The sequence below is a fragment of the Helianthus annuus genome, chromosome 13 (assembly GCF_002127325.2).
Source record: "Helianthus annuus cultivar XRQ/B chromosome 13, HanXRQr2.0-SUNRISE, whole genome shotgun sequence".
In the NCBI taxonomy this organism is placed as follows: domain Eukaryota; kingdom Viridiplantae; phylum Streptophyta; class Magnoliopsida; order Asterales; family Asteraceae; genus Helianthus; species Helianthus annuus.
The window spans coordinates 153,672,341-153,744,429 of record NC_035445.2 but is presented as its reverse complement, the minus strand read 5'-3'; the positions used below and the strand labels follow the sequence as shown (position 1 = coordinate 153,744,429).

Below are 72,089 nucleotides of genomic sequence, written 5' to 3'. Positions count from 1 at the left end.
ATTGTCATCACCAATCTGCTTGAGATGCCAGAACTCTTCTTCGAGCTTCAGTTGTTCATGGGGAGGGCAGAATTCAAGCATCATTAATTCTCGAACCTCAGCCCATAGAAGAGCATAGGCTTCTTTATTAGAACGAATGTTTCTCTCATTCGACCACCACTCCAGAGCTCTGCCTTGAAACATTCACGTTGCACTCCTAGTCTTCAAGTGTTCTGGGCACTCACTGTCAATGAAGGTAACCTCGATGCTGTCAAACCATTCCAGCATAGCAGTCACCCCATCACTACCCGTGAAAGGCTTAGGGTTACAGGAGATGAAATGTTTGTAGCTGAACTTTGTAGGCTTTAGCTCCTCGCCTTTAGATTCCACAGAGGATGGAGGAGTGTTTGACCCTTGGATCTCAGAGACGATCTTTGGCATAACTCGAGCGATCTGGTCGGCCATGAAGGACATCATCTTTTTCTGAGACTTTTCCCTGGATCTCTTGAGAGTGTTAGATAGCTTACGGGAAGACATCTAAAGATCCAACAAGAGGATCATATAAGTCTAGATCATAAAGTCTCACAGTATAAAGATTCACACACGATAGATTAAGACTCAAGATTCAACAAGTTTCACGTAGTTTAAAGATTCAAGTTTACAACTAGTTTCACATAGATTCCAATAGATTCAACAACGCAAACTCATGACCTTCACATGGCACGTTGTACGAAGTTTGGCAATATGTCAGAAACCCTTATATATAGGAAGTACCAGCGGCGTATCCACCACGCTTCGGGCACATTGCTTCCGCCTTGTATTCGGTGTCATGTTACGTGTCGCAATTGCCAAATATAACTACACACTCATCTTCATCATCGTTCACACGTAGATTAATAGATTCACATAGGTTAGTGTTAACAATCTCACCAAGGTCCAGAGAACAATGAACTCCCACATGGCACGTGCTAAGAAAGTTCGGCAACATGACGGAAGCATTTATATATAGGAAGTACCAGCGGCGTATCCACCAATCTTCGATCATGCCACGTCCGTCTCGTCATCGGTGTCATGCTTCGTTAACCATAACATTAGATTCCATTACTCTCACAAGTCTTCCACATAGATTAACCAAGTAGTTTCAACAACTTCAACCCGAGTCTGCAAGACTACGAACTTCACTTAGCGCGTGGTACAAAGGTTCGGTAACATGCCAGAAACACTTATATATATGAAGTACGAGCGGCATAGCCACCATGTTTTGGACATGCCACGTCCGCCTCGTCTTCGGCGCTAGGCTACGTTTCGTATTTTGTTACTCAAAACAACACATTCATGCTAGAGTACACGTAGATTACACATAGATTACACATAGATTTCACATAGATTACACAAGTAGTTTCCCATAGTTTAGAGTTCATCATTCTCATCTCCGGTCTGCAAAACATTAAGTTTCGCATGGCACGTGGTACGAAAGTTTGGTAACATGTCGGAAACACTTATATATAGGAAATACCAGCGGCGTATCCACCATTTTCAGACATGTCACTTCTGTCTCATATTTTAGTGCCACGTTACGTTTAGTGTTTCACAACCAAAATAACGCATAAATTCATTAGATGGATTCACATAGTATCATAGTCGGTCAAGATTTTCACATAGATTAACATTATGAATAAAGCTTCATAAATTTAGTTTGTTCTGAGAGATTATGATTAGAGTTTTAGATTGCGGACATACGTGCGATTTGTGTATAAAAGTCTCAAGGTAAATGAACAATCAAGCTTAAAACCACATATTAAAATTGAGATAATATAAAATATAGGCTCATAAAACATAGGATTGTTCCGGGTAGAGGAACGGTGACTAACCAAAGCGATTCGAACCCCTTTCGAATTAAGGCAACGTGTCTTGACTTACTTAGACAAATACGTCATCGATGTTAGGCCTACGATATCCGTCCTTTTGGTCATTTCACGTTCCTAATTGATTGGGAATTTCGAGACTTTGGCGAGACATAAAAATCAAAGAGTGGGACTAGTCATCAAGGTATGAGTTTCACCTCTATCTTGACAACATCGTACCCTAATAGCGTCGGTACTTATCAAAGGATAAGACCTACTAGAATATAACAAGGAATTTCCCATCAAGGTTCGGATGTCACTCCTTACTTGAGGGCAAATCTCGTGCAAAATACAAACACTGGTTAACAGAGTTTTCAAAGCATCCAAGTGTATATTGTGTCAGCCTTAGGAAAGGCATGTAAGTTTAACAGGAAATGTGCTGCTAGGAAGCAGATACGGTAGAATCCATAAGTCTTAAACAACAGATAAGAGTCAAGATTCTTAGAACTATAGACTAGGCAAAGTATTCCTACTTTTCCTAATTCCCAATAGTTATGGCTCTGATATCAATCTGTCACACCCCAACCGATGGCGGAAACATCGGGGTGCGGCACTAAGCGTTCAGATTGCTTATGAGATTCCATAACACTATCGTTTCATTATAGATTAAGTAGATTCAAACATTGTCTAATCATCAAAAGTTACAACCATAGAATATCAAATACAACCATTTCAAATAATGTTCAAAAGATTCTAGTTTAGCTACGATGTGTTTCTAAGCAGCATCCTAGCATGTTTCTTGAATCATAGCATCCTATCAGCCTGCAACATGTATTAAAATAAAGTCAGTACAAAAACGTACTGGCGAGTATACAAGTTTGAGTATATAGCATAGTAGATTAAAAGACTCATATCCATCATGTAAACGATTAAAATAGTTTTAGCCATGCTAGTGTTCGCAGTCCGAGTGATAGCCCAAGTGTCCCGATACTTTAACCACTTTCCCAAGAATCACGGAAAGCAAATAGAATCCTCCTAACAATACCCCCGAGAAAAATGGGGAGGTGCATATTCCTATAGCGCTACTATTGTCAAGGCGGAACTACACACAGGAATTAAACGTTCACATTGTATAAAGAATCAAGAATCAAGAATCACAAGTATCAAGTTTCACATTCACAGAGGATAGAGTTTAGATTCAAAAGTCTTGTGTTTCAAGTTTCATAGAATACATGTTGCATCCCAAAAGTTTAAAACGAAAAGGGATCGAGTATACTCACAGTGGTTGCTTAACAGTAAAACTGTTATTGGATCAAAGGGAACTCTTAGGAATAGCCTGATTAGAATACAATTGATAAGCGTCGAGAATTGTGCAAAGTGTCGGATCACTCACCTGATCGGATGGCCATCCGATCGGATGGTCATCCGGTCGGATGACTTTGTGTGTTGGGACGGACCGACATCCGATCGGATGGTCATCCGTACTGATGGCCATGTGATCGAATGGTCATTCAATCCAAGATTAAATTTCCAAAATGTTTAACTTTTATACCAAGTGTTCATACCAGGTCATTCGATCGGGTGGTCATCCGATCGGATGGCCGTTCGGTCGAATGACCCTTCGTGTGAAACTTTCAAAGTTCAAAGTTTCTGATTCAAAAATAGATCAAGTGTTGAAGGTTTGTAAGGCACAGGTCACTTCGATCGGATGGCCTTTCGATCGGACGGCAGTCTGATTGGATTGCCATTCGATTGGGAGGACCTTGTCCCGTTTTGTAATCTTGTAAGGTTTCTAGTTCTGGATTTAACGGTGACGGCATGGTACGTATTGAGACAACGGTAACAAATCAAGATTCAGCCTGTTTGATCGGATGGGAATCACCCCATCCGATCAGTGGTCTGTTATTGACGGTGTTTATGCCTGAACCCGTACTCCGGCCATCTTCTCCGGAGATAATCCATTTTCCACCGTTTTAAGTAAAAAGCTTAAGAAAGTTTGAAGATAAACATGAAATTGACTGAAAAACTTAGATTTAGTAAAGATTTGGTATAAAGGGACATGAAATTCGTTAGATGTGAGCTAGATCTTTACTGGAATGACATCACACAACTGTTTGTACAAACCGCCATGATGACGTCATCCTCAAGAGCTCAAATCTCATAGATTTCACAGTGAAAAAGTGTGATTTTAAAGAAGAATCATGTAGAGAATAGTGTATAGATTGAAGTTGTACAAGATTTAGGTTGAAAACTCAAAAGAATCGGCCTAAAATTGAAGGAAAGTGCCCAAGAATAAGAGTGTGTGCGTCTGGATCGAAGGAGGTTGTCACATTAGTGAAGAATGATGTGATAGGTCCTATTTATAGTGCAAGAGAGGAGGTAAGGTGGTGTGGCAATGAATCGGATGGCTGTTCGATCGAATGGCCCTCCGATCAGATGGTCATCCGAACGGATAGTCATCCGATCGGGTGGTCATCATATCGGATTGCCATTCGGTCAATCCAATCCTTTGCCATTTTTCCATCTTTGGTTCGTTTGCACGTTAGATTAAGCGTTGCGTTGCGTATTATTGTGTAATAGTTTCATATAACTAGATTATATCATTAACATAAAAGTTTCCAAGTTTCCCAGTTTACACCAGTGACAAGTCTCTAGTATCTCGTTCAACCAAGTCTCAAGTTTTACGAGTCTCAAGAGTCAAGCACCAAATATCAAGTATCAAGAATCAAGAGTCGAGTTTCCAAGTATCAAGTATCTAGAATCAAGTGTCAAGAATCAAGCATCAAGAATCTAGTTTCATAGTATTTAAGAATCAAGTGTCTAGAGTTAAGCATCAAGAATCAAGTATCTGGAGTTAAGTATCAAGTCTCATAGTATCAAGAATCAAGATTCAAGTATCAAGAATCTAGTATTTAAGAATCAAATATCAAGATTGAAGTATCAAGCATGAATAAGATTCAAGTATCATAGCATAAAATCCACAAGTGTCAAAAGTGTCAAGAGTCACATAGTATAGAGGCCAAAACTGACAATAGCTAAAAGTTCAAGGACGCAGGCGTTACATAAGTACCGCAATTTACAATACCAATACTCATGACTGGGGGGCTAATGATGTGGGTACTCGGAGATCCCAGTCAGCAAAGTCAAAGTCAATAGCAATAGTAAAAATAAAATAAACAACGCTAAGCACAAAGCAAGAAGCTAAAAGTCAGAAGCTGAAATCTCCCGACCAGGAGCTGATACACACACAGCTGATGACAGGAAGGTAAAATTACTGTACAACCTCGGGACTTGAATTGAATAAGTCAAAGTGAAAAGACAAACCTCTATAAAGCATAAAGGTGTCCTCAAGACACACAAAACCTGAAACATACCCAAAGAGGCAAGGCTAACTCTGCAAGCAACATCAGGGAAGGATAAGCTTACCAGGACTAGAAGGTATACAGCTGGCACGAGGCTCCTTGAGCAGAACAGTCAGCCTATATAAGGAGAGTCTTGGTCTAGCTAAAAGTAAGTCATTCTCTCACTCTCTCAGTCTAAACTCGTAGCCTTTCTCTTGCTAAGACTCTTAAAGAACATTCTACTGATTCTCACGCTGGAGTCCAAGCGCGGTAGGCCACTTCTCGCATTAAGGCTAGCGGTGTTCTTTGGTTGATTCCGATCAAGGAGCTGTCTTTTGTATTTGATCATGGACCTTCCCCCTGCCATACTCTTGTTGTTTTAACAGTGGGCAGACTTCGCAACACTTGTCGACCCGAAAGATCTTATCCATAGGCTCGATTCTAATTCACTATTCGCATAACCTTTGAAAGAAAATCGACAATCATTTCATGGTCTTTCATTCAAAATTTCTTCTAATACTTGTAACTTCACAGTTTTCGCCTTGGTATCACCTTGATACTCCATCTACAAAACATTCCAAGCATTTTTGGCAGATGTTGTTGTAGCAATATGAATATATGTTGTTATGGACAGCTTGTGGAATGAGCGATATAGCTCGTGCATCTTTCTTTTGATTTTCTTAGAATCTAGCAGCTTCATAATCGTCTTCCGAGAAATCCCTGGAAACCAGATCCCAGAGTTCTTGTGATTGTGGTAACCCTAATGCTCCATAACTCGTATCCTATTGAATCTAAATCTGGTTTCTGTGAATGAATGTTAGGGTTTGAGAGAAAAATATGAATGTGTTCTTTTATTAAGAATTGGTGAATGATAAAATGTGACATTTGATACATATATACTCGAGCGGATGTATGGCCATAACCGCCTCTAGATTTTTAACTATCTCTAAACTTATACTAACATAATATAATAACATAATCTAACTAAATAATATCTAGCTTATATGGTCTAATATTCCCTCCCGTAAGCTAGATCATGACAACATAGATTGCATCTTTAAATTGTTTGAAATCCTTTAATTGCAGTGCTTTGGTCAGTATATCCGCTGCTTGTCCTTTGGTGGTGCAGAATCTGACTTCCACAACATCATTCTTGATAAGTTCTCAAATAAAGTGGTACTTGACCCGTATATGCTTACTTTTCCCGTGATAAACTGGGTCTTTGGCCAGACTTATAGTCCACTTGTTATCACATAAGATAGTTGGTGGACAGTCTGTGTTAATGTTGAGTTCATTAAGGATTCCTTTAATCCACAGAGCTTGACACCCAGTTTGTGATAGAGCGATATATTCTGCTTCGGTTGATGATAGGGTCACCACCTTTTGTTTTCTTGACTGCCAAGCTATTGCTCCTGATCCGAGGTTAAAGACATATCCTGATGTGCTCTTGCTATCGTCTACATTGCCTGCATAGTCACTGTCACTGTAGCCCACTAATTTTCCTTTACTTCCCTTCGAGTATATGATTCCATGGTTTATCGTTCCTTTGATATATCTTAATATCCTTTTGCCTGCCTCCCAATGACTCCTTTTTGGTCTCTACATGAATTGACTAACTTTATTTATAGCGAACATTATATCCGGTCTTGTGTTGGTCAAATACATGAGACATCCCACTAGTCTTCGGTAAGTGTTTTGGTCCACTTCATCTTCATGATCTTCTTTGGATAACTTGAGTCCATATTCCATTGGAGTTAGAACTTCACGGCAGTTTTCATCTTGAACTTTGCTAATAAACTCTTTGCATACTTTTGCTGTGTGAGCATAATATTTCCATTATCATATTTAGCCTCCATACCTAAGAAATAGTGAAGAGTGCCTAAATCCGTCATTTCAAATTCACGTTGCATGGATTTCTTTAGTTGCTCGATCAAGATCAGGGATTCACTTGCTAATATGATATCGTCTACATATAGACATACTATTATTCGAGAGTGACTTGTGATTTTGGTGAATAATGTGTGCTCGTATACGCATTTCTTGAACCCATGAGACCTGAAGTACTCATCAATCCTGCTATACCAAGCTCTCGGGGGTTGTTTTAATCCATAGAGTGCCTTTTTAGGTGACATACTTTTCTTTCTTCTCCTTTCTTGACATAGCCTTCTGGCTGCTCGGTGTATACTTCTTCTTTTAAGGTTCCATTTAAGAAGGCTGTCTTTACATCCATCTGGTGCAGATGCCAACCGTATTGTGCAGCCAGTGCCAAGATAAGTCTGATGGTGTCGAACCTTATTACAGGTGCAAACACATCTTGGTAATCAACCCCATATTTTTTATTGTATCCTTTAGCAACGAGTCGAGCCTTATACTTGCTAACATTTCCGTTTTCGTCGTATTTGGTCTTAAAAATCCATTTCACACCAATGGGTTTTTGTTTTTTTTGGTGGATCTACCAGATTCCATGTTTCGTTTTTAGTATTGATTGCATCTTCTTGTCCATTGCATCCTTCCATTTTTTATCTTTAAAAGCTTCACTATATGTTACTGGATCAGCATCGGCATACAGAACAAAATCTGCCATTTCATTTTGCACATTTTGACCTCCTTGATACAACTCCTCAACCTGTGTGTCTGTAAGGGGCTGAGTATTTTGATAGATTTCAGTGATTTGCCTTGTTCTTAGTTTTTCATTTTCAGAAGATGATGATGATGACTCTTCATTTTCAATTTTCATGCTGATTGTTTGTGTTGTCATTTTCATCATCACTCGGGGATGCTTCATTTTGATTATTTACTTCTGAGTCTGCACCTTCATTTTGTTCAGTAACATCCGGTTGACTTGCTTCTTCTTCTAGACCATTTAAATCAATGCACGAGACCTCCTTATAAGTAGTTCTTTCACTCCTCTCTTGTTCTTCATCAAACACCACATCTCTACTTATGATTGTTCTCCTTGTTATTGGATTATAAAGCTTGTAAGCTTTACTGCTTTCACTGTATCCGATGAATATCGCCTTTTCTACTTTATCATCCAACTTGCCACGATTCTGTTTTGGAACATGGGCATAGGCCACACATCCGAATACTTTCAAGTGTCCGACACTTGGTTTCCTTCCACTCCATGCTTCTTGTGGTGTGATATTCGGTATACTTTTGGTGATAGCTCTATTTATTAGATATGTTGCACAAGCTACAGCCTCTGCCCAGTATGAGTGAGACAAGTTCTTCATTCTTAACATGCTTCTACTTAGTTCCATGAGAGTTCTATTTTTTCTTTCCGCCACCCCGTTTTGCTGTGGAGTGTAACTCGTAGTGAGCTGATGGTGAATGCCATTTTCTTTTAAATAATTTTGAAACTTATGACTGCAGTATTCTCCTCCTCTGTCTGTTCGAATAGTCTTTATCGTACTTCCGGCTTGATTTTCTGCTAAGGCTTTAGAAACTTTAAAGAAACTTAGTGCATCAGACTTTTGTTTCAGAAAATAAACCCATGTCTTCCTGGAGTGATCATCAATAAAGGTTATGAAATATTTACATCCTCCTATTGACAGTGTTCTCATCGGCCCACAGATATCCGAATGAATCAGTTGAAGAGGTTTTTCAGCATGCCAAGTCGTGTATTTTGGAAATGATTTTCTTGCATTCTTCCCAAACAAACATCCCTCACATATATTTGCAGTTAATTTGGGTATCTTTGGCAAACCAGTTACCACTTCATAGGTTCCCATTTTGTGTAACGTATCGAAATTTATATGTCCATATCTTCTGTGCCACAAAACATGTATATCCCGTGTCATCACATTACACACGCAAGGTATAATGTCATGACTGAGATTGAGTGGGAACATCTTGTTTCCTGTCATCTTAACTAGGCCGATACATGCACCAGTAGAATCTTTAATCGCACATGCTTGATTTGCGAAATTCACTTCATACCCTTTCTTTATTAATTGTCCCACACTTAAGAGATTGTGTTTTAATCCTTCTACTTAAAATACATTTGGTACCTTCTTTTCTGTGCCCTTTACTTTGATTGAGACTTCGCCACATCCCAACACATTTAACCTCTTGTTATATCCGGTTCTCACCTCCTTTCGTTCTGATTCGTCTAGTGTAATAAAAAGATTCTTGTTTCCAGTCATGTGGTTACTACATCCACTGTCGAGATACCAGCAATCATCTTTTGTCACTTCTTCCATGTTGAATATCATGAACATTGTTTCATCATCCTTTTCTCCGGTTTCTTCTTCATGTAATAAGGCACTTCCATTCTTATCACCTTCATCTTTTCGCCTGCAAAATCTTGCTAAATATCCTATTTTTTGACAATTGTAACATCTGATTTGGCCATATGATCTTCCTCTTCCTCTACCTCGTCCTTTACCAGCAAATTCGTATCTATTTTTCCTTGATTGATCACCACTATTACTTTGCATTTGGAACGCTTGTTCCATCGGATTGTCATCATATTGTCTTAACCTTAATTCATGTGATTGTAGTATGCTGAGTAATTCTTCTGTTGTAACTGTAGTCAGATCTTTTGATTCTTATATTGCAACTACAACCGCTTCATACTTTCTTATTAAACTTCTAAGAATCTTCTCTACCACTCGTTGTTCAGTAATTTTTTCTTCGTTCATCCGTAATTGATTTACTATGATCATCATTCTATTCATATATTCTTCTATAGTTTCGCTTTCCTTCATTCTTAAAGCGTCGAATTCACATCTTAGGGTTTGGAGTTTTACCGTTTTTACTCTGTGTTCTCCTTTGTAGGCCTTATGTAACACGTCCCATGCCTCCTTTGATGTTCTGCATATTGCAATCCTTTCAAATACGACTTCATTGACTCCCTGAAATATTATATGCAATGCCTTCTTGTCTCGTTTTAATTTTTCTTTATGAACATTTCTGTCATTCTCCGATTCCTGGGCAGGAAGATCATTGTAACCCTCTTCAACTATTGTCCACAGATCCTGTGATTCTAGTAACACCTTCATTTGAATGTGCCAGTGATAATAATTTTGCCCTTGCAGTTTCGGAATCTGGGTTTGAAGATTTCCATTCGTCGTCGCCATACATGAACTTGTTTCTGATTGTGATTATATTCGTAACCCTTTAAAACGATCTGAGATTTCTGGATTCGATGTGGCTCTGATACCACTTTATTGAATCTAAATCTGGTTTCTGTGAATGAATGTTAGGGTTTGAGAGAAAAATATGAATGTGTTCTTTTATTAAGAATTGGTGAATGATAAAATGTGACATTTGATACATATATACTCGAGCGGATGTATGGCCATAACCGCCTCTAGATTTTTAACTATCTCTAAACTTATACTAACATAATATAATAACATAATCTAACTAAATAATATCTAGCTTATATCGTCTAATATATCCATCCCCTTTAAACACCGGAAGGATTGGTTGATTATTGCTTGCAGACAATATGAATTTTTTTTGTAATCTCGCACACATAGATCCGGACTCAAGCTATGATACAACATTGTTATTTGTGATACCATGAATGCCAGAATACTTGATGATCTTCATTTATAACACAATTGCTATATATATATCAATGGAGTACAACGAAAACAAAGAAAAGTAAAACCACCTAACCACTTATGCTTTAAGACTCGATACTCTCTTACAGACCAGGAAATACATTTATTCAAGAAACAAACACATTCAAAATATGACTCACTAACTTTAGAATTAGGCTCAACATAGCTCTAACTTATGACCGTCAATAATTCTGCACATCCTACTAAAAAAACCATCACTTTCTCATTCCATTTGTAGGAATATTGGATAAAATCTTCATGTGTTGAATTGTTCTTCACCACGAGAGTAAACACCAGCAGTGATTGGTGTTCCACCACCCAACACACGAGTTTGTGCATTCAGAACACTTCAATTATAAACTATTGAGAGTGTTGGTTATCAGCCCAAGATCAAACACACAAAGTTTACTACTTTAATTCTTGCTTAAATAAAAATGAGAGTACAAGAGAGATGAATACTACGTACTATGCTAATGCTATTTATAATGAAAAACATAAACAAACACATGCTAAAATAAACCCATGTTCTCCTGTTATTTTGGAACAAACCCAATGTTCACTTCCAAACATCCACTTCCATGAAATTCAGTCAACATGGACTAATTCCATACATGTGACCCTTTAATGATGCTGACCCATGACTCGTTTGCTAATCAATGATCCATTTAAACAAAACCGGTACCCAACTTGACCCGTACCCGACTCGTAATATCAAGATAAACCCAACATACTGAAAACACCACTGTTCTTACTTATCTTACTTTATCAGTTCACACAGATCCGATTCGACTCTTGCTCTTGTTTCCGTGACTTGCTATCCGGAAACTTTCATCTTGCTAATTTTTCTCAACACATGGATTCGGATCTTCCTTCAGCCCTTCTTTCTTTTTTTCTAGGCATGTACGAGACGTCTTGTTAGTGCATATTTTGTGTGTTCGTCACTGTGCGAATAGGCTAGTGATGTGTGTAAAATGCAACATATAAATGACATCAAATGAGGCATAAAACTAACCCCTTTTTAGTACTAATGTTGGAAAAAGTGTGCTTTTGTCTTCCTTTTGAATTTACAGGACCAAAAGAGCTTAAACGAGCAAAAGGAACAAATAAATAGCAAAAAACCAACATAAATACATAGAAAAGAAATAAACGTGACATGCCCAACCTCTCGACAGCATCCCCAAGAGCAAAAACAAGAAACATAAGGCTGACCACGGCCCGTGCCCACTGGACACGGGAGCGTGGTCAGATGTCTACAGAAAGGACAAAGCCGTGGAAGCTTCTACGCCCACCAGGGGGCGTGCCCAGCTCAGCACGGGGCGTGGTCAATGCTAAGATTCGCAGAATCTTGCAAAAGTAAAAGATTTACACCATTCATATATCTACGGTCTATATAGAGATATGTTGGCTACCTGGTCGGGGATTAAGGGAATGGTTTGGTAAGGTTCTTACCTTGTTCAGTGTATAGATCCTGCAAGAACCTGGGTCAAGCTTACTAGGGGCTCCTTCAATACCCATTGGTATTGGATGGCGGGGGTGCGAATGGCTTGATCACCTCATATGTAAACTACTATTAATACATTAAACCGGCTACTTGGGATTGTATCCCTACTGACTCAAACCACTTAGCCGAGGGTAACGTCACCTTTAAAAGTGGGGCCCACCACTTTTCGCATTAATAACTTAACTAATTATCTTTCAATATTCCGACCCTTTGGGATTGTATCCTTGCTGACTCAAACCACTAGGTTGAGGGTCACCTTCAAAAGAGGGGCCTACTACTATAACTAAGGTAATCTCTTAAAAAGTGTAGAAGTGCGGAAATCATCAAAGGATACATTAAAGGCGAGTCGGATCCAAGTGATTCATCTTGTCTATCTATTTTTATTTTATTTTTATTTCCGCCTTTTTAGTTTTTATTTTTCATGTTAAAAATCTTTTCGCCAAAAAATTTTAGATTGATTAGACGTTGAGGATAAACCGGTACTAAAAGCTCTTGTGTCCTTGAACGACCTCGGTATCTTATGAACGCTACGCTCACGATGGGTGCACTTGCCCAAGTGTGTGTTTAGTGTAAGTAGAACATCGTGTTTTATAAATTTAAAACTTGACTAATGCATAAAATGGGCTTAAAATATCAGTAAATCATAACACACCTAACGCACACCAAGTTTTTGGCGCCGTTGCTGGGGACACAAGTATTTTAAGAAAGTCAGGAATCAACGGGCTAATCATTTTTCCTATTTTTCTATTTTTTTAGGATTTTTCTAAATTCTTCAGCTTCCGCAGACTTCAGCACGGGTCATGCCTGGTCGGACACGGGGCCGTGTCCAGCAACCTTACTAGCAATTTTGTTTTCTGAGTTACAGAAGAGTGACCACGGGGCCGTGGCGGTGCACCATGGGGCCGTGCTGAACTCCCCAGTAACTACTAACTGGGATCCAGAAAACATTCACTGCAACAACGGCCACGGGCCGTGGTGAGACTTCTGACCAACGATCTTTTTGTTTTATCGCAGGACTTGGAACCTAGGCACAGCAACTGAACTTTCTACACAGTGCATGAGCTCCAGTTCCAATAAATACATAAAAGAACCTCTAGAAGAACCCGAACGCTTTCTAAGAAAGAGACTAAAAGCTAAAAGCCAAGAGAAAGCCTCGGGGGACCAACTTTCAATGGCGGATCAGCGTACCCTTATGGATTACCTACGGCCCATGGTAGGTAATCTCGGAGCCGCTGTCAATGCACCGAATGTCGATGCCAACAACTTCGAACTTCGGCCGCATTTGATTCAAATGCTCCAAAATTCCGCAACCTTCCATGGCCTAGCTGATGAAGATCCACATCTACATATTACCAACTTCTTGGAATTATGTGATACTTTTCGGATCAACGGAGCATCAAACGATGCCATCCGCCTCCGAATTTTCCCATTCTCACTAAAAGACCGAGCCAAGGCTTGGCTTAACACCCTCCCAAGTGGTTCGGTAAACACTTGGGATGAACTTGCCCAAAAGTTTCTATATAAGTATTTCCCGCCCTCTAAAACCGCTAAATTAATGACTGAAATTAATACATACTCACAAGAGGACGGGGAATCCTTATATGAAACTTGGGAAAGATTCAAGAAGCTATTGAGGAAATGTCCTCATCATGGTCTCGCAGTGTGGCAATAAGTATCCACTTTCTATAATGGGTTGTTGCCACACACAAGACAAACACTCAACTCTAGCTCCGGGGGACTTCTAGGTAATCGTCGCCCCAATGAAATTTATAATCAAATTGAGGAAATTGCTCAAAACAATTTTCAATGGCACACACCCCGAGGCACAAAATGTATTGCCCCGGGTGCCCACAAGGTGGACGAAAGCACCTCTTTACAAGCCCAAATCGAGGCCTTATCTTCAAAAATCAAAAAATTAGTAATCGAAAAAATGGCCTCGGTTATGGCTTGTGAAGGGTGTGGTGGGCCACATGAAAATTGGAGTTGAATGAAAGAAATGGATAATCAAACAGAAACGGTAAACTACATTTATAATAGACCTAGGTCGTCAGGTCCTCCAACGGACACTTATAACCAAGGATGGCGTAACCACCCTAACCTTGGTTGGAGGGAACCCGGCAATAGTAGTAACCAACAAAATCAAAGCCAACGAACAAACTTTCAACAACAACCCAGAAATGAATCACAAAATTTCTCTCAACAACAAGGGGGACGAGAGAGGCTTGAAGATACTGTTTCACGCCTCAGCTCCGAAACTGAAAAAAAGAACTCGGATCGATTGCTACAAATGGAATTAAACTTTAGAAATCAACAAGTTAGCATACAAAACATGGAAAATCAATTAAATCAACTAGCTCAAAATTTCTCTGAGAGACCACAAGGCGCACTACCTAGCAATACCGAAACAAACCCAAAGGCGCAAGTACACCTCATAACACTAAGAAACTGGACCGTAGGTCCCGAGGAGGCCCCACTACCCCCATCCGAAAAAAGTCCACCTAGTCAAAACACGACCTCACTTCCAACCCATAAGGAAGCAACGCCTCCGCCAAATCCCGAACCAACTAAGAACCCGCGGTGCCCTACCCCGGTAGGTTACTTCACCAAAGGACCGACAAGCAATTCACAAAATTCATAAACTTACTAAAACAATTGCATATCCATCTTCCATTTGTGGAAGTCCTCACTCAAATGCCAAAATATTCAAAATTTATGAGAGACTTCCTCACTCACAAAAGGAAGATTGAAACATTAGAATTAGTCAATTTAAGTGAAGAATGTTGTGTCGTACTACACAACAAACTCCCACAAAAGAAAATCGACCCCGGAAGTTTTACCATCCCTTGTTCCATTGGGGGATCTCCTGTACGCAATGCAATAGCCGACCTTGGGGCTAGTATCAACCTCATGCCCGCATCAATGTTTCACCGACTCGGGCTAGGTATAACAAGCCCCATAAAGATGAACATACAACTAGCCGATATGTCTGTCAAATACTGACAAGGTGTCGCCGAAAATCTTTTGGTAAAAGTCGGAGACTTCGTCTCCGCATCCGACTTTGTCATACTCGACATGGAGGAAGACACCGAAGTACCGCTCATTTTAGGAAGACCATTCCTTGCTAACGCTAATGCAACAGTAGATATGAGTGACGGGAAACTAACATTGAGAGTCGGGGACGAAGAGATGAAATTTGGGGTTGGGAAAAGAGTAGAAGACGACCCGGTCAACTACATGGATGTCATAGACTCAAGCTTGGATGACGCTCTCCGACGGTGCTACACGGGATGCGAGACATCCCGCTCGGGTAACATATGCTTGACTTAGGGTCTAGCCAAGGACCTTATAAACGTGGCGCACCACGGAGGCATTCCGCGGAACTATCCATTGTTTTTAGTATAGTATAACTTTTATGTTTTCTAGTTTAGCTTTACTTTTCAGGAATAAAATACACTCAAAAAGGTGGAGGTTACCAAGGGAACCTTAAAGCCGCACCGCATGCACAAAAACGGAGCCTCCCGACAATTTTCCAGCATAACAGCAAGTTCAGCACGGGGCCATGCTCAACCCAACATGCCCCCGTGCCCAAGGCTCTTCAGAAATTGCCCAGTTCAGGTAACTGGACACGGGGCCGTGCTCACTGAACATGCCCCGTGCCCAGCCTTCTGTTTAATTTTGATACTGGCGATCTGACCACGGGGCCGTGCCCGGACCAACACGGGGCCATGGCCAGATGCCCAGTAACACAAAATTTTATTTTTTAACACCTTTTTACGTATTCAATCAACCTAAAAACCTATTTTTGGGACACATTGAGGACAATGTGTAATTTAAGTGTCGGCGGGATGCTAAAACCTTGAATTTTGCAAGTCCTAATAACAAGCCTCACACAAAACTCTATTGGAACCGCTAATCACCCCAAATTTTTGCAAAAACTCTCATTTTTTACTTGTCTTAGTTTAATTTGGGAATAACAAGTTCTAAAAAGGTTATATTTTACAAATTTACAACCAATAGCGTTGTGATAAAAGGAACCAACATAAGAAAATTATGAAAAGGCATGATAAATCTAATTAAAATTCGATTACATATACTTAATCACATTAAAAACGCATTCCCACAATAAGTGAGTTTTGAGCCTTTATTGAGCAATGCAAGCATACATCTTTAAACTAAATGCTCATTTTTCATTTCTTGTGTGAATAGCCGCTTGGTTCTTACGACCCTAGAACTTGCCACGATGATACATTCCTGGTCCTTACCAACTTAAACCCAAGTAAGTAAATGATGGAGGCATTAGGATCTGATTCACATTGAAACCAAAACTTGCAAGAAAAACACTTCTATGATATTGTGGTTTGTGCATGTACATATAGTTTTATAACCATTTTTAACTAAATATAAGATTAACTTGTTATTATCCATGATATACGAAGTTGCAAATATGGCCTTTATTTTATTTCCATATGACTATGCATGACTTGTTACCATGTAAATTGTTTGGATGTTCCCATATTTCCTCTTTGAGACATGTAATGCTTATGACAGGATAAACTATACTTGATGGTACTAACTTGAAAACTTAAAGAAAACTAAAACAATAAATGTTATAAAATTTTGTAAAATGTTATACGAATAAGAAAACTAATAGAATACAATGTACCACGAGGGGATAATAAACTAACATGAACGATCCTGCGTCGCTAATTGTTACCGACGCCGCATCGCGCGGGTCTTCTACTAGTGTTTCTAGTCCATGCTGTTTTGGACATTTTCTAACTTGCAAAATAAAACACCATGTACATGCTATAACTAAAACATCAATGGATGAACATCACCAAAACACCATGGATTAGAAATATTATGTTGAAACATAGTTCTTTTTTTATGACGACTTTGGGTACGCCAAATAGTACGAATGGATAGTGACGTGTAGTGAATTAGCGTGCGCCATTCACTACTCCATGATCTCCACTCATAGCTAATGAAAGACTCGAAAACAAGTACACTTGGCAGGCGACATGACACCAACCACTATGCGCCAACGTTTCTCCACCTCTGCAAACACTACATGTCGTGCTAGAGGGGACCAAAATGATACTCCTTGTTGGCGACGTCTGCCACAAGGCCCATTAGCACATCTCCTTCTCCAAACCCTCCAATTCAGTTATAAATACCAAACTTTAACCCCATGTTCAAGCATCAAATTTCTCACTATTAACAGAAACACTGTTTTATTGCCATATGTAATCTATGATTAAAACTTTAAGTGTGTAAAAATAGACGAAAACGAAGGATGGGATAGAACTTTAAGAACAAGTTATGAATGAATGATAGAAATGGTCTTTGAGCGTGTAAAAATGGACGAAAACGAAGGCTGAGTTAAGTTCTCTCCCAACTAAAATAAGTATAGCCTTGTAAGTAGGTAGTGTTGGTGGCGTTGCCAGGTTAGGTATGTTGCTCCCCTAAAAGAATGTATATATATAACGCATTTAGTAACCTATGGGAACATAGGTTGTAGATAATATTTGATGTTTATATGAGAATGTAATTATAGTTTGACTTTCTGAATAGTCAACAGAAATTGAATTGATAATTAAAATGCGAATGTAATAAAATAGCATGAGAGGTCTGGTACATGAAGTAAGTACAACTATTCGGCAAGAGGAATTTTACTGAAAGAGATATGTATATAAGAAAGTTACAAGTTAGCATGCTAGTAATCGACTCATGAGAGTCGGAATGAATAACCGGCTAAGACCCAAATGAAAGACTTAAGTATTTACATGAAGGAAATTTTTTGCAAGAAAAGATAAAACAATGTTTTGTAAGTATGCCCGAACTAAAGAAAAGTACAAACGCGTATTTCAATAATTAATAGATAAGAAAATTTCAGTTTGACCTTGAAAAGTCAAACTGCAGAAGGTCAAACTGCAGAAATTGTGCAACTAGCAAATGAAATATAAGATACGGTATATGAATGGTAGATTCGTGATAGAATCATGAGTGAATAAACACCATGTAGAATGCTTATGATGTATATCCACCAGAATGATGCTACTCATCTAAAACATCTCAGAAAAAAAAAAAAACATAATAAACCTTTGTAAAAATATTAAACAAAATTAAGAAAACTACTAGAAACGAGTATCACAATACAAAGTTTCGTCCTAGTCGTATTGCGCGGGCACACTAATAACATATACACAAATTAGGTAATAAAATAATTTCAACTTGATTAGCAAGGTTTGACATAATGATGAGTTGTTTAATGTAAGGCCGGCCAGAAAACTACGTTTATGGTATTACAATATATTGTTTTCTTTTTAAATAAAACCTAAGTAAAATTGGTATAAATAAATTCATATTAGTGCATTTAGTTATGACTCAAGTATAATTCACTCGTTTATTAATATTAATTAATAATATATTGATAAATTAAAAATGTGTACGTTTGTGACGATAAAAAAAGTTTTCCCAAACAACAAATATATAGTAAATTTAAATTAGTTGAGGTTTAAGTAATGACGTACTCCTAATTAACAAACGTTATATTGAAAATGTCTTGCAAAATTCGTTTCGTAAATATTATTAAGTAACAATATTCAACTTGTATTTATTTAGTCTAAATGTTGGAGGTGGCTTATATAATTAACAAAGACTAACTAAAGACGCATTAAAAAAACTACTATTATAAAATGTTATCATTGTATGTATGGGTAACTTCAAGAAGTAAACAAATTAGGATAAGATAAGGCATTAATTTATCAGATATTTATAATTTGTTGAATACATTGTAAACCTTGTAATGTCAATTTTTTTCCGATATATAATATTTCCTTGATGTTTATGGCATACCTACTCTTAGTTATATCTTCCACCCAAAGTTCATAAATATAGCTTGAATATCATCTCTATCTCAAATCATACACAAACACAAAACATCAAGAAACTGAAACAATCTTAAGTTTCAGATAAATGTCTTGATAATCGTATGTCAAGGTAACATCATGGCTTATGGTTCATGGAGAAAGATAACTGCGCTCGTCAACATTCTATTCTTACTTGATTTTGATGTCGCGGAATTAGGTATGCACATTTTGTCATTCTGATAAATTGTCTTTATGATAAATACCGATGTTCTTAATATTGGACTAGACTGGGTACCAGCAACAGAATTGGTCTAGTTGTATTTATTTCAACTTTGACAGTTGGTCACTAGTTGCACATACAAACTGAACCGGGTTGTTGGCCTAAACTTCAAATAAAATTATCTTTCTTATTTCGAATTCTCATTTATTATTGATTTTTTTTATCATTTCAAACTTTATATTTTGTTAACACGGTAAATCTTCACAAAAAGATTAATCATTTGCATAATTTGTTTAAAATTAGTTACAGCATATGTACGTATTAATTATTTTGAGATTATATATGATGTTATCCGGTTCTTAAACCCATTGAGTACATGACCGATAGAGCGGCATATTATGTTCTACTATTTTCATGTTTCTTTTGAATAGCTCCAAACTATACCTTCATGCATGAAGCAAACGAAGCCCCGAGGGTTTCGTTGTTCGACTACATTGTTATCGGAGGAGGTACCACTGGTATCCCGATAGCCACCACCCTATCCTCCAACTACTCGGTTTTATTACTTGAACGTGGTGGCTCACCTTACAACGATCCCAACATCACCGACGTAAACAATTTTGGTCTCTTCTTCTTTGACACATCACCGGATTCACCCGCTCAACAGTTTACAGCTGAAGGTGTTCCAAATGCACGAGCTCGTGTGTTGGGTGGTGGGACATCAATCAATGGTGGTTTTTACTCTCGTGGTGAAGCAAAATTCAACATGGAGGCCAAATTAATGGATAAAGATTTGATCCAAGATTCCTATGAGTGGACCGAAAAAGTTATGGTTTTTGAGCAGGTTGTGAAGGATTGGCAATCGACACTTCGAGCTGGTCTTGTTGAAGCCGGGGTCACACCTGACAATGGGTTTACTTATGATCACCTCATTGGTACTAAATTGAGTGGTACTATATTTGATGAAAATGGTACTCGACATACAGCTGCTGATTTGCTACAGTATGCAAATCCTGAAGGGTTGTCTCTTTTTCTACACGCAACGGTTCACAAAATTTTATTCAAACATAAAGGTATGTATAAATCTTTTAAGACATAGTTATAAATATATAGGGAAGATGACTAATACAAGCATGTGGTATCGCGGACCTAGAAGAAAAAATCACGAGTGTCCCAAATTTTTTTACACTACACTCATCAAAGAAATAAAGTTTATTTTACCCTACATTTAGGGGCCGGTATATCCAATACATAAAGTTGATAGGGAAAGTTGATGGGTATTCCAAGCCTTTAATAGATCATTCGCCCCTGTTAGCTCCTATTCCTCGGCTATGTTTAGATAGAGCGGCTTGCTTTCCTCTTTTTGTTCTTTTTGTCGAAAATTGTTATCTTTTCTTATTCTTGATGGGTTTCTCAATCTGGATTAGTGCAAGATTAGTTCATAGATATAAGGTTAGAGATAGATAAACACTTTCATGTATAAATTTGGGCAACATAATATTATAATTAGTCATATGATAAGCTATACAACATACCAAAAGAACATACATCATGGAAACCGGGAGAGACCAAGTGGTGGTCTCTCCCCAAACTCACAAACCTTGGTTGCAAACAACACCTACCATCTTGTCTACCTAGTCAAACAACAACCCATTTGTTATTTGACCATACTTGTCTCACTTGCAAACATACAAAGTCAAACGAAAAACCTTTAAACACATCCATTTGACGAATGGGTTTAAACACATCCATTTGACCACTCACTAACTATTACATATTCAACCAAAAACACAATCTATTCTATTCTATTAGTAGCGGAAACAAAAATGCACTAACAAATTCCCGCTTGTCCATTGTTGTCCAATGCTAAATATATAACTTAAATCGATCTTCAGTCAATCATCTGTTGATGCCAGCTCTGCTATGTTAACAGATTCCCCCTTGACCAATAATCCAAGTACGCAAAATCTTGACTTGAGACTTCACAGCAAAACCAAACCCCTAAAGCTTCTTGTATCAGATTTCCTACTCAATGTTGGCATATGTGTGTTGAGTGTTATGCAATGTCTCTGTAAGGCATCATTGCCTGATCCCTAGATGATCTTCCAATACGCTAACCGGTCATTTGATAAAGGTTCCGTCTTCAACAAACTGCATCTTGGCCTTGTCGGGAAAACTAAATTACTGCATTGGTAAAGTTTTTTGGTGAAATTTCTTCTATAAACCATCTTTGTGGAGGCGACCAAGTAATGCACTTTGATTTTCAGCATCAATACTCAGGAAGTCAGCTAGACCAAGTATATCATTTGCAAGTTCAACCAGTACGCTTAGCTGAAATACATCCAAATCTCATTGTCTCGTCATTGTGAAGTTGACCACGTAATACACTACGGATCTTCAGCATCAATAGTTAAGATGTCAGCTTGACCAATTACTTAATTTTCAAATTCAACTAGTTGAATTACACAGGATCCCTGTAAAATCTCAATGAAAATATCAAACCCAATACTAAGTCCTGCAAAAATTCCCCCTCAACTGTAACCTTGTCCGCGTTATGTTTCAACAATCTCCCTTCGCAAGGTTTCATTGCTCTGATCGATCCAGAACCTAACCGACATATGATAGAGTTGGAGTCCACACTCTTCATCCTTGAACTATCAGCTCTCATAAAGATTCCTCAAGTCTTAAGTGAATAGTGTTATGCAGACTAGTGTCGACTTTAGATACTTGTATGTTTTCAGGCAAAACTCTTCATCCTGGTTGCAGGATTAATTAAAATCATCAAATATAAGTATGTGCAGAACATTCCATGCAGACCCTTAGGTATCACAAGAAAATCACAAACGTTATCACCTTTGATTGTGTTTAGGAATTTACCGAAGAAATCCAAAAATATGAAAAAACAAAAAAAAATCATCCCCTTATTTCTTTGGTGAATTCTCTAAAACTTATCAATTTCCCTCTATGAAGCAAAATTGTCTTTGTCTGCACTATCCAAATTCCCTCCTCAAAGTAGAATTTTTTAAATTTCACAAAAACTGAAATCCTGCCTTGTAACCAAATTATCAGCTCATCGATAATGAGACTTTTCATTACTCTAACTTCTTGAAACTCTTTTGGACAATTTGGCCCATAATTGAATGTACATTACTTAGAACTTGATTGTTTGATCAACGGCAATCTCAAATTTTCTCATGCTGAAATAAATTTAAAGTTTTGGCCCATGATAGTCACATCAACAAGTTGGAACACCAATATTCTACTACTAAGGATGTTGGAATTGAACACCTCTACATTCTCTTCTCTGAATCCCATGACTACCCGATTTTTTTTAATATCATGTGTTTTCATCATCCCAAACTAACCCGATGCGCTCCCATAACCGCATTCCAGAATAAATCCCCAAAAAAAATATGTTACCAAAATTTTTCCCAACAATCATTCCCTTAATCCTTTTTTTTTGGAATTGATAGGGTCTTGGTCTCATATGGTGAAATTAAGGAATTAGATCAGTTTAGATATACAAAACTCAATTTGAAATGACACAAGATCAAACCATACTGCTTTGGTCAAACAACACCACTATCGTCAAACAACAACACCTTGGTCAAAAAACATGGGTTGCCCTTTGGAAAAGTGAAACAACAAGGATTGTGGTTTGGAAAAGTGAAACAACAAGGATTGTGGTTTGGAAAAGTCAAACAACAAGTGTTGTCGGTTGGAGAAATCAAACAACAAGGGTTGTCGTTTGGAAAAATCAGACGACAAGGGTTGTCGTTTGGAAAAGTCGGTTGTCGTTTGGAAAAGTCAAACAACAAGGGTTGTTGTTTGGAAAAGTGGGTTGTCATTTAGAAGTGTAGATCTAATGTGGTTTGGATCTGTAAAAATGAAGAACACAATTGCACTTCTGCATGTTTATCCAAAACTCATCCAAATCGTTGAATAGATGACAAAAACTGAATCCAATTGCACTCTTGCATATTTGTCCAACACTCTTCCATGTTTCATTTCATCCTAGATCCAAGTTTTGAGCTTCAATTTTCAGATCTAGGGTTTTGACACCATTTCTACATCTTAAACAAACACTCACAAAAATCACTAATCAAGAATTGATGTGACCTAGCAAATGGTTAGATTCACTAACTCTAGTACCATGGTTTTGATACCAGCTGAAATTTGGTTTTTAGGACCGCTAATCATGGATTAGTGCAAGATTAGTTCATAGACTAAAGGTTAGAGATAGATAAACACTTTCATGTATAAATTTGAGCAGCATTACATTACAATCAGTCATATGATAAGATATCCAACATATCGAAAGAGCATACATCATGGAAATCCGGAAAGACCAAGTGGTGGTCTCTTCCCAAACTCAAAAAACTTGGTTTGCAAATAAAACAAGAACAAGCTTATATAGGTCCCATGTCATTTGGAAATTAAAAACAACACCAAGCATCTTGTTTACAATAGTCAAACAACGAGCCATTGTTGTTTGACCACACTTGTCTCACTTGCAAACATACAAAGTCAAACCGAAAACATTTTCATTTGACAACTTTAAATGAATGGGTCTAAATACATTCGTTTGACCACTCACTAACTATTACATATTCAGCCAGAAAGATAATCTATTCTATTCGCATAGCAGCTGGCACAAAACTACACTAACACATTTGTCACACCCCCAAATTCCACCTGCGGAGTATCACCGCTTGGGAGCGTGACTGACCAGGATCAAGCCACCAATCATATAGAACAATATGTATAGTAAAAGTAATTGCTATTAAACCGAACCAAATCCATATGAAAGGTGTTCCAAATCATAAGTAAGTTATCATTGTTTAGCGGAAGCGTATTAATAAAACCCATCACAATAAAGTATCAAATGTCATAAGTGTTTAACAAGATAGTCACAAATCCAAGCCCACAACGACCAGCTCCTCCCTGTGCAAGCTCCATGTATCTAACGACCTGCAAGGCATGTAACAAAGGATCAACAACTAGTTGAGCGAGTTCACAGAAAGTAAATGCGTAATCATAAGTTCGTTTGTAACAGGTGGCTCTACTGGGCCGATAATACGTTTTATTGGTGGGGGCTTCCAATGTTGTATAACCACTAGACTATTCGTAACCATAAGTGTTCTACATATCCCGAGAACAGTAACACGTACAAGTTTACGTAGGTTTTACGTAAGTAATCCTTCACAACCGAGGATAGGGGTACGCGGGGGTTTACGTAGGTTTTACGTAAGTGCCTGACACAACCGAGGCAGTAGTGAGTATAAGTTCACGTAGGTTTTACGTGAGTATCCTTCACAACCGAGGATAGCGAGTAGCATAAGTATATGTAGGTTTTACGTATGTGTCCTGCACAACCGAGGACGATGGTATGGTAGTCTAGTAACAGTGTATGTACGAATCTAGTCAATCTCATTCCTTTAATCCCATTCCCAAGTCCTTGGGAATCCCATGCCTTAGTAAGGGTGTGAACTCACCTTGGTTTGCTCGGTATGTCCCGTTTCACTATTCGTTTGAAATGAATCTACCAAACCCTTGATTGATTCTAATTAGATTGGAAGGTTAAACTTGTTGCAAGAGACTTGTGAATCCAAGAATGATGAGAAGATGGTTGTAGAGAGGATTAGAGAATGTGAGGGTACGTGTTTTGATTCTTGTGATGATTAGTGAATGATTAGGGAAGGAGATTAGGGTTAAGTATCATATAAGTTTCACTAATCACTCTACACACCCTTAATTATTACATTTTACACAAGCACACCATCTCACCACAATTTCACAGTTTCACCACTAAGTTTATGCATTTGGCAAGTCTTTCACAATTAACACATAACCATGTATAATCACATAATACCGTTCATTGTATTAAAACGTATACAATTCCATAGCAACTAATTGTGAAATCAATCAACTAAACAATACAAGAACGTGCAATAAATGCGAAACAGAATCTTGGAAATTCGAGTTGTCACATTATCCCCAACTTAAAAGAAATTTCGTCCCGAAATTTGGTACGCACTCACTGAGGAAGCTAGGTAAGCTGTATTGTTCACTGGTTTTCCTGGGGTGTCACATCATCCCCCCGTTGATTTGGAATTTCGTCCCGAAATTCCGCAGTAGTAGCTTCAGCCTCAGTAGTGGATGCATTGGTTCCGAATAACTGGGGGTACTTTTCTTTCATTTGGTCTTCGCGTTCCCAGGTGTACTCTGGGCCACGTCGGGAGTTCCAACGAACTCGAACAAGAGGGATTCTCTTGCTTTTGAGGACCTTAACATCCCGGTCCGTGATTTCTACAGGTTCCTCGACGAACTGCAACCGCTCGTCGATAGAGAGTTCCTTAAAAGGAACTATGAGGGTCTCATCTGACAGGCACTTCTTTAGATTCGACACGTGAAATACATTGTGAACTGCACCGAGTTCAGCTGGTAGGTTTAGCTTGTAGGCCACTTTGCCTATTTTCTCAATGATCTCGAACGGTCCGACATACCGCGGATTTAGTTTGCCCCGTTTGCCAAAACGGACCACACCCTTCCAGGGTGAGACTTTAAGTAAAACCCGGTCCCCAACCTGAAATTCCAAAGGCTTCCTACGCTTGTCCGCGTAGGCTTTCTGACGGTCGCGTGCTGCCGCCATGCGTTTTCGTATCTGTGCAGTCTTTTCCATGGCGTCCACTACAATCTCTGGACCCTTGATCTGACTATCCCCCACCTCTGCCCAACAGAGAGGTGACCGGCATTTACGTCCGTACAATGCCTCGAATGGAGCGGCTTGTATACTGGTGTGATAACTGTTATTATACGAAAACTCCACCAAAGGGAGATGCTTCTCCCAGCCGTTGCCGAAATCGATAACACACGCTCGAAGCATGTCTTCTAGAGTTTGAATCGTGCGCTCAGACTGCCCATCCGTCTGAGGGTGATATGATGTGCTCATGTCTAAACGAGAGCCAAACGCTTTGTGCATCGCTTGCCATAGTTCTGACGTGAATCGTGCATCCCGATCCGAAATGATAGAGGTTGGCACACCGTGCCTCGAAACAACTTCTTTCAAGTAGACGTCTGCTAAGGTAGAGAACTTATCTGTTTCCTTAATAGCCAGGAAGTGTGCAGACTTGGTGAGTCGATCCACAATCACCCATATAGTATCATTCCCACGCTGGGATCTGGGTAGGCCTGTAACAAAATCCATGGAAATCTCTTCCCATTTCCACTGTGGTATCCTGGGTTGTTGAAGTAGGCCCGCTGGTTTCTGATACTCCACTTTGACTTTTGCACATGTCAAACACTTGCCGACGTAAGTCGCGATGTGGGCTTTCATGCTAGGCCACCAATATGTTGTTTTGAGGTCGTGGTACATTTTATCCGAACCTGGATGTATCGAGTAGCGAGACTTATGAGCTTCATCCATCACAAGCTCTCGTAAACCGCCATAAAGTGGGACCCAAATACGCCCCGCTACATAGTATGCGCCGTCTTCCTTTTGTTCCATTCGTTGCCTCGAGCCGCGTAAGGCTTCAGCTTTGACGTTTTCTGGTTTCAATGCTTCCACCTGAGCATCTCGTATCTGTGCGGGAAGATCAGACTGAATAGTGAGCTGCAAAGCTCGTACGCGTCTAGGTAGAGTGTCCTTTCGACTGAGAGCGTCAGCCACAACATTGGCTTTGCCTGGATGATACTTAATAGCGCATTCGTAATCGTTAAGCAGTTCGACCCATCGCCGTTGACGCATGTTCAATTCCTTCTGCTTGAAGATATGCTCGAGACTCCTGTGATCAGTGTAAATAGTGCACTTGGTACCGTACAGGTAGTGTCGCCATATCTTAAGCGCGAAAACAACAGCTCCCAGCTCTAAATCGTGCGTCGTATAATTCCGTTCATGAACTTTGAGTTGTCGCGAAGCGTAGGCAATAACTTTATCCCGCTGCATCAATACACAACCAAGCCCCTGTATCGATGCGTCACAATAGACTACAAAATCGTTCGTGCCCTCTGGCAATGAGAGAATAGGTGCACTGCAAAGCCTATCCTTTAGGTACTTAAAAGCGGTTTCCTGGGAATCTCCCCAACGGTAGGTGACACCTTTCTGTGTCAGCATAGTAAGCGGCTGTGCAATCTTGGAAAAGTCTTTGATGAATCGTCTGTAATACCCCGCCAAACCCAATAATTGGCGTATTTCCGTTGGTGTACGCGGTGCAGGCCAGTTCCTGATCGAGTCTACCTTGGATGGATCGACATGAATCCCATCCCTGTTCACCACATGGCCTAAGAAGTGGACTTCACGAAGCCAGAAGTCGCATTTTGAAAACTTTGCGTACAGTTGTTCCTTTCGAAGAAGTTCCAAGATAAGACGTAAGTGCTGCTCGTGTTCCTCCTGACTCTTGGAGTAGATCAGAATGTCGTCGATGACAATGACGAACTTGTCTAGATAGGGTTTGCACACCCTATTCATAAGATCCATGAAAACTGCAGGCGCGTTCGTAAGCCCGAAAGGCATGACTAGAAACTCGTAATGGCCCTAGCGAGTTCTGAATGCTGTCTTGGAGACGTCCTCATCCCGGACTCTCAGCTGATGATACCCTGACCTTAGATCAATCTTGGAATAGTAGCTCGACCCTTGCAACTGGTCGAATAAGTCGTCAATACGAGGAAGAGGATAGCGGTTCTTCACTGTGACTTTGTGTAGTTCGCGGTAATCGATGCACATCCTGAAAGTGCCATCCTTCTTTTTCACGAATAATACTGGAGCTCCCCAAGGCGAAGAGCTTGGACGAATGAAGCCCTTATCCAAGAGCTCTTGTAGTTGCTTAGACAGTTATTCCAATTCCGTTGGAGCTAAACAATACGGTGCACGAGCTATAGGTGCTGCTCCTGGAGCTAGCTCGATTTGAAACTCGACCTGGCGGTGAGGCGGTAGACCAGGTAAATCTTCAGGAAACACTTGAGGGAAATCACGTACAACTGGAATATCCTCTATTCTTTTCTCTTTCGTCGCTGCATCAGTGACTAGTGCCAAGATAGCCGTATGCCCCTTTCTTAAACATTTCCGAGCCTTCAAGAAAGAGATTATGCACACCACAGCACCACTCTTGTCGCCTTGAACTTCGAGAGGTTCCTTACCCGTGCGAGGAATACGAATGATCTTCTCTTTACATAGAATCTCTGCCTGCTGCTTGGATAACCAATCCATGCCGATGACGATGTCGAAACTACCCGGAACTATAGGAATAAGGTCGATGGAGAAAGTCTGACCAGCTAAGACAATGCTACAACCCTTAACTATCTGTGTGGCCTCTACACTTTTACCTTTTGCTAGCTCTACGACATGTTTGGTGTTTAGGCGTGTGGGTGTACGTTTTAACAATTTACTCATTTTCAAAGACATATAACTCGTATCCGCACCCGAATCAAATAAAACAGTAACATAAACATCGTCGAGAAGAAACTTACCCATAACGACGTTGGGATCATTTCTGGCATCACCCTGCCCCAACACAAATGCACGACCCCTTGCTTCATTGCCATTGTTGTTCCCACCGTTGTTGTTGTTGTTGCCATTTCCCTGATTGTTGTTATGGTTGTTGTTGTTCTGGTTCCTGTTTAGCTGAGGGCAGTGCCTTTTGAAGTGCCCTTCTGCGCCACAATGAAAACATCCTTTGTTGCCCTGCTGCTGATTCTGCTGTGCTGGTGGCTGCTGCTGATTCTGGTTCGCAGGTCGAGGGCTTCTACAATCTTTGGCCTCATGACCCATCTTGAGGCATCTTTGATAGCGACCCTTGTTACACTGGCCACTGTGGTGTCTGTTGCAGTTGTTACACTTTGGGAGGTTCCCTCGATATCCCCCCTGCCTGTGACTGCCTGAAGAATGCTGACTGGGACTCTGGTAACTGTCAGTCTTTCGTTGTTGAACCTGTGACTGAACTGATGCTGAGCCCTTGCTAGAATCCCCATCCCATTTTCTCTTATTGTCACTGGGAGTAGCAAGTGTAGTAGAAGCAGTAGCGGTAGCAGTAGCGCTGATACGTTTAGGCAGTCTGTTCTGATCCACTGCCTGATCTGTGATGCGATGAGCGAGGCGTTGAATAGTCTGAATGTTTTCAAGATTAGCCGATGTCACATGGCTCTGAATTTCTGGCGCCAAACCCTTGAGATACAACTCAATACGCTTGTATGGAGGATCCTCCATAGTTGGACATAGCACGGCCAACTCGTTCGACCGTTGGTATAAGCTTCGATCTCTGACCCAGTCATTTTCAAATGATAAAACTCATCCTCCAGCTTGTGGATGTCTTCCCGAGTGCAGTATTCACGTTTAATCAGTTCCTTGAAGTCATTCCAAGGGGTGGCGTTAGCAGCTGCCAACCCTAAGATCTGCACTTGCGCGTTCCACCAAGTCAACGCGATTCCTTCCAAAGTACCAGTGGCGTACTTGACCCTGCGAGCCTCAGGGCATTCACACATCTCGAACACAGACTCGAGTTTTTCAAACCAGTGGAGGAGTCCAACCGCTCCTTCAGTGCCACTAAATGTGCTAGGACGACAATCCATAAAGTTCTTGAAAGTGCAGACGGGCTGCTGAGCGTGTTGACCAATTGTGTACGAATAGGACAAGGTTAAACACAAGAGTTAATGTAGGATCTAAAGATCCTAGTGTGAGTCTAAACTGCAGGGTATACTACCTGCTTGAGCAGCTGCAAGTGCCGCAGCAACTTGTTCATTAACGAAAGCCGTCAACTGGGCTTGAGTCATGTTCACACGTCCAGACATGATCTTCATAGTAAAAGTAGAATAAGTGAGTTTGATTCGCGAGTAGTGCGATGACAGAAGAGTGTAAGCACATAGGTGTTCTCAAGCAATAACAAGTAATGAGCAGTGTAATCTAAGCATACTACGAGCAAAGTTCTATGCAGTTCTAGCAAGCAGGTAATAAACATAAACCTTATTACCTAGGATGTTGAGTCTTGCACGTGGAGCGAAGCGTCGTTGTGGATCGTTGAGAGCACTGTTCTGGTTATAGTCTGGTTTTAATAAAAACGTTTTCCCCATATTAAAACCAAGTTCTCCATAACCAATGGCTCTGATACCAATCTGTCACACCCCCAAATTCCACCTGCGGAGTATCACCGCTTGGGAGCGTGACTGACCAGGATCAAGCCACCAATCATATAAAACAATATGTATAGTAAAAGTAATTGCTATTAAACCGAACCAAATCCATATGAAAGGTGTTCCAAAACATAAGTAAGTTATCATTGTTTAGCGGAAGCGTATTAATAAAACCCATCACAATAAAGTATCAAATGTCATAAGTGTTTAACAAGATAGTCACAAATCCAAGCCCACAACGAACAGCTCCTCCCTGTGCAAGCTCCATGTATCTAACGACCTGCAAGGCATGTAACAGAGGATCAACAACTAGTTGAGCGAGTTCACAGAAAGTAAATGCGTAATAATAAGTTCGTTTGTAACAGGTGGCTCTACTGGGCCGATAATACGTTCTATTGGTGGGGGCTTCCCATGTTGTATAACCACTAGACTATTCGTAACCATAAGTGTTCTACATATCCCGAGAACAGTAACACGTACAAGTTTACGTAGGTTTTACGTAAGTAATCCTTCACAACCGAGGATAGGGGTACGCGGGGGTTTACGTAGGTTTTACGTAAGTGCCTGACACAACCGAGGCAGTAGTGAGTATAAGTTCACGTAGGTTTTACGTGAGTATCCTTCACAACCGAGGATAGCGAGTAGCATAAGTATATGTAGGTTTTACGTATGTGTCCTGCACAACCGAGGACGATGGTATGGTAGTCTAGTAACAGTGTATGTACGAATCTAGTCAATCTCATTCCTTTAATCCCATTCCCAAGTCCTTGGGAATCCCATGCCTTAGTAAGGGTGTGAACTCACCTTGGTTTGCTCGGTATGTCCCGTTTCACTATTCGTTTGAAATGAATCTACCAAACCCTTGATTGATTCTAATTAGATTGGAAGGTTAAACTTGTTGCAAGAGACTTGTGAATCCAAGAATGATGAGAAGATGGTTGTAGAGAGGATTAGAGAATGTGAGGGTACGTGTTTTGATTCTTGTGATGATTAGTGAATGATTAGGGAAGGAGATTAGGGTTAAGTATCATATAAGTTTCACTAATCACTCTACACACCCTTAATTATTACATTTTACACAAGCACACCATCTCACCACAATTTCACAGTTTCACCACTAAGTTTATGCATTTGGCAAGTCTTTCACAATTAACACATAACCATGTATAATCACATAATACCGTTCATTGTATTAAAACGTATACAATTCCATAGCAACTAATTGTGAAATCAATCAACTAAACAATACAAGAACGTGCAATAAATGCGAAACAGAATCTTGGAAATTCGAGTTGTCACATTATCCCCAACTTAAAAGAAATTTCGTCCTGAAATTTGGTACGCACTCACTGAGGAAGCTAGGTAAGCTGTATTGTTCACTGGTTTTCCTGGGGTGTCACAACATTTACCTAGAAAATGGGCATCAATATAGAATACTGGAAATTACATATAAAAATCTCAATTCGATTAATCGCTAGTCAATACCTCCCCGGCCAACTAGCGCGCATCAATTTTTACAACGATGTGCATGCCTCTTCAGAGATTATCCTTCACACGTAACTTGTCTTGCCTCTTGTTCACACAAAACTGGTCACACAGGTCTTCGATCATGCTTAACACAAGTCTTCTATGCCCAGTCCGATCTCAGTTGGATTAATCACTACACTTTGAACTACACATATTCTATTCGCACAACCTGAATTACTAAGGTTCTTTTCCACCACAGAAGTCTCCAAGTACATCTCGTAGGTTAATTAGTCACCTGCCTTGGTCCCCACATGTATTGTTTTTTTGTTTGCGTCTCACAAGCTAATTGGTTTTCTTGCGTTCACACAAATGACGTCTTTTATATAGTCACCTCACACGACTTGTCTCTTGTTCTTAGTTCGAAATAACATAGATTTGACCAGTCTTCTTCTATTGGGATTCGACCTTCTACTTTGCTTCTCATAGTCTTTGGTTGGCTAGCTTCTTTGTTCGATCCATCTTTTTAAGTACCATACAGACCGTGATCTTCTCCTTGCTCTGGTACCAATTGTCAGAATTAATTGAGTCAATCAACACATACAAATAACTGGATTTGGGTCAACTTTCTACCTCAACTCTTTTATCTTTATTTTAAGTCAAAACAACATATAAAACTCAATCACAAATTCCTATTTATTCTACACAATAAAATGTAAACTAAGCTAAATTAGTTTTTATTAATCTGGAAACAAATAATAAACAAGTGCCTAACCATTACCTCTCTCAAATATAAAGACTCGATAAACATAAATAGTAACATATGCTCTCTCGTACCACCAATATTGTCCGCTATGCCAATTGGGATCTCACATATTTGTTTTGGTTGCCTAAGTGGTGACTTCGTAGGACGTCACCCATCTGGGTACTACACTTACACGAGCATGCTTAATTGTGGAATTCTAATGAGACCCACATCAGGCATACCAAAAACGTGTCGGTGAATAAGAGGTGCGATATATCTTATGAACCCAACATCTCTCATGTCCACGACCGATTTGCGATTTGTCTATCACTAAGAATTATTTTGAACTCTTTTTAATTTTGAACTCTTTTTTCCTTTAGAATTGTCGGCTCATGCTAACGTTACAGAGAACATGGCCTATTGTAACACCCTAGACAAATCCAACATCGACCATGATCAAGAGAGATTATAGGTTTATAAAGAATACCATGCCTCTTAAAACACCAACGCGTTTTAGGTGTATTGCTTGTGGAGCTTATGAAAACTCCACATTTAAGTGTGTTCAGTTTGAAGTAGTACTAGGATGTGACCGTTTGGGAAGGCTCCGCCCGAGAAATAAAAAACATATTCGTGTGTTCCTGAATGTGTAACCCCATTGGGGCAAAGCGAACAATAATGGAGGTACGTGAGGTCAAGTGTTACGAGTCATGACTTACGAGACTATCATGCGGTAAAAGAAACCTATGCAAAATTTAGCTTCATATATGACACAAGTCCCCTGTAGACAAGATGTTTGCGTACCTTTTTTGTACCCACATACGAATGATTATACTCGACCGAAGCTTGTTTATGGCGTAACATAGAGTAGTAGGGTATAACGCCCTAATGGTGATTAGCTGGAAAAAAATGTTACTCGACATTAAGGTAGTTGCATAAGTCATACTCATACTGTAGGTCCGGCTAGGGGAGGATCTAGTCGCCTAATCCTTGTATACAAACCACCCCGGTTGTGCGGAATCCAACCGAGATAGCAAACCGAGATAGAACACGTAAATAAACGACACACAAGATTCAATGATTAACACCTCTGTATTAATACTATGAAAAGTCTGTTACAGCTCAATGTTTACAAATATACTCTGTAAACTCTCTCTCAGTTCTCTCGTGTGTGTGTTCTGTGCTCTCTATCTGTTCTCTGTCTAGAGACTGTCTATTTATAGTCACAGCACCACGAAACGGAACATATCTTGACGAATCACAACCTTGCTCGACGAAACAAAGAATCAAATGACGAAAAGGAAACAAGTCGACGAAACAAGTCTTGTTTCGTCGACATTACTTCTGTTTCGCCGTTTATGGGCTTAGGCCCAACAGATGTGGCCCATGTTTGTGTTTCGCCGTCTTGACTTTAGCCCAAGGACTAAGTTTCAATTCTTTTGTTCTCTTGGCCCGCTTGAAATCTTGAAGCACACGACGGAGGAATGTCGTTGCTAAGCCGAGTCGCGTCAAGTCGAGTCGCGTCCACATATCATGTATCAACAAACTCCCCCTTGGACGCTACTCGCGAGATTCGCCTTTCGTGTCTTCTATGTCGGAGGATCTTCAGATTCTTCACGCGTCTTGAAAGCAGAAAGTGTATCAACAAACTCCCCTGTTACATGTAGGAAGTGTGTTGACAAACTCCCCCTTAACATTAGCTCCCCCTTGAGTTATGCTCGTGAATGACTTGATCATTAGTGCTTGAGATCCTTGTGGTGTTGATGATGGTCAGCGGCAATTCGATCATCTTCATCATTTGAGTGCCTTCACGTCGTGTCTTCATTCCGAAGCTTGTCATCGACCATGTTCTCCTAGCCTTTAGCATCTGCACATGCAAGAAATCTAAACGCGTAATGAGAACAACTGCTTGGAAAATAGTTAACATAAACAAATGACACACGTATGACCATCTTTCAATCAACTATCGTCCGACATTTTTTTGAAAGTTTAACAAATTTATCAATTTTAGTTTTTAACTTTCAAAACTTGCAAATTTTGACCGTTTATGAAGATTTAGTCAATTTGGTTTTCAATCAGGTTTCAGGCAACGAAGACTCGAGATTCAACATCGTACGATCGAAAATAAGATAGAAATAAAATCTTTTTGGCTTTTAGAAAGTTTATATTAAAACACACCTAAAATATTTTTGGATTTTTGAATATTTCAAATGTAAGGACAGAAAGCAGTAAATAAATATTACAGACATTCTTTTTGCGAGTTTCGAGGGTAAGAGAATCATATCAGTGTACGGTCATACCAAAACGCTCTTGTTGTGCAGTTAGTTAACATTTAGATAAGCATCCTATAACAATTATCGGTATTGTTGTCCACATAAGCTCAACTTATCAGATGTAATCATGGCGAGGGGATACGTTAAGGTATGATTTATACTTACCGACCGGTGTTTATCCACATCACGACACATTCCCGTATCAAGGTATGCACGAGGGTTCATCTTACCGGTGAGTATACCGATTATCATCTGTTTGACCGTGTATGATGTGAGATTCTCACTTATTTTGATTGAAAACAAGCCCTGTGTGATAGAATCACTTATTGATGAGGAACTTGATTTTCATATGCATAAGGGCACAGGAGCAAGTCCGTGAACAGGTCAGTACTTTCGTACAACACAGAGACGAACTTGATTCCCGGATAAATGTGATATTTTATCACTTATTTGTTTGGACATGTGATTGTTTATCACTTATTGAGGTCGAATGCAATATGTACACGTATGTATAGTATCATGGAAGATCTAGACTTGCGTCCCCGTTATTTTTCGGTAAAAGATACAACCATGATACCCAGATGATAAGCAGCATAAAGACCGAATATCTCAGAACCTCGGCAGTCTCTCAAACGAAATTTCGGTACTAAGACCATATGCCAATGAGTGGTTCCCACCTGGTCTTCAGTCGATTTAAGATTTATATCACCCTTCACACTTTAAAATGATTGTGAGCCTACCGATACATCTCATATAGAGCTGCTTATCGTTTTTCAGTTTAGGTTTAAAGAGGTTTGGATAGACCACTGATGTACCATCATTTTCTCTTTTTCTCGCCAGGAAACTCATTTTTGTTTTTCTATTGTTTTTGTGTTTTTGAAATTTTCCGATATTTTTGTATTTTTCAAATTTTGGATTTACTCCCCCTAAAATCAACAAACTAAGATAAATTTAAAAGACACAAGGATATTTACAAAAATGATTTCCCGATGTTGGTTTTACTCTTGCTTGACCTTAATGCCGTTTACCAATAATAAAAAGTCAAATCTTGATTTGTCAAATGCTTTGGTAAAAAGGTCGGCACGTTGGTCATCGGTGTGGACCTTAACAACATCGATTAGCCTTTTATCAAAGCAATCACGTATGAAGTGATATTTGATTTCGATGTGTTTGGTCTTTGAATGCTGCACAGGATTTCTAGTGATCTGTAAGGCAGCAGAATTATCAACGTAAATAGGAGTAGTTAGGAATTCAAAACCGTAGTCGCGTAATTGTTGTTGGATCCATAGAACTTGGGAGCAACAACTTGAGGCAACAATGTATTCAGCTTCGCATGTTGAAGTAGCGACACAAGTCTGCTTCTTGCACTGCCATGTGACTAGGCGATTTCCCAAAAACTGACATCCATCCGTTGTGGATTTGCCGTCGATTTTGCATCCGCCAAAATCAGAATCACTGAAAGCGATCAAGTCGAAGTTATTATCCCTAGGGTACCATAGACCGGTGTCAGGGCAACCCTTCAAATAACGAAAAATCCTTTTTACAGCTGCAAGATGTGAGGCCTTCGGGTTGACTTGATATCTAGCAAGCAGGCACGTTGGGTACATTATATCTGGTCTTGATGCTGTGAGGTACATAAGAGATCCGATCATTGCGCGGTAGTATGAGGGGCTAACAGATTCACCCTTCAAGTCTGGAGTAATTCCGTGATTTTGTTGCAATGGGGTACCGATGGGCGTTGCATCAGACATCTGGAACCGGATCAAGATGTCACCAACATATTTAGTCTGATGGATGAATATCCCAGACTCGGTTTGTTGCACTTGTAGGCCCAAAAAGAAGGTCATTTCCCCCATGGCACTCATCTCGAATTTATCCTGCATAATGCGCTCGAAATTCCTACACAAAACATCATTAGTAGAACCAAAAATAATATCATCAACGTATACCTGTACCAGAAGAAGATCTCCATCTTGTTCTTTGATGAAAAGAGTACAGTCGATAAGACCTCTGCGAAATCCATTCTCCAGCAGATAATTAGATAAGGTTGCGTACCAAGCTCGTGGTGCTTGATGTAGACCATAGAGAGCTTTGTTGAGCAACCAAACCCGATCGGGATGGATAGGATCTTCAAAACCTGGAGGCTGTTCGACGTACACCTCTTCTTCAACCACACCATGTAAGAATGCACTTTTGACGTCCATCTGGTAAACCTTGAATCCTTTGAATGAGGCATAAGCCAGAAAGATCCGAATTGCTTCTAGACGTGCAACAGGTGCATACACTTCATTGTAGTCGATCCCTTCAATCTGACGAAAACCTTGAATGACTAATCTTACTTTGTTTCGGATAAGAACTCCACGGTCACCCTTTTTGCATTTGAACACCCAACGGGTACCAATCTTCTTGTAACCAGCAGGTTTCTCTACGAGTTTCCAGACACCAAGCTTCTGGAATTGTTGCAGTTCTTCCTGCATCACTTCAACCCAAGAGTTATCTTTCATAGCTTCTTTCCAAGTTCTTGGCTCTTCCTGTGAGACATAACACGCGAAAGACCAATCGTTTTGTTGACCAGATTCTCGAATCGCTACATACAAGCCTGCATTGTTGTTGTTTTGCAACATGTTTCGTGTTTGAATGCCACTCTGTACATTTCCGATGATGTTTTGTTGAGGATGGTTATTACGAATACTTGTTTCAGGATTATCTCGAACTGAAATATTTGTACCCAATTTGTACCCAGATTGTTGCGATTGAGATCAACAACCAATTCAATACCCGGAATTGACGAAGAGGAAGATGCAGTAGCTTCAGCTGTTCTAGGGGCGTCCATTGGAGGTGTACCCTCTGAAGTACCATAAACTGCTGTTGTTGGAGCTTCTTGATCTGCATCTAGAAATTCATCATCCTCTGAAGATTCGTTCAATTTGGTAGCATCGTGAAAATCCTCATTGTCGAGAGCATTATTGTTCACTAAAGATGGTTCTTGATTGACAAGAATTGGACGAACCACCGGTGAAACTGTTGCGTTGTCACTCTCGAAAAACATCCTTGCCGCAACATTTTCTTCAACTACTTCAACATTGATCGAATTGAAAAAGTCATCATACTCAAACATCCAAGGCTGACCAGGACATTTGACTGGCAGTGTGTGCCTTTGTACTCTGACCTCAGACCATTCCTCGACCCTTTTAGTCTGTAGATTCCAGACTCTTAAGTTTGGGGTGGCATACCCAAGAAAGTATCCCTCAATTGCTTTTGCCCCAAACTTTCCATTAGGATCGATTATTGTGCACGGAGCTCCAAACGGTTCAAGATATGACAAATCTGGTTTCCTTTTGTGAAGAAGCTCATAGCAGGTCTTGTTGTGCCTTTTGACTGTAAGGACTCGGTTCAACGTGTAACATGCGGAGGCCACAGCTTCACTCCAGAATGGAATGGGCAACTGCTATTCTACCAACATAGTCCTAGCAGTCTCGATCAATGTACGGTTCTTACGTTCAGCGACGCCATTCTGTTGAGGAGTATAAGCTGCACTAAATTCATGAAGAATACCCTTGGAAGTGCAAAACTCCGCCATGGCATGATTTTTAAATTCTGTACCATTGTCGCTACGTATCCGCCTAACCTTTAACTTATACAAATTCTCAATCTGAAAGATTAAGGTTTTGATAATACCAAAGGTTTCACTCTTGTGAGCCATGAACGCCACCCAAGAAAATCTTGAATAATCATCAGTTATCACGAGGCAATATTGATCATTCCGAATGCTTTTATGCTTGACAGGACCGAACAAATCCATGTGCAAACGTTCAAGCGGAACGGCCACCGTGTTGATCTTCTTAGTCGGGTGTCGCTTCTTCGTTTGTTTTCCTTTCTGGCACGAAACACAGACGTCTTGAAGATGGAAGTTTTTAAGAGGAACACCATTCACCAATTCATTTGATACCAAATGATTCATTTTGCATAAGTGAATGTGACCCATTCGTCTGTGCCAAGAGATTGAGTCTTTTTCCGTGGCTTTGGAAACGAAACAGGTTGCTTGTGCAGACGTTGTGATAGCTTGGCTCATATCAAGGACATACAAATCATTTATCCTTGGAGCAGATAAGAGAATCCATTCTTTTGGAATTTTGAAGCCGGGTTTCAGCACATAACATCCATTTGCATCAAAGTGTACTGAGAACTGCTTGTCACAAATTTGAGAAACGCTGAGAAGATTGTGATCAAGTTGTTGCACAAAGTTGATTTTATCAAAGCTTACAACCCCGTTGGATATCATTCCTTCACCAGTAATATATCCGCCCTTATCTCCAGCAAAAGCAACATAACCTCCTCTAATAGATTTGACGTCGTAGAGAAGCTTCATGTCGCCTGTCATGTGCCTGGATGCCCCACTATCAACAATCCAATGACTACTGATAGTTCCTCCTGGAACACCCTGCACATGAACTCATATGATTAGTTGGAGATGGGGACCCAAGCCATTGTGGTCTTGGGTCTTCCATTTTCATCAACAACAATAACTTCTACTTTTTGATGATTAGGAAATGATGATGATCCCCCTGATTCAATAACCGTTTTTGGTTTCCGGGTCTGTTTTGTTTTACCAGCGTTATTCTTTAAAATCTTAACTTCATGGTTGTCTGAAGTTTTTGAATTGTCTGGTTTGACAGAAACAGATGTTTTGTTAACCACATCGGTTTTAATCGCCTTTTCAATTGTCTTGACCTGTTGGCATTTCTGTTTCTTTTCCCTTTCTTTTACAAGACGGGGATCTGGTTTTGATGAAACAGATCGCTTGCGGTTAATTTGGTCACGACCATCATCAACTTTGGCTTTTTGTTTATGAAGATATGGACAATTTTGAATTATATGTCCTATTTCACCACATTCAAAACATGATCTTCGTTCAACAAACCCCGAAGCATCATGTGAGTGTATTGTCGATGATGAACTTTGTGATCCCGAGGTACTAGGTTTCGAACTGTTTGGTTCATTTCTTTTCAACACAGTTGCTTTCTTAACAAAATCTAAGTTAGATTTGTTTTCAAATGTTTCAATTTTGTCCGTTCCCTTTGATTTCACAAAGTTCACCTTCTTGTTCTTCTTTTGGATCTGTTTCTTCTGACCCTGAGTCGGTGATTTACATTTCGGTTTGGTATGATTTTGCTGCTTTTTCTCTGTTGGTAATTTCTGATTGCCAGCCTTTGGAATAGGAGGACACTGTGTTACTGTAACATGTGATCCTGTCTTTCCCAAAAACTTACTTGTCGAGTTTTCAAAGACTTTACTGATTAAAGATTGATTAACATTATTAATAGGAAAATCTTTGTCAGAATAAATTTTATCATCACTAACAAGAGTGTACAACAAATTCACACTCTCCGACTCTTTTGCAGACGAGGACTTGATTGCAACAGTCTTAACGGGTTTTGCAGGAGGATCACACAGAATATGATTCTCAAGAGGTATGTCCTCTTCTTTGATTTCCGCATCAGACTTTGCTGGGTTAGTATCATCGGATTCATCACCAGAAGAATCAGCATCCTCAATAATAACTCGAGGATCCTGATTCGGTTCAGCAGAAGACACACATGTATCTGCTGATACATCTGAATCTGATGATACTTCTTTCTTGTATCCAAGTCCTGTTGCAAATTCCTTAATGTCTAGAGGAACAGATGGTTCAAAGTAAGTTCTGTCTTCCTCATCAGGCATGGCATCATAATTGTGTCTCACAAGTGGTGGACATTTCTTGTAACCTATGCATGTGACATCCCGTTTCTCCTTCTGTACGTCAATGATGTGATCCAACACATAGCTAGAGCTCAAATAACTGTCTAACTTAAGCTGGATCGCCTCACTTTCAGTTTTAACACAAGCCATTTCTTTTTGCATTATCTCAAGGCGAGTTATATACAAATTTATGTCAGTTTGTTTTCTGGAAACCATTTTTGTTAGCTCGGTTTTATCTTTCTTTAATTTCTCAATTACCGATTTAAACTCCTTTTCATGGTTTTCATAAAACATGTTGGCTTCAATGCACTTAGAAAGATCCACGGTCAACTTTTGATTGTGGATGAATGTCACGTCATACTTGTCTTGCAAAGCCTCGTGTTTGCTTTGCAATTCACACCACTTATCATTCAACGACACATGTTTGTCTTGCAAGTCAAACAAACTAGCTTGTAAAGCATCATGTTTGCCTTGCAATTCAGACATGTTTGCCTCTAAATCAACACATTTAACACTCAATCTAGCACAACTATCACAAACAACAGCAGTGGGTTCATCGACACATACCTGACTTGATGAACTGTCGACATTAGCCATAAAGGCTGAATGGAGAGAAGAAGAAGAATAAGCAGCTTGATCCACCAGAATAGATCTCCTATGAGTTCCTGCTGCAGCTTCTTCTAAAAGCTCATCAATATCTGCATCGATTGATGCACTTGATGTGTCATCCACATGATCATCGCCTGTACTCGAGGATTCTTCATCTGAACTTCTACTGTAACCAGAGCTGTCTTCATCTTCAGAAGATTCACCACCATTGGCGGAAGATTCTCCACCACTGGCGTGATTTAAAGCCTTGACAACCTCAGCAAAACAAGCTGTTCCATCCGGAGCATCACTACTCAACTGAATTGACCAATCACAACCTTCATCTACTTGAACCACAAGTGCCTGGTTGGCATTTGATGGCCCCGCTTGACTTGGGTTGTTGACAGGTATCAAAGTACGCTCATTGTTCCTGTTCTGATTCTGCTGGTTGCCTTGATTTCTGAACGGATTTTGGTTCCCATGTTGAGTTGGCCTTGTGCATTCCCTTTTAAAATGACCCCGTTCACCACAGTTGAAACACTTGACAGCCTGCTTATCGAACCCATACTTGGTGTCTTTCTTGCTTTCCAAGCTGGTTCTGCCAGTTCTTTCCATGAAATCCTTTGCCCGCCTCACAGCACTTGCAAAAGCCCATTTGATGTCCATCAAATCCATCTCCTCCTTATCAATTTGCTGATAGTCTTCTTGTGTCAGATTAATGTTCCCAATCTGACCTTTCACTAATCCACAATACGCGCTCACCAAGGTGTTTAGCAGCTCCATATGTTCATTTGCTACTTCCACACTGACTTTTGAAAAGCTTGATATGTCGAGCCGTACTGTATTTGGCTTAGATGGTTGACCGGCAGATGATGTACTTCCATATCAAGCTTGTTGTTGAACAGGAAGTGGATTCCCATATAGATCAGTTGCTACAGTAGATGGTCGATAGGCTTGCTGTTGTGGAACTGGCTGTAGAGGATTTCCATACAAGTCTTTTGTCGGAGCTGGCTTGACAGGAACCTGTATCTGATTGCCATACAAATATGTGCTTGTGACAAATGCCGTCTGAAGAGGAGCATGAGAAACTGGTCTTGCAGAAGAGGTGCTGGAGGTTCCATAATACATCTCAGGATTCTGTGGCACTGGAACCTTCTTTGCCTTTAGAGTTTCTTCCTGATCTTTGTTCTCCAAAAGCTGCATAAAGTAATTGATGTTTGTTGTAGCCAACACCCCGTTGTATTTCAAAATCTCCAAGAAACTATTCCATTGAGGTGGCAAAGCATCAGCAAACTTCTTCACTACTTCTACTGGAGTTGTCACTACCCCAAAATTACCCAACTCAGTAAGCAAATGATAGAACCGACTTGTCATATCTCCCAAAGATTCCTTATCCATACACGTGAAGCCATCGAATTCTTTCTTGAGTAAGTCGTGTCGCAATTGGCGTGTTGCTTCATTTCCTACCCCTCTGGTCTTCAACGCATCCCATAATTTCTTTGTTGTCTTGAAGCTGACAAATTGATGGTAAATATCTTTGCTTAATGCCTGAGTAAGAATGGCATATGCCTTCTTTTCCAGATCATATGTCTTTTTCTGATCTTCTGGAAGATCGGCAAATGTGGTAGCAGTTGAAGCGGCAACCTCTATCGCTTGATCGAAATCTGTGGTGAAACGCAACCACAATTCTGTGTTTTGCCCAAGCACGTATGTGTAGAACCTATCAACCCATCCCGGATATTCGTTTAAATGCATCAACTTAGGAGGCCGATTCAAACTTCCGGTTTCGCTCTCGCTTAATAGAATGCTTTGAATACTCAGAGTTTGATTTGATACAAATGCCCATTGACCGGTAGAAATTGCGCTAGCTTGCGAAGAGACCGACACGGGAGATTCGGCCCATGAAGGAGACAAACTTGTATTTCTATACTTTCCTTCATCCGGAGACGGAGTACCCCACCAACTTGGATTCATATTTTATACGGAAAAATGAACACCTGAGAAACACACCTCAAACAGACAGTTAAACAACTAGTGCAAACCTTCTGTTTAAAAATCACAAGTGTTTTGACGAAACACGTTCCACGAAACAGACTGTGTAACTTTAAACTTGATGAAACAGATTTTAAATTCTGTTTTCGGCGAAAAAAGTTTATGTATGGTAGAGTGACGAAACAAAGGCCCAATCCTAGATTTTACGAAACGGCCCAACAACAAATCAAAGGCCCAAAGAAACGGCGAAACAGATTTGGCTTTTGAAAATGGAATTTTTAATATTCGACCAAACCCATATTTTATTTTGCTTAATCGACGAAACACATGTGTAGGTTATTTGTCGACGAAACTGAACCCTTATTCCTGGTCGACGAAACAAAAGAAGCCCAAATGTTTTTGAAGCCCAAATCAATCTTAAAGCCCAATTTATAATGTAAAGCCCAAGAGGTCGACGAAACTGAAATTTGTTTCACCGATAATGCTGATGACGAAACTGAAATCCTGTTTCGTCGATGTATGTTTCGTCGAAAAAGGTGTCAGGGGTTGGTAAACTTTTCAACTTGACCTTATCCTGACACACACAGACCCTACTTTAGGCTCAAGACATCCTGCTTTCACCAAACAGGTATGGCTTATAATATTTTAATCAAATAACTCTTTCCAACACACAAACAACTTTCACAGATAATTTTCAAAGATCAAAAAGTGTAAATCTTGAAGAACAGTTTGAATATGGCAAGAACACAATGAGTTTTCCGGTAAAACTATGAGTTTTCCGGTCATGATAAACTTTCCGAAAGTGCGATTTTGCTAGATATGTTTAATAAAAACCAATATTTAACATGTGAACATGAACTTAACAAGGTTTTTAACAAAACACAAAGCAAAACAACAAGATTAAACCCGATTAACAATGTTTTTCAGAAAATAGAACTTTTCAAACCCGAAAAACAAACCAAGAACACCTCGGTTTTAACAAGGAGAAGAGCCAAAGCTCTGATACCACTTGTAGGTCCGGCTAGGGGAGGATCTAGTCGCCTAATCCTTGTATACAAACCACCCCGGTTGTGCGGAATCCAACCGAGATAGCAAACCGAGATAGAACACGTAAACAAACGACACACAAGATTCAACGATTGACACCTCTGTATTAATACTATGAAAAGTCTGTTACAGCTCAATGTTTACAAATATACTCTGTAAACTCTCTCTCAGTTCTCTCGTGTGTGTGTTCTGTGCTCTCTATCTGTTCTCTGTCTAGAGACTGTCTATTTATAGTCACAGCACCACGAAACGGAACAGATCTTGACGAATCACAACCTTTTTCGACGAAACAAAGAATCAAATGACGAAATGTCACACCCCGATTTCCACGTGTCTCACCGGTGGGCCCGGTGGGGGATTACCGTGACGATGTTGGCAACAATATAGTCAAACCACACAATTATATAATGCACAGCGGAAGCTTAGTTTAAATATATAATTTCAACCTCTGATTGTAATATCAAAATGTATTACAAAAGTTGAATATCCACAGTGGATCGTAAATACAGATAAAGTATTGTTCCATTAGATACTGCAATCAAGCTTGCGAGGCTTATCCCGACGCTAGGGAGCTAATACCAGCCAATTACGTTTAGGTACCTGCACTTAATCTTTTTGGGGAAAATACGTTAGTTTACACTGGTAAATACATTCAACTGACACATTTGAAAATGTTTATTAAAATTGATTTGAATGCACAAGGCACAAACTCTTTTATAACTTGGGAAAATTCATAATGATCTTGTGAACGTTTTACATGTTCTTTTATGCGTTCAGTAGCCCGGGTCGTGCCGGGTTAAAGATTTATAGACACACCACGTTTGCGTAAAACCGTAGTATGAAAACCAACGGCTACGTCTTTTAGTTTTAATGTCGACACTTTATACCGGGTGTACGCCTACACCGGGATGTCGATGGTCGTGGCCATTTCGTAAAATGATGCCGAGGATATCCGGGACAACGGTCATTAAACCCCCCAAAGGCTTATAAGCAACAAAACTGTTTAAATGAGCCAATCATATTTAATCAATTAACCACCTAAGCGATGGAAGTATATAATGCTCAATCAAGCGGTATTAATATACCGTAACCCAAGCCCGTATAGGGGAAATAAGTCAAAAGTATTTACCTTTGCAAGTATTAATCCTTAATTTAGATCAAGTCACCGATAGCTTTTACTGGGGCTCCTAATCTGGAACGAAGGTTTTAATTAACCTCTTAGAATCCTAACGGTCCTTGTATTAGCCGTAGCTTAAACCGGTTGATTCCGATATTTAGATATGGTTAATTCGCACGGAAAGGCGAAAACCGAGAATGGAGTATGATTTGGACCCAACAAGTTCAGAGACTTGTTTCATATGGGTTTATAGTTCATACCCTGGATTTTGGGGTTCAAATAGTATAATTTGACCCGTATCGGCTATTGCACGAAAACTAGTTTCATGAGCCGTACCGTGTGCGCAAATAGGCGAAACGGTTAACCATAAGAGTCGTACGCTTATTTCCTAAGTCAATATGCCTTAAAAGTATTTTGGTATCAGTAGGATACCTTCCGTAATGCCCGTAACGAGTTTAAGTTCATATTATGCCCCGTAGGGGCTTTTCGGTCATTTTAAAGACTTTAAAAGGGATTTTCGAGTTCTACAGGAAATCTGAGTTTCCCGAACAGCTTATAAAGCTTAAAATACTTTATTTATTATTTAAAACCAGTAGCAACTGGAATCGGGTCAAAAGACCTTGTAGAACTCCCGTTTTGGCCAAAAAGGGCATATTCGGTATTTACCGAACCGTAGCCATAACCGCATGTTATGAGCAAGGTAAAAATTATTAAAAATCTTTAAAATTCCCAAAATATTATTTTACCACAGTGGGTAAAAGTTTTGGTGACGAAAACTTGGGTTAGATGGGCGTTATGCTAATTGCGCCGTTAATTACAAAACTTTCTTAAAAGTGCGCCTTTTAGCATAACTCTCATTCTAGGCCTCGGATTGACGTGAAACTTCAGGGACATGCTTATAATTTAACAAGCAAGGTTTTGGTCCGTTCACGTGTTCGAAATACTCGTTTTAATTTTAAAAGGCCGTTACGGTCAACTTTTAGGCGAATGACGGAATTGCGTAAAAGACTCGGGTAACTCATGAACCGACCACAGAGGCTTATACCAACATGTGACCTGGTCCTAAGAGAGTCCTAAGGTATATTTATACCTCACTAAAACGGGTCAGAACTGAAGTCAAAGCAAAAGTCAAACTTTTGCGACTTTCGGCTCCGAACCGGTTCTATATAGTAAATGATCGATTCAAACGAGCGCAAACATGTTTATATACATATTATCATGTTTTATGATTGTCAAAACAGGTTCCATAACATATATATTACAGATTATGCATAAATCGCCAAAATGGCTTTCTGTTGACTTTTTAACCGCACGTTTGACTCGATATTTGACATAGTTAGAGTGGTCATCAGAGGGAACCCTTTTAGGGGTTTATTACCCACATAAATACCAACTCAAAACTACTTTTGATTCGTCATAAGACTGAACCATTTGCAAGATATTGCAATGACAACCGTTAGTTACGACGGTTGCGTTTATGAGCTATAACTATGGAAATGTGAAACCAAAATGGTTATGAATGACTTACAGAAGCTAACTCTTGATGAGAGAACAGAAAAGAATGCTAGGGAGCTCTTGAATGATCAGATATAAGTGTTTTTGAGTTGTGTGAATTGTTATGCTTAAGGCATGCTATTTATAGCCAATGCCAAGCTTTGTTGATCATTGCAAGCACTACCATCTGACCAGAGGTAATGGTAGGTGTCCCCTAAGTGATATGGGTCATTTGTAGGGTGCCCATGCCTCTTTGTTTGTGGTTTGATCGTTCACAAGTTCCAAAAGCCAAGTAGTTACTATAATTCTGCATCTGGGCACTTTACGCGGCCCGCATGGGAGTTCCATGCCATTTTAACGCGGGTCGCCTAAAGTTCAAAAATCAGACGCGAAATAGAGGAGGCTCGCGGCCCGCCTCAACTTATGTTGAAACCTTACGCGGGTCGCCTAAGGTTATATTTTCTGAATTTTTAAATCTTTTTGTAATTATTACAGAATCTGGCCATTAATAACGAAATCTTTCGTAATGATTCGCCTGACCTTTCGGTTTTGAAGGGGTAACTTTGCGGTTTGGCCCTCGGTTATTTACCGATAGGGGCCTCGTGTTAATTACCCGCATTATTAAGTCCCCGGTTTATTTATTAATTATATTGGAAAGCCTTAACTTTCGCTGTTGACGCTTTTAACCCTTCTTCTACGAATTCGATCGTAACTTTCTCGTTTCATATCGAAACTCCGCGAAATTCATATATATTATTTTAGTGAGGGTATAATACCGTTACAAAGTCTTTGGAACGTTAAAGGGTCACTCAGAGGTATTATTAAACATGTTGACACAGTTAACCCCTGTAGTTTGTAATCTCTCACTTTCTTCCGCGTTTTATTTTTGTACGATCTATAATTTATTCGTTTGAAGGTTTAAGCATTATTTAGGGATACTATACAGTATATTTACCCTTGTTGACATTTATAACCCTCGAATTTATATATACTTTCAAGGTTCGTCAAAATTAGTCCTTTATTTATTATAGATGCCACGTGTAATCAAATGACACGTGTTAACACATCATTGGACACAAAATTTCGAGGTGTTACATCCTCACCCCCTTAAGATTCTTTATTTAGGCAGATCAATGTAAAAGGAATGGTTTTGATTTATTTTTATATCTATTAAAACAAAACTCATAACATACATTCCAAAATCTCAAATACAATTACATATTGCCCTAAACGGGTCTTTCAAATAATACATACCTCCATAGAGGCTTTAAAATAAGTGACAAGTCCACGCAGGGACTAATATAAGATAGGTGTCCATGCAAGGACTAAAGATAAGTCCACGTAGGGACTGAAATACGATAAGTTGTCCACGCAGGGACTTATTTTAAAGTAGAAATTACAGTAGTACAACTATTAAGGGCTAGTGGTCACGTTTCTTCTTTTTGCCCTTTAGTAGATTCGCCAAGCCCTTGAGAAATCCTCGGTGGCTTTTCTTTTCTTCCTCGAACTCTCTCTCCACACGATCTAGTCGATGGAGTATTTCTTCCTGTTCAGGAGGAGAGAATCGTGGTTGTGGCGCTTGATGCGGAACGGGAGGTCTGGGAGGTATTGGATACCCATGAGCTGAGTAATCCGGTGGTCCCATGTTTCCATGTGCTCCGTCAGGGTAGCGCGCATTATATCTTGCCGACACCACATATGGGTCGCGCTCATAGCCGTAGTTGTATTGTGCTTGTGACGGTTCAAACGGGTTGTAAGCCGTTGGACCTGTGTAAACTGGTGCATAAACGTACTCAGTTTAATGCGACAAATACTCCGGGAGACCATCATACACTTAACATACCTTAAATAACCTTTACATAACTTAGAAATAAGTTTTGAAGGCTTTGGTATGGCAAAAACAAGTTAATTCGCTTACAGGGACTAAACTTGACAAACTGCGAAAGTATGCCAATTTGAACTGTAACGAACATTCCGGAACATGTCCATAAGTTAAACATACCATATATATCCTTTACATAGCTTAGAAATAGGCTTTGAGGGGTTTGGTATGCTAAAACAAACTTTTGGATCATTCAGGGACTAAAAGTGTCAAAAAGTGCATAAGTTTGCACTTTCGCGCATAACTCACGTTCTGAATACATCCGGACATCCAAAAATTTATGTAAGCATCCTAATATTATGCCTTAGTGTTTGGCATGAGAAAAATCCATTCGTCGCGTCATTTGGATCATCTTTCACGCTTATGCGCATTCCGTCGTAATTAAGCGAACATCGCGATCGTACGGCCAAACGAACCGACATCCGGAATATTTTTGAGCATATTTCAAGTCCCCTACACTTTAACTTCATCTTAGAGCCTTGAAATGAGGTTAACGGGGCTTAAACATGCCAAAAATGGGCCAAAATACGTGTTTCTGAAGTGCAGGGACCAAAATTGAAAATTCTGGTCTGGGAACCTTAGGCGGGGCGCGTAAGGATTTGCCAAATCCTTAGGCGGGCCGCGTGAACATGTCTGACAGAAAGATTTTGCATTTAATGCAGAATCTGGCCTTTCGTTCGATCAAAGGGCGATGCCTTTTCACCCAATGAAGAGCCAAGGGTCAAGTTCACTGAACTTATCCACTTGGACACATGTACGCACGAGATCAAGGCACGATATTCGATAAAACGATCCTAACGGTTCCACTTTTCCTATAAATACCCCCCCCCCCCTTTAGTGTAAAATTCACAAAATCAGATCTTAGAGCTCTAAGTTGAAACCATTGTTTCATACCTGAGCTATTTGGTCTTGATTAGCACTCGGGGACCCTCCGTAAGTCTTCTTTCGCTCTTTTATTCGCTTTTCGAGTCCGAAAGTCAACGTTTTGTTGACTTTCTGCATTGACCAGCTTATGGTCGATGCGAAGTTCATGGAACTTCATAACGTGAGCGTGATCACGATGGTTATGGTCCATAGTGACCATACCTACTGATCACCACGTTATCTAGGCTCGGTGACGAGTCGTAGTTTCGGCCAAAATGTGCATTCTTGCATGTTTTGTAACCAAACTACTCGTGGGCATCAAAGCCGTTTGTTTTGATGCCAAACCTGTTTCTAAACTTAGTTAAGCATGTTCTAACATGCTTAGCTCGTCACTTTTAGTTTAGTGCTTACATAGGGTCGTAAGGTAAGCGATTTAAACCATCGCTTATACTTTCGAACCCGACCCATTTGGTCGGTCATTAGGACCCGACCAAACACATTAGGTGACCATAGCTATAACCTTCCGAGGTTATACCGTGTGGTCGCAATGTTAGGCGTTTCGAACGCGTTCTACGCAAACGACGCGTAAGGTAGCATAAGCTACCTAAACGGGTCGTGATGGACCGTAAGCACTTAGGTTAAGTTTCATTTTAGTATGTAGGCTTTGTTAAACCATACTACACGAGTCTCCATACTCGTTTGGTTTACGAACCCGCGTACTATCCGATCCTTCCGATTTGGTCCGGTATATTAACATAGCTACCTATTAGGTGCCGTTTGATATCCCGTGATCTTTAGCATTATCTGGTTATTTTACAAGAACTCCAAAGCAATCTCAGGTGAGTACATAGTTCCCCTCTTTTACTATTTTCCGAACTGTTTTTGGGGTGAAGCATGTGTACCTATCTGTTATTTTCATGATTTCAAAGTATAATTGATTATACATGTTAATATTTATCTTTTGACAAACTAAATGACTATCTATGGTTTAAACACTGATTTCTCAAAAATTACAAAAGTAATTGTTGGAATAGTACTTATTTTGTTCACCAGACCGATTGGTAGTATGATATAGCGCTATAGGACTAGACACCCCATTCCTGTTGTCATGGAATGTCTGAAACCAATTCGTTTCTCCATCCAAATAGGGATTTCCTTTGTGGTATCCCTATAGTCTCAAAGGTGTAGTTTGATGCACCAGGTCTGAATGAATTCTTAAATCGCACCTTTAAAGTATATTTTGATATACTCCCAAAAAGTATAGTTTGATATACTCTCATGTGTGGTGTTGTACAGAACCAACATATATTTTGTAATCATCCAAAGCATATTGTGATATGTTACTTACATAACTAAAACATAGTTTAATATGTTATTTATCACATCCAAAGCATATACTGATATGTTAGTTACAAAACTAAAACATGGTTTAATGTGTTATTTATAAATCCAAGGTATACTTGTAATATACTACTAAAAACTATTATTTTGAACAACTAAAGTATATTTAATATACTATCTATCAAACGATTTAGTTTTGGTTAGTGTTTAGATAACGGAACGAGTGTAATGTGATGAAAACATGGTAGATACGCCGCTGGTACTTCTTATATATAAGTGTTTTCATTGCATTACATACCGTGGCGTTATTTAGTACACTTGGGTTAACAATATTGGAACTGAAATATATTTTAATATATTACTTATTCAACTTTCTTAAAACCAAGGTATATTTTATATATACCATAAACGTTTTATTAAAACATTGTTTTTCAAATAACTTAACTTATACAAACTCATTTTACATGGTTATTCAGTTAACCATACATTATTCTCTTATTTATACATATCATCTGATCCTATCGTTTTTCAAATGATTTACAAGACAAAGCAAATTTACAAAGTTCATGACTAAACATTTTCTCAAACATAAGTCATGAACTCCGTTTTCACAAAACCTATGTATCTCACAGGCATTTTTATGCTGACGTACCTATTTTTACACATGTTTCAGGTGCTGTCTTGAGATGATTGTTGATGCATGCTACATTTAGGATGGACTCGTGCCTTAGCAACTTTAAAACTTGGAAGATCATAGTTGTACTTATGTGATTGTAATAGAACAACGAGTTCATTTAATCAATAAAACAATATTTAAATTTCCATGTGTTATGAAACAATGATTCTGTTACAACACTCCCCGACGTTTCCGCCACGTTTTGTTGTTACACGTGGTCGGGGTGTGACAGAAAAGTTGGTATCAGAGCTGATGGTTATAGGGAATTAGGTTATTAGTAATGCTTTGACCTAGTCTATAACCTTCCTAGGACCCTAACGCGAGTTTACTTGCGTTTAGTCATAAAACAACACCGTCACCTATCCTTAGGCGACGACCGCAACAAGAACATAAATTTCAAAACCGATTTGAAAACTAATCATCTGTTCTAGGATGATTGATTACTAGGTTTTGAACCCTCTGTTATAAGGTTTTGAACCCCTTTGAAATTTTCAAAACTCTCGTCAAAGTTGGTCTAAATATTGTGAACACATGCAAACTGGAAGGGTGGGTGCCTGTACCCTGAGTTTTCTGTCTAAGGCTAGAGTGTTCGTACAAATCCACATAATCGGACCAGTCACTCTTACCTGGGAACTCTTGGGGTGAGTGTCCACTTATAGGCGAGCATGTCTTCGCGATACATTATTTTTGACCTATTTGCTTTGATTAATCACCAGGTCGTTTGTTGCTTTGTAGTAACAGACAGACGGCCACTATCCTTGCTTTCACCAAATTTGTTCCATCTCATTCTTTTCGTCTAATTCTCTCACTCGTTTCCTCTCATGTTTCCTCTTTTAGAATGCCTCCTCGACGCGACAATCAGATGGCGAATGCCGAACTGGCGGAAATCATCGCGCAACAAATGGCTGCTGCCTTCCCAATTCTTTATGCTCAAATAACTCAAGCCATCAACAACAACAATGCTCCATGCAATTTCAAGATTTTTAACTCAGCTAAACCGCTCAAGTTCAATGGTTCTGAGGGAGCAACTGGTCTTCTCCAATGGTTCGAGAGCATTGAGAATACTTTCCGTCACGTTCAGTGTCCTGAAAATCGCAAGGTCGAGTTTTCTTCGAGTGTGTTTCAGAAGAGGGCTCTTACATGGTGGAACGGGGTTATGAGAGACCGCGGTGCAGAGGTTGCATTAGCACAGACTTGGGCCGAGCTTAGGGCTCTTATGATGAAGGAGTTCTGTCCTCGTCATGAGCTTAGGGCTCTAGAAAGGGAATTTGATGATTTAAAGCAAGACAGTGGGGAACATCGAGCCTATACTGATCGCTATGAGGAATTGAGCTTGTTATGCCCTACTATGGTTACGCCTCTGGATAAGGCGATTGAGAAATACATTGATAGGCTTCCTGACGTAGTTCAGGACATCGTTACTGGCAGCAACCCTACTACTGTCAGACAAGCCATTGAATTGGCTGCCACTCTGACTGAATCCCAAATCAGGAAGCGCAAGCTATTTCGGAAGGGCGACTTAAGACCATCTGACAAGACTGCTCATGTGGAACCAAAGGAAGAAAGTGCTGAGGTGTCCAAGAAGAAAAAGCGCAAAGCCTCTCAAAGCTACGCTGTAACTGCTCAAGACAAACAAGTTGCACCAAACCAGCCAACACAACCTCGTAAAAGACAAAACTATGTTGGTACAGCACCGTTGTGCAACAAATGCAACCGTCATCATCTAGAGCAAGAGCAGTGTAACAAATGTACCCACTGTGGGCGGTTGGGACATTTGATCAATGTTTGTCGTTATGCAAATCAAACTGCTGCAAACCCTGCTGCTGTTCAAGCACGGTTCCCTCCAGGGTCATGTTATAACTGTGGTGACCTTACCCACTACAGAAACAATTGCCCAAGGCTTGTTAACATACCTCCAGCGCGTGGACGAGTGTTCAACATCAATGAGGCAAACATGAACAATGATGCAGCAGTGAACAATTAGTGTTTTGTATTTCCTTAGTTGCTATCTTTTGACACTTCAAGACAAATCCGTTGCTACATAAATAAAGATTTGTTGTTTTTATTTCTGCAAAATTTATGCGTTTGTGTGAATGCTTGATGCAACTTTATGATGTCAACCCAAAAACAAACTACTCGTATGGTTCTGTCATTTTATGATCACTTGTGATCTCCCCAAGAACCTTAAACTCTCGTTTCTTTTAAGAAACAAAGTCAAACACTTATTGAGAATCCCTCTATCTTTATAGATAGATCTTCATAAATCGTTAAAGTGCCAAATGAAATCCATAGGTTGGATTCCTAGTGTGCCTTAATATCCATACCAAAGGATAACAAAATAAAGAATCAAGTTAACTAAATTTGTGCTTATGTATTTTCTTACATGTTTTGTGGTTGTATGTGATCCATCCAAATCCTCATAGAATCTTTCATATCTTCATACGAGAGATTCATAATGGGATATCCAAAGATACTATCTTAAACCCTTAATGGATTTCAACAGTGTAGTTAAGTCCCTCGGGTTATAAAGTATTATTCTATAATTGGACCTCTTGAAAGGTCTGCTTAAACAGATTGATTTTGAAAATCTGATTAGAAATATCATGTGATGATATAAAAATGATCCCTTAAGCGGTCTATTTAAAGAGATCGTACGACGGTCTAGTTAAGAAGATCATGTGTTGATCTAGTTAAAAAGATCGTTCGTTGATCGAATTAAAAGGATCCTTTGGTGGTCTAGTCAAATCGCTTCATATTCATTCAAGTAATTTTTCCTACGGATTATGAAATGGACTGTGCGGACTGTGCAAGGAATTACGTAATTATGGAGGCCTACATAATTATGGAATTCAGTGCACAGGAACCACAGGAAGTTTCATCATGTGTTAAGACCTAGTGACAAGAATAATGATACGGGAGAAGTCTCGGACCTCGACCAATGTCATTTATTCTCACACTCCCCCAATTCTGATCTCAATCACACACCAAGTTTTCCTATGATAAGCCTTCATAAGAAACGTTCGTCAATCAGTAGTTCAAAATTTCATGTTTTACTATTTCAAGGAATTCACTCTGAGGGTTAACAAATTCGCTAAGAATCCTAACATGGCCCAGGGTTTTACCTAAGGGTTCAATGGATCTATTATAAGGCGAAACCTTCAAAGCTGTCCTCACGAGTTTCCTCTAGAATTAAATTTCGGGACGAAATTTCCTAAAGTAGGGGAGACTGTGACACCTGTGTCACTCCAACCATCAAACAAATGCCAAACCAAGGAAATATTGTATTTCATACTTGGGATTTGTATAAATATGTGTATGCTTTGCACATATCAATTCTTGTTCAATTTCATACTCTACAACGCTTTCTGGAGAATTATACGCAAACTGGTGCATAAACGTACTCAGTTTAATGCGACAAATACTCCGGGAGACCATCATACACTTAACATACCTTAAATAACCTTTACATAACTTAGAAATAAGTTTTGAAGGCTTTGGTATGGCAAAAACAAGTTAATTCGCTTACAGGGACTAAACTTGACAAACTGCGAAAGTATGCCAATTTGAACTGTAACGAACATTCCGGAACATGTCCATAAGTTAAACATACCATATATATCCTTTACATAGCTTAGAAATAGGCTTTGAGGGGTTTGGTATGCTAAAACAAACTTTTGGATCATTCAGGGACTAAAAGTGTCAAAAAGTGCATAAGTTTGCACTTTCGCGCATAACTCACGTTCTGAATACATCCGGACATCCAAAAATTTATGTAAGCATCCTAATATTATTCCTTAGTGTTTGGCATGAGAAAAATCCATTCGTCGCGTCATTTGGATCATCTTTCACGCTTATGCGCATTCCGTCGTAATTAAGCGAACATCGCGATCGTACGGCCAAACGAACCGACATCCGGAATATTTTTGAGCATATTTCAAGTCCCCTACACTTTAACTTCATCTTAGAGCCTTGAAATGAGGTTAACGGGGCTTAAACATGCCAAAAATGGGCCAAAATACGTGTTTCTGAAGTGCAGGGACCAAAATTGAAAATTCTGGTCTGGGAACCTTAGGCGGGGCGCGTAAGGATTTGCCAAATCCTTAGGCGGGCCGCGTGAACATGTCTGACAGAAAGATTTTGCATTTAATGCAGAATCTGGCCTTTCGTTCGATCAAAGGGCGATGCCTTTTCACCCAATGAAGAGCCAAGGGTCAAGTTCACTGAACTTATCCACTTGGACACATGTACGCACGAGATCAAGGCACGATATTCGATAAAACGATCCTAACGGTTCCACTTTTCCTATAAATACCCCCCCCCTTTAGTGTAAAATTCACAAAATCAGATCTTAGAGCTCTAAGTTGAAACCATTGTTTCATACCTGAGCTATTTGGTCTTGATTAGCACTCGGGGACCCTCCGTAAGTCTTCTTTCGCTCTTTTATTCGCTTTTCGAGTCCGAAAGTCAACGTTTTGTTGACTTTCTGCATTGACCAGCTTATGGTCGATGCGAAGTTCATGGAACTTCATAACGTGAGCGTGATCACGATGGTTATGGTCCATAGTGACCATACCTACTGATCACCACGTTATCTAGGCTCGGTGACGAGTCGTAGTTTCGGCCAAAATGTGCATTCTTGCATGTTTTGTAACCAAACTACTCGTGGGCATCAAAGCCGTTTGTTTTGATGCCAAACCTGTTTCTAAACTTAGTTAAGCATGTTCTAACATGCTTAGCTCGTCACTTTTAGTTTAGTGCTTACATAGGGTCGTAAGGTAAGCGATTTAAACCATCGCTTATACTTTCGAACCCGACCCATTTGGTCGGTCATTAGGACCCGACCAAACACATTAGGTGACCATAGCTATAACCTTCCGAGGTTATACCGTGTGGTCGCAATGTTAGGCGTTTCGAACGCGTTCTACGCAAACGACGCGTAAGGTAGCATAAGCTACCTAAACGGGTCGTGATGGACCGTAAGCACTTAGGTTAAGTTTCATTTTAGTATGTAGGCTTTGTTAAACCACGTATTTTGGCCCATTTTTGGCACGTTTAAGCCCCGGCCACGTGTAACATGCAACCGCGGCGGAAACGCCGGGGAGTGTCGTGGACAGAATTAATTGTCTCATAACCATGGCATACAAGTTGTATTTTATTCATAAAACATGGGTGTTACATTGTCTTAAAACAGAAAGCACAAAGTTCAAAACATAATTATACTAGCCTATCTTCATTGTTAGGCACTAAGGCACAGGTCCGCCCTAGTAATGTGATCAACGCCTTATGGAACAACTCCTGAAAACACATGTGAAAATAGGTACGTCAACATAAAAATGCCTGTGAGATACATAGGTTTTGTGAAAATGTGATTCATGACTTGAGTTTTAGAGAATGTTTAATAACAGTCAGTCATGAACCTCGTACTTTGTCTTGCTTTGTAAATCATTTGAAAAACGATAACATCAGATGATATATATAGATAAGTGCAAGGTTAAACGAGTAACCAAGTAAAATGAGTTGAATATGATAAGTTGTTTTTGTAAGACAATGTTTCATTAAAAGTATGTTATTTGTATAAAATGTTATATGTCTAAACTGAAATGATTTGGATAACGCTAAGATATGTAATATCATACAAACATTTATATATAGGAAGTACCAGCGGCGTATCCACCATGTTTGTATTATATTATATACTCCACGTTACCCGAACCATTTACCCAAACCAATCCACCATGTAAATTGTTCATGTATAAACCAAATGTCAAGTGTTATTGTGTAAACCATGTCAAATGTTTATGTGCAATGTAAACCACCAAATGTGTATGTCAATGTCAACGTGTTTATGTTCAATGTAAATCATGTAATGTGTAAATCCCAAAATGTATCATGTATGGTAAGCGAAATGTATCAACTTAAACCATATGCACAAAGCAAGTCGTTGAAGTAAAACATGGTTTAAATCAACGTTATGTTCTGCGGAAAATGCATGCTCAATTGATATTAACATTTATGCGGTATTGTAAACTATGCATACATCCAAGCCTTGAGACTGCGGCGATAAACCCTTAAACAAATTAAAGGTTTATCTAAGTTATGTATATCGAATTCGGTCATTCCTTCCAGTCCTATCAAACCCAGGACTTCAGGGATGGGAGTTGTCAATTCCTATGGTACCACTACCTACTAACGAACGGCGTAGCTAGTGTTAATGAATGTATTGTCCCATGTTAAACAACCCAAATGTCATAACAAAATGAAGGCATGTGATGTAAACAATTGTACTAAGTATGCTAAGTAAACATACGAAGCAGAAATGTTCATGTAAATCAATGTGTCCATATGCTGAGTAAACATATGCAACAGAAATGTTTATGTAAATCAATGTGTCCATATGCTGAGTAAACATATGCAACAGAAATGTTCATGTAAATCAATGTGTCCATATGCTGAGTAAACATATGCAACTGAAATGTTCATGTAAATCGATGCACTAAGTACGCACACAATGGGCATACATAGCATAAAATGTAATGAAATCGTGTACTATAATGTACTAACAACATAGCAGGCATATGATGTGAAAACATGGAAAGCATGAATGTAACAGATAGGCACATGTGTTTCACCCCAAAACAGTTTGGAAAACAGTAAAAGAGGGGTTCAATGTACTCACCTGAGGTTGCTTTGTTGTTCTTGTGAAATAACCAGGTAATGCGAGAGGTCACGGAATATCAACGGCACCTAATTGGTAGCTATGTTAATATACCGGACCAAATCGGAAGGATCGGACAGTACGCGGGTTCGTAAACCAAACGAGTATGGAGACTCGTGTAATATGGCTTAACAAAGCCCACATACTAAAATGAAACCTAATCTAAGTGCTTACGGTCCATCACGACCCGTTTAGGTAGCTTATGCTACCCTAACGCGTCGTTCGCGTAGAACGCGCTCGGAACACCTAACATCGTGACCACAAGGTATAACCTCGGAAGGTTATAGCTATGGTCACCTAATATGTTTGGTCGGATCCTAATGACCGACCAAAAGGGTCGGGTTCGAAAGCATAAGCGATGGTTTAGATCGCTTACCTTACGACCCTATATAAGCACTAAACTAAAAGTGACGAGCTAAGCATGTTAGAACATGCTTAACTAAGTTTAGAAACAGGTTTGACATCAAAACAAACGGCTTTGATGCCCACGAGTAGTTTGGTTACAAAATATGCAAGAATGCACATTTTGGCCGAAACTACGACTCGTCACCGAGCCTAGATAGCGTGGTGATCAGTAGGTATGGTCACTACGGACCATGACCATCGTGATCACGCTCACGTTATGAAGTTCCATGAACTTCGCATCGACCATAAGCTGGTCAATGCAGAAAGTCAACAAAACGTTGACTTTCGGACTCGAAAAGCGAATAAAAGAGCGAAAGAAGACTTACGGAGGGTCCCCGAGTGCTAATCAAGATCCAATAGCTCAGGTATGAAGCATAAGCATCAACTTAGAGCATTTAGATCTGATTTGTGGGTTTTTACACAAAAAGGGGGGGGGTATTTATAGGAAAGGTGGAACCGTTAGGATCGTTTTATCGAATAACGTGCTTTGATCTCGTGCGTACACGTGTCCAGGGGTTAGATTCAGTGTATTTGACCCTTGGCCCTTCATTTGGGTGAAAAGGCATCGCCCTTTGGTCGAACGAAAGGCCAGATTCTGCATTAAATGCAAAATCTTCTGTCTGACAGTCTCACGCGCCCCGCCTCAAGTTTGGGCAATCCTTACGCGGGTCGCCTGAAGTCCTCTGATCTGCCCACTTGCAGAATTTACACTTTTGGCCCCTGTTGCGTTTTTAAGCCATTTCCAGCCCTTTTAAGACCTGAAAAGTCATCTTTAAGGCCCTAAAATGATGCCTAAACATTGTGGACATGAAACATGCCCAAAAATATGTCGGATGTCGGTTCGTTTGGCCGTACGATCGCGATGTTCGCTTAATTACGACGGAAAGCGCATAAGCGTGAAAGACGATCCAAATGACGCGACGAATGGATTTTTCTCATGCCAAATACTAAGGCATAATATAAGGATGCTTACATAAATTTTTGGATGTCCGGATGTATTCGGAACGTAAGTTATGTGCAAAAGTGCAAACTTAGGCACTTTTTGACACTTTTAGTCCCTGAATGACCCAAAAGTTTGTTTTAGCATACCAGACTTCTCAAAGCCTATTTCTAAGCTATGTAAAGGATATTTATGGTATGTTTAACTTACGGATATGTTCCGGAATGTTCGTTACAGTTCAAATTGGCATACTTTCGCAGTTTGTTAAGTTTAGTCCCTGTAAGCGAATTAACTTGTTTTTGCTATACCAAAGCCTTCAAAACTTATTTCTAAGTTATGTAAAGGTTATTTAAGGTATGTTGAGTATATGTTGATGTTCCGGAGTATTTGTCGCATTAAACTGAGTACGTTTACGCACCAGTTTGCGTATAATGCTCCAGAAAGCGATGTAGAGTTTGGAATTGAATAAAAGTCAAAACATGAAAAATGTAAAACACAATGAAACAAACATTGGGATCAAATTACATTATTTTATTGATAATTGAACTGTTCATGATGATTACAGGCACAAATGTTACAGTCTCCCCTACTTGTGGAAATTTCGTCCCGAAATTTATTTAGAGGAAACTGATTGAAAAAGATGCGGATATTTTGCCTTCATTTGGTCTTCACGTTCCCAAGTAAACTCGGGTCCACGCTTAGATTCCCAACGAACTTTGACCAAAGGAATGCGCTTGCGTTTGAGCCACTTGACTTCACGTTCCATGATTTCTACCGGTTTCTCAACAAATTTTAGTGTTTCATCAACACGAATTTCGTCAAGCGGTATGTGGAGGTTTTCATCAGCTAAACACCTCTTGAGATTGGATACGTGAAAGGTTGGATGAACATTTCCAAGTTCAGGAGGTAACTCAAGTCTGTAGGCTACCTTACCGATTCTTTCGACGATCTTGAATGGTCCAACATATCTAGGTGCAAGTTTTCCTTTCTTTCCAAATCTGATCACACCTTTCCAAGGTGAGACCTTAAGTAATACACGATCACCGACTTGAAAATCCAAGGGTTTGCGTTTTTGGTCCGCGTAATTCTTCTGACGGCTTCTAGCTGTCTGAAGGTTATCACGAACTTTCTTTACCTTTTCTGTTGTCTCCAAAATGAGGGCAGGTCCAGTAAGTTGAGCCTCGCCAATCTCATTCCAGCAGACTGGTGAACGACATTTTCGACCATAGAGAGCCTCGAAAGGAGCCATGTTGATGCTGGAGTGATAACTGTTGTTGTAGGAGAATTCAATCAATGGAAGATGTGAATCCCAACTACCACCAAAGTCTATCACACAAGCTCTAAGCATATCCTCCAGTGTCTGGATTGTTCTTTCAGATTGACCATCCGTTTGCGGATGATAAGCTGTGCTTAAATTGAGTTGAGACCCCATAGCAGATTGCATGGTTCTCCAAAAATGAGAAGTGAAACGAGCATCTCTGTCAGAAATGATGCTCAAAGGAACACCATGTCTAGCTACAATTTCATCTACGTAGATTTGAGCAAGTCTGTCAGCTGAATAATCCTCACGGATTGGCAAGAAATGTGCTGACTTGGTAAGACGATCAACGACTACCCAGATGGCATCGTGACCTTTCTTTGTGCGCGGGAGTTTAGTAATGAGATCCATAGTAATGTTTTCCCATTTCCAAACTGGGATCTCCGGTTGTTCCAATAAACCAGAAGGACGCTGATGTTCTGCCTTAACCTTAAGACAAGTAAGGCATTTAGATACGTATAAGGCAATGTCTTTCTTCATACCAGGCCACCAATACTGAATACGAAGATCCTTATACATCTTATCTGAGCCAGGATGAATGGAATAACGAGACTTATGGGCTTCATCCATAAGCAAGGTACGAAGATCATCTTGGCTTGGGACCCACAAACGGTCCATGAAATAGTACGATCCATTGTCTTTCAGTTCAAGAGCAGGTGTTATGTGATAAGGAAATTCCTTATCCATTAAACCTTGTGAAACACAGGCTTGTTGAGCCTGAGAAATACGGGCTTGGATATCGGTTTGAACAACAGATTGGACACGTACACAATGAAGCTTAATACGTTCCTTGCGACTCAATGCATCGGCTACGACATTCGCCTTACCAGGATGGTAGCGAATCTCGCAGTCGTAGTCGTTTAGAAGTTCAACCCAACGTCGTTGTCTCATGTTGAGCTCTTTTTGATTGAAGATATGTTGAAGACTTTTGTGGTCAGTGAAAACCACACACTTTGTACCATACAAATAGTGTCTCCAAATTTTGAGATCGAAGACAACTGCACCCAACTCAAGATCATGAGTGGTGTAGTTCTTCTCATGTATCTTCAACTGCCTTGATGCGTATGCTATGACTTTGTTTCTTTGCATTAGGACGCAGCCAAGTCCTAATTTAGATGCGTCGCAATAAACGACGAAATCATCGTTGCCCTCAGGTAATGTTAGGACAGGCGCGTCGCAAAGCTTTTGTTTCAAAGTCTGAAACGCTTCCTCTTGTTTGACTCCCCAATCAAATGGCTTGTTCTTCTGAGTTAGAGCAGTTAGAGGAACTGCAATCTTCGAGAAATTTTCTATGAAGCGGCGGTAATAACCCGCTAGACCAAGAAAAGAACGAACTTCAGTAGGGGTAGTAGGTGTATCCCAATCCTTAATCGCACTGATCTTGGAGGGATCTACATGAATACCTTGTTCGTTGACAATATGTCCTAAGAATTGAACCTCTTTAAGCCAAAATTCACACTTGGAGAATTTGGCGAAAAGTTGTTCTTTCTTTAGGAGTTCCAATGTAAGACGAAGATGTTGCTCATGATCAGCTCGCGTTTTAGAATATATCAAAATGTCGTCAATGAAAACGATGATGAACTTATCTAAATAAGGTTTGCAGAAGGAGTTGAACATGAGACAACGCCGTTGGATGGAAACCCTGAATGATTATGACTGCGAAATCAGGTACCATCCCGGCAAGGCGAATGTAGTCGCCGATGCATTGAGCAGGAAAGAAAGGGTAAAACCCATTCGAATCAATGCCAAGAGCATTGAAGTTAAAAATAATTTGATTGAAAGGATTTTGGCTGCACAGCGAGAGGCTGTGTTGGAAGCTAATTATCCTAATGAAAAGCTGGGAGTAACTGCAGAGCAGTTGACTCTTAGCAAGGATGGAATTCTTAGGCTGAATGGACGTATATGGGTTCCGATTTATGGGGGACTACGAGATGTTGTTCTCCAGGAAGCCCATAGTTCCAAATACTCAGTCCATCCTGGTGCTGATAAAATGTACCAAGACTTAAAGGCAAATTATTGGTGGATAGGCTTGAAAAAGTCTGTAGCCGCCCATGTAGCAAAGTGCTTGACTTGTGCTCAAGTCAAAGCCGAGCACCAAAAGCCGTCTGGCTTGCTACAACAGCCTGAACTTCCCGAGTGGAAGTGGGAATGCGTAACTATGGATTTCATAACCAAGTTACCCAAGACCAGGAAAGGAAATGATACAATATGGGTCATAGTCGATAGGCTGACTAAATCAGCTCACTTTCTACCCATCAAGGAGACGTATAGCTCCGATATGTTAGCCCAACTTTATGTTGATAAGATTGTAGCCTTACACGGCATACCTGTGTCTATTATCTCCGACAGGGATACTAGATACACATCACACTTCTGGAAGAGTTTCCAGCAATCTTTGGGCACGCGTTTAAATTTTAGTACGGCTTACCATCCACAGACGGACGGTCAAAGTGAGCGTACTATCCAAACGCTAGAAGACATGCTTCGTGCATGTGCGATCGATTTAGGTGGTAACTGGGATAAAAACCTACCCCTGATCGAATTCTCCTACAATAATAGCTACCACGCCAGCATAAAGGCTGCGCCTTTTGAGGCATTATATGGTAGGAAATGCAGATCGCCTGTTTGTTGGGCGGAAGTAGGAGAGGTCCAATTATCGGGACCAGAGATTGTTTTCCAGACGACGGACAAGATTGTCCAGATCCGGGAACGTCTCAAGGCTGCCCGCGATAGGCAGAAGAGCTACGCTGATCCAAAGCGTAAGGATTTTCACTTCGAAATAGGTGAAAAGGTATTACTTAAGGTGTCACCCTGGAAGGGGGTGATGCGTTTCGGCAAGAAGGGCAAGCTGAGTCCGAGATACATAGGGCCTTTTGAGGTCATTGAACGAGTCGGATCAGTTGCCTATAAACTAAACTTGCCTGAAGAGCTCAATGGAATTCACAATGTGTTCCACATCTGCAATCTCAAAAAGTGCTTCGCCGACGAGTCGTTGGTGATTCCACACACAGATGTGCATATAGATGAGAGCTTAAAGTTTATAGAAAAACCCTTGTCGATTGAAGATCGACAGGTGAAGAAGCTTCGCAGAAAGCACGTACCGATTGTAAAGGTCAAATGGGATGCTCGTAGAGGTCCCGAATATACGTGGGAAGTCGAAGCTACAATGAAAGAAAAATACCCCTATTTATTTGAGTAAATCTCGGGTCGAGATTTATTTTAAGGGGGTGAGGATGTAACACCTCGAAATTTTGTGTCCAATGATGTGTTAACACGTGTCATTTGATTACACGTGGCATCTATAATAAATAAAGGACTAATTTTGACGAACCTTGAAAGTATATATAAATTCGAGGGTTATAAATGTCAACAAGGGTAAATATACTGTATAGTATCCCTAAATAATGCTTAAACCTTCAAACGAATAAATTATAGATCGTACAAAAATAAAACGCGGAAGAAAGTGAGAGATTACAAACTACAGGGGTTAACTGTGTCAACATGTTTAATAATACCTCTGAGTGACCCTTTAACGTTCCAAAGACTTTGTAACGGTATTATACCCTCACTAAAATAATATATATGAATTTCGCGGAGTTTCGATATGAAACGAGAAAGTTACGATCGAATTCGTAGAAGAAGGGTTAAAAGCGTCAACAGCGAAAGTTAAGGCTTTCCAATATAATTAATAAATAAACCGGGGACTTAATAATGCGGGTAATTAACACGAGGCCCCTATCGGTAAATAACCGAGGGCCAAACCGCAAAGTTACCCCTTCAAAACCGAAAGGTCAGGCGAATCATTACGAAAGATTTCGTTATTAATGGCCAGATTCTGTAATAATTACAAAAAGATTTAAAAATTCAGAAAATATAACCTTAGGCGACCCGCGTAAGGTTTCAACATAAGTTGAGGCGGGCCGCGAGCCTCCTCTATTTCGCGTCTGATTTTTGAACTTTAGGCGACCCGCGTTAAAATGGCATGGAACTCCCATGCGGGCCGCGTAAAGTGCCCAGATGCAGAATTATAGTAACTACTTGGCTTTTGGAACTTGTGAACGATCAAACCACAAACAAAGAGGCATGGGCACCCTACAAATGACCCATATCACTTAGGGGACACCTACCATTACCTCTGGTCAGATGGTAGTGCTTGCAATGATCAACAAAGCTTGGCATTGGCTATAAATAGCATGCCTTAAGCATAACAATTCACACAACTCAAAAACACTTATATCTGATCATTCAAGAGCTCCCTAGCATTCTTTTCTGTTCTCTCATCAAGAGTTAGCTTCTGTAAGTCATTCATAACCATTTTGGTTTCACATTTCCATAGTTATAGCTCATAAACGCAACCGTCGTAACTAACGGTTGTCATTGCAATATCTTGCAAATGGTTCAGTCTTATGACGAATCAAAAGTAGTTTTGAGTTGGTATTTATGTGGGTAATAAACCCCTAAAAGGGTTCCCTCTGATGACCACTCTAACTATGTCAAATATCGAGTCAAACGTGCGGTTAAAAAGTCAACAGAAAGCCATTTTGGCGATTTATGCATAATCTGTAATATATATGTTATGGAACCTGTTTTGACAATCATAAAACATGATAATATGTATATAAACATGTTTGCGCTCGTTTGAATCGATCATTTACTATATAGAACCGGTTCGGAGCCGAAAGTCGCAAAAGTTTGACTTTTGCTTTGACTTCAGTTCTGACCCGTTTTAGTGAGGTATAAATATACCTTAGGACTCTCTTAGGACCAGGTCACATGTTGGTATAAGCCTCTGTGGTCGGTTCATGAGTTACCCGAGTCTTTTACGCAATTCCGTCATTCGCCTAAAAGTTGACCGTAACGGCCTTTTAAAATTAAAACGAGTATTTCGAACACGTGAACGGACCAAAACCTTGCTTGTTAAATTATAAGCATGTCCCTGAAGTTTCACGTCAATCCGAGGCCTAGAATGAGAGTTATGCTAAAAGGCGCACTTTTAAGAAAGTTTTGTAATTAACGGCGCAATTAGCATAACGCCCATCTAACCCAAGTTTTCGTCACCAAAACTTTTACCCACTGTGGTAAAATAATATTTTGGGAATTTTAAAGATTTTTAATAATTTTTACCTTGCTCATAACCTGCGGTTATGGCTACGGTTCGGTAAATACCGAATATGCCCTTTTTGGCCAAAACGGGAGTTCTACAAGGTCTTTTGACCCGATTCCAGTTGCTACTGGTTTTAAATAATAAATAAAGTATTTTAAGCTTTATAAGCTGTTCGGGAAACTCAGATTTCCTGTAGAACTCGAAAATCCCTTTTAAAGTCTTTAAAATGACCGAAAAGCCCCTACGGGGCATAATATGAACTTAAACTCGTTACGAGCATTACGGAAGGTATCCTACTGATACCAAAATACTTTTAAGGCATATTGACTTAGGAAATAAGCGTACGACTCTTATGGTTAACCGTTTCGCCTATTTGCGCACACGGTACGGCTCATGAAACTAGTTTTCGTGCAATAGCCGATACGGGTCAAATTATACTATTTGAACCCCAAAATCCAGGGTATGAACTATAAACCCATATGAAACAAGTCTCTGAACTTGTTGGGTCCAAATCATACTCCATTCTCGGTTTTCGCCTTTCCGTGCGAATTAACCATATCTAAATATCGGAATCAACCGGTTTAAGCTACGGCTAATACAAGGACCGTTAGGATTCTAAGAGGTTAATTAAAACCTTCGTTCCAGATTAGGAGCCCCAGTAAAAGCTATCGGTGACTTGATCTAAATTAAGGATTAATACTTGCAAAGGTAAATACTTTTGACTTATTTCCCCTATACGGGCTTGGGTTACGGTATATTAATACCGCTTGATTGAGCATTATATACTTCCATCGCTTAGGTGGTTAATTGATTAAATATGATTGGCTCATTTAAACAGTTTTGTTGCTTATAAGCCTTTGGGGGGTTTAATGACCGTTGTCCCGGATATCCTCGGCATCATTTTACGAAATGGCCACGACCATCGACATCCCGGTGTAGGCGTACACCCGGTATAAAGTGTCGACATTAAAACTAAAAGACGTAGCCGTTGGTTTTCATACTACGGTTTTACGCAAACGTGGTGTGTCTATAAATCTTTAACCCGGCACGACCCGGGCTACTGAACGCATAAAAGAACATGTAAAACGTTCACAAGATCATTATGAATTTTCCCAAGTTATAAAAGAGTTTGTGCCTTGTGCATTCAAATCAATTTTAATAAACATTTTCAAATGTGTCAGTTGAATGTATTTACCAGTGTAAACTGACGTATTTTCCCCAAAAAGATTAAGTGCAGGTACCTAAACGTAATTGGCTGGTATTAGCTCCCTAGCGTCGGGATAAGCCTCGCAAGCTTGATTGCAGTATCTAATGGAACAATACTTTATCTGTATTTACGATCCACTGTGGATATTCAACTTTTGTAATACATTTTGATATTACAATCAGAGGTTGAAATTATATATTTAAACTAAGCTTCCGCTGTGCATTATATAATTGTGTGGTTTGACTATATTGTTGCCAACATCGTCACGGTAATCCCCCACCGGGCCCACCGGTGAGACACGTGGAAATCGGGGTGTGACACGAAAAGGAAACAAGTCGACGAAACAAGTCTTGTTTCGTCGACATTACTTCTGTTTCGCCGTTTATGGGCTTAGGCCCAACAGATGTGGCCCATGTTTGTGTTTCGCCGTCTTGACTTTAGCCCAAGGACTAAGTTTCAACTCTTTTGTTCTCTTGGCCCGCTTGAAATCTTGAAGCACACGACGGAGGAATGTCGTTGCTAAGCCGAGTCGCGTCAAGTCGAGTCGCGTCCACATATCATGTATCAACACATACCAGGATGAAATGGTTCTAGCATTACTATAGGGGTATCACAATCCCATAAAAATGTTTATTTTCGTAATTTTTCTCTGCAAAGTATGTTAAATTTCCGCTGTAGAATTAAAATAAAAAAAGTCCAACTTTATCTCCAAATCCTCATAGTCGTTGTTCTCTATAGATCTACGCATAAGGTTCTTTGCCTACCTATTCTACGTGTGGGTAAACCAACTAAGTACTTTAAGTGACTGGTTATCAACTTATGTTTTGGTTTGTCCTAAGTGACTGTTATCAATATATATATGTAATAGATTAATAGATGCTCCTTTATCTATTTATATAAACAATGTTAACAACTTGATACAGATGTTCAAATGTTTACAAAAATATATTTGTTGTATTGTAACATTATAATTATTTACTCATTTCTTACTTGTTAATCTTTCACAGGAAGGTCAAGGCCAAGGGCTTATGGAGTAGTCTTTAAAGATACGTTCGGGAAAAAGCATGTGGCCTATCTAAAAGGTAGAAAGAAGGATGAAATCATATTGTCTGCTGGGGCTCTTGGAAGCCCACAACTTTTGATGTTGAGTGGCATTGGTCCCAAAGACCAACTTGATGCCCATAACATCAAAGTTGTTCTTGAACAACCCTTTGTTGGTCAAGATATGGCAGATAATCCGCTAAACGTACTCTTCATCCCTTCTCCGATCGTTGTTGAGCCATCTTTACTAGTCCAAGTTGTGGGCATTACTTCATTCGGTAGCTATATTGAAGCAAGTGGTGGCTTTGATATTCTCTTCGCAAATCTTTCAGTCTATCAGGGTTATACACCTGAGGTATGATCTATTATCGATTTGAATATATAGATTAAATAGAACACTACTTAAAACTGTATTCGAATTTTGTTTATACAAACTGGAATTTGGTCAGTAAATCTAGTGACGAATTCGTTTCTTGCGAGGAAATTATGATGGAAACTGTCTTGTAAAATGTTCGCGATTAATCCAATATTGCGACTAGTTTACATTTATTTTAGTTCACAAATTTATGTGATCTTTTGCGACTGACATTTAACTTTTGTGTTTTGTGACTGCTATATGACCTAACTTTAACTTCATTTTATTATTTTTCATTTTTTCAACCATTTTGCTAGTGGAATTGAAATGATAGCCAGTTTTATGAAAGTTGCGACCAGAATTCATTTAGTTGGTGCGATCACTAATTATATAGTGTTGTTATTTAGTCACAAGTTGGACGCCAAATTTAGGACCCTTTTTCTCCACTCGTGTCACAGATAACCGGCTGTAGTAATGAACAAAGTGCTTTTTTTCCTATATATGTATGTGTTCGTCTTATAAGTTGCGACCACTTTATAGAAAATATGACTAGACCAATATATATACACTCAGTTGATATAAAAACGTTTATAACTTGATATATAAATGGTAAAAACCACTTTGTTGCTTAAATTTGTAAAAGCTAAAAAATTCTTGCATTTTAAAATTGTTTGGCCTTGATTAAATATCTGACCTGTTTTTTTTTTTTTTTTTTTTTTTTGGTTCTTGCAGAAGGGGGGATTCATATATGAAAAGGTTAATGGCCCTTTATCTAAGGGTAACCTAAAGATTGTCAATCGTAATCCAACTGACAACCCATCAGTAACATTCAACTACTTAACCGAACCTGAAGACTTGCAGAAATGCGTGAAGGGGATCGAAACCATCCTAAAAACAGCTAATTCAAAAGCATTCTCAAAGTACAAGCTCCCCAATATGACAGACCAAGATATTCTCGATCTCAACATGAAACTACCCTACAACATGATTCCACATGGCAATACAAGTACCTCGTTAAAACAACATTGCAAGGACACTGTAAGAACTATATGGCATTATCACGGCGGGTGTCACATCGGAAAGGTTGTTGATGATGAATATAAGGTTCTTGGTGTCGATTCTCTTCGTGTCATTGATGGGTCGACTTTACTTAACTCTCCGGGAACTAATCCTCAAGCTAGCTTGTTGATGCTCGGAAGGTACCTTATATTGAAATTCAAAATATTACCTATGTTTCGGACCAACATTTTCTTCGGAAGGAAATGGTCATTTCCAATGAATTTCTGATAAAACTTATTTCGTCCGAAAAATTGGGAAATTTTTCGGATAAATTTCCCAACAAAACATTTTCCCATCGATTTCTGACAAAACTACTCCCCACACGTAATTCCAGACCCAAAAGTTCACCTTTTCCTACCAATTTCCGAACAAATGCACTTATAGTTAGAAAAAAAGGGCAAATTTCCAACTAATATTAATTTTCCAGTTTTTGGCATTGAATCGGAAAATGTCGGAATTTATTGAAAAATTCTTTTAGTCGAAAATTTTAGTAGGAAAATTTGGTAATTTCTAGCGGTGATATACCGATCATGCATGAAGAAATACGGAACTAATTTTAGGCTTATTAGTTGGGTTTATGTTTCAAACATGAGGGTTAATCTTCTTAATCCTTCCTGAGCTCGGGTGCGATCCTTCCTGCAAAACAGTAACATCGTTAAACTCGTTAAGAGGGGAATATGGGGGTCTCCCTCTTAACCACTTTCCTGCGTGAGAATAAGTAACTGCTTTGAGGAAAATAAGTGTGTGTTAAGAGTGAGATTGTAGAGAGCAAAATCTTTAACCTGTATATGAAGGTCTCTATTTATAGCCGGCGTGGTGTAGGAGGAGATGGGCTGATGGGCCTTGGGCCATAAGGTGACAACAAGGAATATACTCTTTGTCTCTCTGGTGTCGACCGTTAGTGACTTCTAGAAGATCCTCGGTGCTGGCGCACCTTGATTGGAGCCACGTGTCCGGGTTGTCGACCCTGTTGTCCTTCTGACATCAGCAGGTGAGTGGAGATCGTGGGGCAGTTGTCGTCGCCCCCTGATTGGTGCCACATAGGCTTCCTTGTGTACCTTTTGTCTTATGTGCGATCGTTAATCGTGGAGCACGATAGGGTACCGCCTGCTAGACGCTGGTTGGCTCATTTTTCTGCCACTTGTACCTTTGACGTTTCCTGAAGTGGCCCTGCGCCGCTATCCGTGCGCGACCTTTGGTGTGTGTCCAAGTAGTCGGAGCGAGGTTCTGGGGTGGAGGGCTTTTATTCAGGATGCTAAGTGTGAAACCTGATGTTATGTCTTGCTTGGACCTCACGCGAGGCTTAGGTATTGTCTAAGTAGATCGCGCGGGATCTGCAGACTAATTAGATTAATGAATAAGGAGTATGGTTCATCACACGACCTGATTGGTCCGAAAGGTTTTTTGGGACCATACCCCTTCAAGTCCCCCAAGTCCAGTGCTGCTTCCATTCGTGTAGTAAATGGTTGGAGCTCTAGACTCAGAAAAAAGAAAGTGTGCTGGACTTTAAAAGCGTTTGCTATGCCCTAGTGGCTGGGGTGCGTGTAGGTGCTTGTTGACTACTACAGCATGGCTATCAAACTTGCTTACTGATGGATGTTGCTTTTGAGGGTTTGCGCGCAAGCTCATTGGCTACTGATGTATGCGGCGCGGTCCTTGCTAACTTCTGCATGAAGTTTTATAGTAAATTTAGGCGGGAAAACCCTCGAATTTTGAATTCTGACAGGTTGGTGCAAATGTCGTTGAAGGCGACGGTTGAGTTGACTGCTGACACGACGATCATTATGCAGTCACTGATGGTTCGGCTCTCTATCAGGCGAGTGAGGACCACGCGCGCGTGGTAACTGTCACTCTGAGAATCCCGCCTTACGTGGCGATTGCTGATTAGATACGCGCACGGTGATCTCGGTACGTTTACCCATCGCATTAAATGCGATGGGTATATATATCCGATTGTAGAGAGAGAAGTGCATATCCTTTCCTTTGCACTCTCTTCTTTTCTCTCTCTGATATTCAAACTTCCTTCAAATCTTCAAGAATTTCTTGAGTAGTCTTCAAGTTTTTCCAGAAAATAGTAGATCTTCATCCGACTTTTTTACTCCCTATATCCATGGCTGAGGAAGAAGCAGTTCAGGTCAAAGAAGGTCCGGTCCCAGTTTTGAAGTGGGATCAAGGATTGTTCGAGCAAATTGTTAGAGGTTATCAATTTGCAGTACAATGGGATGCTCGTTATCCCCGGCAAGGCCAGACGGCCGCCGACGCACCGCCGGGATAT

General features: G+C 39.8%; 2 protein-coding genes and 1 non-coding gene across 3 annotated transcripts; 2 read left to right on the top strand and 1 right to left on the bottom strand.

Moving 5' to 3' along the window:
* Positions 1-13,787: 13,787 nt before the first annotated feature.
* Positions 13,788-13,894, bottom strand: LOC118486040. Its single transcript, XR_004877896.1, has one exon. It is a non-coding gene; the product is annotated as a small nucleolar RNA R71 (small nucleolar RNA).
* Positions 13,895-19,175: 5,281 nt separating this feature from the next.
* On the top strand, positions 19,176-20,458 carry LOC110901967 (protein HOTHEAD). The gene is made up of 2 exons (XM_022148716.2): positions 19,176-19,327; positions 19,762-20,458. Exons 1-2 carry the CDS (start codon positions 19,249-19,251, stop codon positions 20,427-20,429), a joined length of 747 nt encoding a protein of 248 aa, XP_022004408.2. The 5' UTR covers positions 19,176-19,248; the 3' UTR covers positions 20,430-20,458.
* A 23,306-nt stretch (positions 20,459-43,764) lies between these two features.
* LOC110901956 (protein HOTHEAD) lies at positions 43,765-70,047 on the top strand. The gene is made up of 3 exons (XM_035982414.1): positions 43,765-43,798; positions 68,367-68,755; positions 69,488-70,047. The coding sequence occupies exons 1-3, from the start codon at positions 43,765-43,767 to the stop codon at positions 70,040-70,042; spliced, it is 978 nt and encodes a 325-aa protein (XP_035838307.1). The 3' UTR covers positions 70,043-70,047.
* Positions 70,048-72,089: the final 2,042 nt, after the last annotated feature.

What these genes read in the sequence shown, in the direction of transcription:
- LOC110901967 (XM_022148716.2), top strand. Translation starts at nt 19,249, where the DNA reads ATGGCTTATGGTTCATGGAGAAAGATAACTGCGCTCGTCAACATTCTA. An exon ending in TTTTGATGTCGCGGAATTAG is followed by an intron (nt 19,328 to 19,761) that starts GTATGCACATTT and finishes TCTTTTGAATAG; the next exon opens with CTCCAAACTATACCTTCATG.
- LOC110901956 (XM_035982414.1), top strand. Translation starts at nt 43,765, where the DNA reads ATGTATGTTTCGTCGAAAAAGGTGTCAGGGGTTG. An exon ending in GAAAAAGGTGTCAGGGGTTG is followed by an intron (nt 43,799 to 68,366) that starts GTAAACTTTTCA and finishes AATCTTTCACAG; the next exon opens with GAAGGTCAAGGCCAAGGGCT. An exon ending in ATCAGGGTTATACACCTGAG is followed by an intron (nt 68,756 to 69,487) that starts GTATGATCTATT and finishes TGGTTCTTGCAG; the next exon opens with AAGGGGGGATTCATATATGA.